Source organism: Mytilus californianus, unplaced genomic scaffold, assembly GCF_021869535.1.
Source record: "Mytilus californianus isolate M0D057914Y unplaced genomic scaffold, xbMytCali1.0.p SCAF_2, whole genome shotgun sequence".
In the NCBI taxonomy this organism is placed as follows: Eukaryota; Metazoa; Mollusca; class Bivalvia; order Mytilida; family Mytilidae; genus Mytilus; species Mytilus californianus.
Genome location: NW_026262668.1, coordinates 127,373,746 through 127,429,404, shown reverse-complemented (window position 1 = coordinate 127,429,404; position 55,659 = coordinate 127,373,746). Strand labels below are relative to the sequence as shown.

At 33.1% G+C, this 55,659-nt stretch overlaps 1 protein-coding gene across 6 annotated transcripts; it reads right to left on the bottom strand.

Moving 5' to 3' along the window:
* Window positions 1-252: 252 nt before the first annotated feature.
* On the bottom strand, window positions 253-38,001 carry LOC127730954 (uncharacterized). 6 transcript variants are annotated; one of them, XM_052239589.1, is made up of 15 exons: window positions 37,908-38,001; window positions 26,390-26,535; window positions 20,518-20,657; window positions 17,493-17,640; window positions 17,054-17,190; window positions 16,187-16,322; window positions 14,845-14,940; window positions 14,367-14,503; window positions 12,270-12,361; window positions 6,556-6,640; window positions 5,820-5,891; window positions 4,528-4,623; window positions 3,186-3,344; window positions 1,448-1,543; window positions 253-552 (listed from the first exon to the last, which is right to left on the bottom strand). In XM_052239589.1, exons 2-15 carry the CDS (start codon window positions 26,529-26,531, stop codon window positions 403-405), a joined length of 1,686 nt encoding a protein of 561 aa, XP_052095549.1. In that variant the 5' UTR covers window positions 26,532-26,535; window positions 37,908-38,001; the 3' UTR covers window positions 253-402. The 6 variants fall into 6 exon arrangements, with proteins under 6 accessions (XP_052095549.1, XP_052095550.1, XP_052095548.1 ...); XM_052239590.1 differs by lacking the exon at window positions 37,908-38,001 and adding an exon at window positions 37,791-37,879; XM_052239588.1 differs by lacking the exon at window positions 37,908-38,001 and adding an exon at window positions 32,397-32,512.
* Window positions 38,002-55,659: the final 17,658 nt, after the last annotated feature.

Genomic DNA, 55,659 nt, shown 5'->3' with positions numbered 1-55,659 from the left:
TATGTGGCTTCCCAAACCTTTGGCATCGAGCAAACCTGATGAAGGTGTTTAGGGAAATACGTGCCGTGCACACTGAAATCGGATTCATACTTTTATTCAATTAAAGCTAAAATTCACAGCATTTATATATATATATACATATATATTTTGCTAAAAGAACAAAATTACTTTACAATTTCTAAATACATTTCTAACATTGCTTGGCTGATGGAGATATATTTTGAAAGACGATTTAATTTCTAAAAGCTAACAAAGATGAAGGAAACTTTATTTAGAAATATGAAACCATATGTAAAAATATAAATATCAATAATGTAACTACCGTTCAAACGTTCGTAATCTTGAAGATTTCATCAGAGTATCATATGTAGCTACACTGTATAACTACATCCGTGTACTGTTCTATATTTTACTGATCCGTGCAATCTGCGTGTCAGTAAGACTTGGTTTATTCGGAACATCCCTGGCACTTATAACAGCTTTAGAAACTTTATCTGGGTTATTGTCAAATACAAAATGTTGTAAATATTTGATAGTAGACCTTCGTCCTTGCTGAAAAATAAGACCAACTTTCTGTACATCGTATTCAGCTTATACATAGATCAATTCTGACTATTAAACTATTTTCGTTAGTAGGGTGTGATAGTAGATTACCTCTTCAAAAGAAGTTTTTTTACCCGATGAGAAGTTGAGTATGATATATATTTTTTATTGCGGTAAAGAATACCACAAACACACAAAATTTTGTTTACTATACTGAATGCTAATGATTCAAATGCAATAAATAAAAAAAAAATGAAAGAAAGGAATTATCTACTGTAAAAATAACGAAAGAAAGAAAGTCATTGGATGTGTCTGGAGCGCTTTTCTGGACTAACCTTCATCAGAAACGATCAAAGGCGAATATTTGAAAACCAAGGATGTGTAAGAACGAAAACAGTTGAAGAGCTATATAACAAAAAAACCCACATACCATAATGGCCAAATTCATTAAGGTCAACTTTACCTGCGTGATTTAAAACCTTAGTTTCTTAATAATTTGTAAATTTGAAAACGGCCAATTTAAGAAAAAATTGTTTTAAATCTTGTCACGACCGAAGTACTGACTACTGAGCAGATGATACACTCGGGTAATGATAGTTCACCAGCAGTGTCTTTTGGCAAAATATTGTTTCGCATTAAATGTTTTTAATTGCTAGGTTAAGCTCAAACGAAAACAGTATTTTCCCTCCCGCAGATTGGCATTGCGATTTAATATTACCCTCTAAAATACCACTCATTGCCAAAAATGCGGAACTGATGGCGGAGCTAATTAGAGAAAGAAAATATCCCCACAATTGGTCAATAAAATGAGCCAATTGAATTGACGCTTTGGAAAATATAATGAATTAAATCACATGAAAATACTACAAATATACAAAAACCTATAAAATATATATCTACATACGTCTACCAGAAACTTCTTGTCACCCTCTTCCAGACCGAAATCGTTTGTTTTAATGTACCACGAATTTATTCCAATTGATCGGTCTATATCAGAACTCTGAAAACAAAATTACTTTTAACAATGAAAGAAATTAGAACCATATATTTTTATTATCATTATTATAACATCATTCTTATTTTTATCCAAAAAAAAAGTTCCCAATCAAAAGCTTAATACTAACTACATGCAGTTATATTCCATACGTCATTATGAAAAGGTCAGATTAAATAATGTATCCCAATGCTGACAAAATATTCGCGTTTTCATCTGATAAGTGTAACCTTAATTGGTACCATTTAATGCTATCTACTTATCTTACCGACTAGTGGCCTATCAAAGTGATCAAGAACCTAATTCAATTGGTTTATACAAAAACAAATGACAACAATAACAACTTGTAAGCTTTAAATGTGTTTTCAGCATTTATTTTCAATCGTACATTATCAATTTCTTCATCTGTTGTCCGGGCGAAACGTTTCAAATTTTCCCTCAACGCCGTGTTGTTTTTATAAAGGGACGTAACCGTGTATTGAAATAAAACGCGCCCACTAACCCCAAACTAAATCTCCACGTGTTCACTTTTAACCAATGGTATTCCTTGCAGTGTATATGAGGTAAGATAAATGGGCTATATTCTGTCAGGTCATAACTTTATGACGTATAGCAATTGAGAAATTTAAAGACTTGATAATTGTTAACAAATATTGCAATGTATTGTACGTCAACAGACGACTTGAGCAAATAGGATTCAGTAGTAGAATAATTGATTACTTCATACGAAATACCTTGAGCCTAAATCCATAAACTAAAAACTTAACTTTTAGATACTAATGGAATATGTCGAAGGTTATGCCAGACAATAGTAAAACCATGAGAAAGATATTTATATTCTTTCGGAATACATTAAGCTACAATGTCGTTAAATAAATCAGTATTCAAAACCATATCAGTCTATGAACATTCATCCTCATATAGCTTGATAAATACCAATGTATCTAAACACCTGTCCATAAGTTAACTCTATGACACATTTGTTTTTGTTCACGCAGACAAAGCTACAAACAATATCGAGTTTGTGTAAAAATTACATTACATGAATCAGGTATCGACAATTGACGTGTAAACCAAACATATGCTCAGACAACACTAACTAAAGAGGAAATCCTGAAAATCTGTTAACTGATAAAGAAAATAATCTCAACAGTTAAAGGAATTTGATGCCTAGTTTTTCTTGATTGAAATTGCTTTTAGATCTGTTTGTTGTAGACTAACCAGACAACGTACTGGACTCTCATCATGGGTAGCCCTATAGTGTTGAGCAAGAGTTGTTTTCCTTTCCGGAGGACCAGTGATTTATATGATTTATTATGTTCCTTCACTAGTTTTTAACATCCGTTTTTTTGTTGAAATTTGGTTTTAGTTCTTTTTATTTATATGTTGGTGAGAAATTTGTTTTGGACGGTTTTGGGGGGGTTACATTTCATTCCGATTCGGATTCCTTAACTTAGTTTGGCATGCGAGAGAAAAAACATAAAAAATATTACATAAGAGGAAATACTGTGAAATCAAAATATTTTAACTTTTTCAATGTCTTTTCTTATTAAATTTTACTTTAAAGCTATTTGAATGATGTACGTACTCAACGCCTATACATGTATGCATGACAATGTTAATCAGACCATAAAATTAACAAAAATACCCTGATAAATATCCTCATAAGATTTATTGCCAGAGCATTGAATACCGTTCCCAGAAAACTGAAAAATCCATTGACTTCTGTCCGTTTTAACCCCAAGTATTTTTCATGGATGCTAACTCCTGTTCCTTCAACGAAGTTTATCAGTTCATTGTAAGTAATCTGAAATGTAGAAACTCGTTTTATTAAATAAAGTATATATTATGATGTGTTTTGTCAATTTTACTACTCATCGCTCGATTAATATCGTTGTTTTGTGTGTAAAGAAGTTGATAAATATCATAATCAATGAGAAAGTCTGGTATAATCTTTACGCATATGACGCCTCTTTATGTGTAAAGTTTATCCTTCACATGACGCTTCTTAAGGATGTACTTAGGTCAGGTTTAGGATTTTTTGTCAGATGTTCGGACTCCTTGGATTTTTTCCTACGATACGGGGTAAAATAGTTTGCTCCATAACACCCATTTTTCTGTTCATAAAATACTCCAATAGCTCATAAAAGGTCATTTACCAAATTTAAACAGATTCTAGATTTCTTTTCTTTCGATTTGAGACCCAAATAGTACTAATGCAAATGTAAGGTAAAAGTCCGAGTCAGCCTTTTTCCGCCATTTAAAAAAAATAAATATCTAGAAAAAGATTTTTTTTAATTTCACCTTAGTGCATCCTTAGTGTATAATATATATATTCAGCATATGACGCCTCTTTATTTGCATCGTTTAACCTGCTTATGACGCTTCTTTATATGTGAAATGTTTACCTAGCATATGAAGCATCTTTATTAGCAATGTTTAATCAGCATATAAAGCATCTTTCGGTGTAATGTTAACCCAGTTGATGTGTAATAAGCATCTTTTTGTGTAATGTTTACCAAGCATATATAACGCATCTTGATGTGTAATGTTTACCCAGTTGATGTGTAATGCTTACTCAGCATATAGAGCATCTTTATGTGTAATAAGCATCTTTTTGTGTAATGTTTACCCAGCATATAACGCATCTTGATGTGTAATGTTTACTCAGGATATGGCGCTTCTTTTTGTGTAATGTTTATCCTGCATATGACGCTTTTTACGTGTTATGCCTATCCAGCATACGACGCTTCTTTATGTGTAATGTTTACCCTGCATACGACTCTTCTTCATGTGTAATGTTTACCCAGCATATGAAGCTTCTTTTTGTGTTATGCTTATCCTGCATGTGACCCTTTTTACGTGTAATGTTTATCCACCATATGACGCTTCGTTATGTGCGTTGGTTACCCTGCATATCCTTATGTGCAATATACAGAGATGAGATATGACCAAAGTGACAACCTTCTCGCCTATTTCATTAAACTTACGCTCCCACTTTCGTCCCTGTCAAGTGCATCGAACGCCAAATGAGGACCACATCCCTCCCCAAATAACAATTTACTATGGTGATCTCCAAAATCAGCCTACAACGAAAAATAAATATACGGGTACGATAGAAGAAAGAAGCATTATGTCATTTTTACATTCCGTCCAAACGCAATTAAAAGCCATCGAGACGGCTTTTTGACCGTAATAGCTGTCTGAAGAATTTTCAATAAAATCCCAACGCATCCACTGCGCGCACAAAAGTCTATGTCAGAATTTTGACATAAACTATGACTATACTGTACTCATAACCAAACATTGACAGGAAATTTCCCCGCAAGGCAAGGTAAGAATTATATTATATTATATTTATATTACATGTATGTTACATTATATTGTATCAAATTATCATGCCTGGGCCTTTTATAGCTGACCATACGTTGCAGGTTTTGCTCATTGTTGAAGTCCGCACGGTGACCCATAGTTGCTTTATAGCTAGAGTCAGAATAATGTGTCCGGGTAGGGTGACAAGTCTCCAGCGGATTATTTCCTTGTGAAATAGCTCGTTATTTTAAAAAAAAGGCTCAGCGTGTCGGTTAAGTACAATGCATGGTTCGTAATCATATTTATATATTTTGAAATTATAAAGAAACTAAGGTTTCAACTCCCTCAGGCAAAGTTGACCTTAGATGAATTTGGCTATTTGTTTTAGGTATTTTTGTCATAGCTCTTCAACTGTTTCGGTACTTATACATCTCTCGGATTTCAAATGTTTGGCTTTGAGCGTTCCTGATCAAGGTAAATCGCTTCGGACGCATGAAATTATTAAACGTGTTGTTTTCAATTTATTAACATGTTCTCGTCCTGATATGCATGTTATATTTGCCACTGAACATGGAACACCAATTCATCATCAAATCAGTGGTCTCGTTAGCCCAATATAGAGGGACGCCACGCCCTTAGTGCCTTTATCCGCCCCCTTCTGCTTTGACAAATAATGGTAAATCTAATTTTTAAAAATTCATGATAACATGAAAAAGTTTCAAAGTAAATTTTGAATAAACTTTTCCTCCCAGATTACCTGAAGCAGATCTACCTCGTGGGTATGAATGATTGTCAATCTATTATTTGTAGTACCTAATTGATACCATTTCTTCTTTTGTATTCCAAAAGAATTAAATCCGCACAGTAAAGCCACAGATCTGATACTGACAAGGTATATATTGATTGAGAGTAACGTATCACATATTAACTATAATTTTGTGAACAAATGTTGATCATTCTTAAATCTTACTTCAGAAAATGCTTTTTCGAATTCTGCTTTTGAAATGACGTCATTTCCATCAAGATTATGTTTTCGTAAAACCTAAAAATTAAGAAAACATCGACTGATGAGTAATTATTTAATGAACGTGAAAGATGAGGTAAGCGTTTATTTCACTCGTTCAAAGTATTTTTATACAAGATTTTATGTTTTTTTTTTAAATGTTCCTTATTTATTTCAATATTATACTGTGCTTATTGTTCAGTTTGATTTATGTTATGTCAGACTTTCAAAACGAACCCTCCAGCCAGGACGAAAACACACACAATTAATACAATGCTCGATAAACATCGTTGTTTTGTGTGTAAAAAAGTTGATAAATATCATAATCAATGAGAAAGTCTGGTATAATCTTTACGCATATGACGCCTCTTTATGTGTAAAGTTTATCCACAATAAACAATTTAATGTCAATTTTCAACATGAAATTATTCTTATTCAAAAATGTTATCTAACAAACTACACATAAGTATAGAATCAAATAAAGACTTAGGCCATTCATAGGGCTAAAGTTCAAATGTCCATCAAAATAAAAATAAAAGAATTCCCGAAATATTCATTTGTTTTCTTTACATCTAACCTCAAACGAACGCCGAACAAAGGATAACACCAAATTGGCAGTTCGCTGACGCTGAACAAAGGAAAACACAAAACTGGTTGTACGATGAAATGAGTTTCTTTACAATTGGTTTAAGAGAAGACTTACTTCGATGAATGCAGTTACAGCTTCACATACTTCTGTATATGCCTTGTTTATCTTCCCTTTACCTTGTTCAGTTTTTATCCACTGTCTGAAAATTAACACAAATTCATTGACTTGGTTTATATAAACCAAATGACAATCGATTAATCTATTTTTCATTTTTTTTTCACTTTTTTATTTTGACTTTTAGTCCCGATAAATATCGATCTGAATAAGTGCGGTAAAAAGTGACTTGATGAGAACGAAAAAAATAGATATTCAAATAAGAACAGAGGAATCTGAATTTACAATCGTCTTATATGCTTTTGAATATGAAATATAAACACAATACTGATTTTTATATGCAACAATTTCAATTGATCTCCTTAACGTGAACTTGGTCATTGTTACCGATTTTAAGATATGAATTTAAACGATTTTAATATTCAAATCAAGTATCGACATTCTCCACCAATAAAATGGCCGCCACGGTAAAGACAAAAGTGATGAAAGTGACGTTAAAACACTAACAATTAATCCATCAATAAACTTTTTCAGCAGTGTTTGAATATCCTTCAAGAGATTATAGACTGGCTTTCAGACGATCATCACTTTGTTTTGGCAAAACCTTACGGGATTTTAGGTCACCAATGCTCTTCAATTTCGTACTTTATTTGGCCTTTTAAAATTTTTGATTCGTTCGTCACTGATAAGTCTTTTGTAGACGAAACGCTTGTAGTGTTTGCTATGTATGCTTTAGTATATCAGTATAGAAAGAGAGATAACTCTGTTATCTGCTGGAACAATGTATGTGAACTGCTTGTCTCCCTTTGTACTGTGTTGTATAGAATATGCAGAGTTTCCGGTTATGTAATAAATGATGTACCTTCAATGGTGTTTGTTTGTATGCCAGTATCAGGGCTATCAGGTTTAATCCGAATGTTCCATGCCACAAACAGTACATTTAAATTGGCGACGAGGATAATCAAAGGTTGTATTACAAAATGGGAACAGTTTTACTACCAGATGTTAGCGGTATACAGAATTTTGACATTTCTGACTCGACAGGACTGTCTGCACGTTGGAAACGATGGCTTCGGGCGTTTCAACTATTTGCCGCAGGAAAAGGAGTTACAGATGTAGATCAAAAATATGCATTATTATTGCACACAGCCGGAATGAATGTTCAGGACATTTTTTTCACATTGCCGGAAGGTGCAGGAGAAGGTGCATATGAAAAGGCGGTGAGTGCGCTAGATACTTATTTCACACCACTTTCAAATGCCCCTTATGAACGATCAATTTTTCGATCTATGATTCAGTCTTCTTCAGAGACAATTGAACAATATATAACGCGTCTTCGACAGAGAGCTGATACATGTGATTTCGGCAATCAAAATGCAATTGATGAAAGAATACGAGATCAAATTATTGATAAATGTTTAAGTCACCATCTCAGACGTAAATTGCTTGAGAAAGGTAGGACACTTACTTTAGCAAATGTTAGAAGTATTGCAAAAGCTATGGAAGACTCAGAACGACAAGCTAAATCAATTGAAGGTCAAGGTCAAGTCAACATGATACAGTCAAAAGGTAAACAGTATGGAAAGAACAGTTTAAATTCTGGTAACAAAAGTTTTAATTCGGGTAACAAGTCTACATGTACAGCAACGTGCTACAGTTGTGGACGTGAAGGTCACATTAGGACTGACCCAAGCTGTCCGGCTCGGGGGAAGAAATGCAGGAAATGTAAAATCGTTGGTCATTTCGATAAAGTTTGTAAAACTAAGGATAAGTCAAAGCACGGAAAGATTCGTCAAGTTGTTGAACAACCACAGAATAACACGGATGATGAGGAATATGTATTTAGCATGATCGGTGTAAATCAGATAAATTCTGTGTGTGAAAATATTGTTGTCAATATAGGGAATGTGGATTTGAAAATGATAATTGATTCTGGAGCATCATGTAACATCATGGGAATAAATTTATGGAATTATTTAAAAGATAATCGTGTGAAATGTGTTTCGTCCAAGTCTACAAAGAGTTTATTCGCATATGGCAGTGAGGAACCATTGAAAATCGCTGGAATATTTACAGCTACTGTACAATGTAACAATAGAACTTTAAATGATATTGAATTTGTTGTTATTGAAGGCAAAGGCCAGGCTTTGTTGAGTCGTAAAACAGCAGAACAGTTAGGTGTGCTGCAGCTTGTTCACAGTGTTAGTGAACCTGGAACAATTAAGGACAAGTATCCAGAATGTTTTACAGGAGTTGGTAAACTGAAATCATTTCAGTTACAGATACCTATCGACCCAGATGTTGAACCCGTTATTCAGCCTATGAGGAGGGTACCGTTTAATCTGCGCGATAAACTTGCCAAGAAGTTAGATGAACTTTTAGATTTAGATATAATTGAACATGTCAATGAACCTAGTCAATGGGTTTCTCCAGTAGTAGTCGTGCCAAAACGTTCAGGTGATGACATCAGACTATGTGTTGACATGCGCCAGGCTAATACAGCTGTGAAACGAGTACGACATCCGATTCCTACAATAGATGAACTATTGCAAGAAATGAACTCTAGTAAAGTGTTTAGTAAGCTTGATGTAACTTGGGCCTATCACCAAATTGAGTTAAAACCAGAGTCTAGGGAAATTACTACTTTTGTAACTCATAAAGGGTTGTTTAGGTATAAGCGCCTTATGTTTGGTATTAGTTGTGCCCCTGAATTATATCAAAATATCATGCAACAAGTCCTTCAGGGCTGTGAGGGTGTTCATAACATTATGGATGATATTATTGTAGCTAGTAACCAGGTTGAACATGATAAATGTCTTGAAAATGTTGTTAGGGTACTGCAAGACAAAGGTATAACTTTAAACAATGATAAATGTGAATTTAATATGTCCAAAGTAGTTTTCATGGGTCATGTTTTGTCAGGTCGGGGTATTGGGCCAGCAAATGTCAAAGTCAAAGCTGTCGTTGAAGCACGTGAGCCAAGAACTTCAGCAGAAGTTCGTAGTTTCTTAGGTCTTGTTAATTATAGTGCTAGATTTATTTCTGACTTGGCTACTATTTCAGCTCCGCTGCGTGCACTTACTCGTAAAGATGCCACGTTCACATGGGGTAAAGATGAACAAAGGTCGTTCGATGAGCTAAAACGTCGTCTTGCCAATGCGGAAACTTTAGGTTATTATGACAAGTCGGCACTGACTAAGGTAATTGCAGATGCTAGTCCAGTTGGACTCGGAGCCGTGCTCATACAAGAACAAAACGGTGAGTTGCGCATTATTTCTTACGCGAGTAGGAGTTTAAGCGATACGGAACGCAGATATTCGCAGACCGAAAAGGAGGCTCTAGCCTTGGTATGGGCGTGTGAAAGGTTTCATGTTTATATTTATGGGAGCCAGTTCGAGCTCTTAACGGACCATAAACCGCTTGAGTGTATTTACTCTACGAAGTCGAAAGTATGTGCTCGAATTGAGCGCTGGGTTCTCCGTATGCAACCATATACATATACTGTACGGTATATTCCAGGACCGAAAAATATAGCCGACTCGCTATCACGTTTGATCAAAGAAGGAAAAACAAGTGACAATCGGGAAAATGTAACTGAGGAATACGTTAAATTTGTAGCTCAAGAATCAACACCAGTTGCGATGACAACACGCGAAATCGAAAGAGCTTCCGAAAACGACCCTGAATTAAAGGCTGTCCGAGAATGTCTTGTTCACAGTCAGTGGCACCGTATCGAGTTCAAAGAATATCTACCGATTAGAAGTGAACTATGTTCTATAGGTCAATTAGTACTTCGGGGTACTCGTATCATGATACCTATTAGTTTACGGGAACAGGTACTTCAGCTTGCTCATGAAGGCCACCCTGGAATTGTTGTCATGAAAACGCGTTTACGAAGTAAGGTCTGGTGGCCAGGTATAGACAAAAGTATTGAGAAGTTTTGTCGAAGCTGTTACGGTTGTCAATTGGTAAGTCAGCCTAGTAAACCCGAACCGTTAAAGCGTACAGAGTTGCCCTCTGCTCCGTGGCAACACTTAGCTGCTGATCTGTTAGGACCGTTACCGAGCAATCATTATATGTTTGTATTAGTTGATTATTATAGCCGCTATTTTGAAGTCGCTGTTACTAAGAATATTTCGTCCGAAAATATAACGTCGTTGATTTCAAAATTTTGCTTGACTCATGGATTGCCGTTATCAATTCACACCGATAATGGACCCCAGTTTGTTAGTCAACATTTTAAGAACTTTATGTCCGAACATGGTATAGTCTATCATAGAACAACTCCGTTATGGCCACAGGCTAATGGCGAAGTAGAGCGCCAAAATCGTTCGATAATGAAGCGTGTCAAAATTGCGCAAGGCGAAGGTCGCGACTGGAAATTCGAACTGAGTAAATTTCTAATCATGTACCGTAGTACTGCTCATTCTACAACAGGAGTAAGTCCGTCCGAATTACTTTTTGGTCGAAAAATCAGAACAAAGTTACCTGAGTTGATTGATTATAATGTTAATGATTTTGAAGTACGTGACCGAGACGCCGAACAAAAGGAAAAGGGAAAAATATATGCCGATAAGCGTCGTGGTGCTTGCGAGAGTGATATTCGTGTCGACGATCAAGTTCTAGTCAGGCAAGACCGTGGAAATAAAATGTCTACACCTTTTGTTCCATCCCCTTTTAAAGTGGTTGAGAAAATTAGTAATAGTGTATTGGTTGAATCTGATCAAGGTGTTCAATACAGGAGAAATGTGACACATTTAAAGAAATTTATTGAGAGAGAAAATAATGATTTATCTTGCTCACAATCTGATGCAAACAAAAATGTAGTTAATACAGAGTCTGAAATTATTTCTAGTCACAAAGATGATTATGAGAAGTTAACTGAATCTAGCAATTTTGATGAAAATAAATGTTTAAGTTCTCGTCAAGATGAAACTTGTAGTATGAAAGATAGACCAGTCAGATTGAAAAGATTACCGTCAAAGTTTGACGATTTTGTCTTGAAATAATGTGTACCGTTATGAACAATTATAAGTTACATGATTTTTGTTATAAAGGTATTAATAACAAATGTTTTTGTTGTTGACATATTATTGACAATGTTGTTTATTTGAATTTTTATGTTTAAACAAAATTGACATAGGGTAGTTCAATTTTTATTTGAAGTTTTTATTTGTAAAAAAAAAAAATGTCAAGATGTTTTCAAATCTAAAAAGAAGGAAGAGATGTAGTGTTTGCTATGTATGCTTTAGTATATCAGTATAGAAAGAGAGATAACTCTGTTATCTGCTGGAACAATGTATGTGAACTGCTTGTCTCCCTTTGTACTGTGTTGTATAGAATATGCAGAGTTTCCGGTTATGTAATAAATGATGTACCTTCAATGGTGTTTGTTTGTATGCCAGTATCAGGGCTATCAGGTTTAATCCGAATGTTCCATGCCACAAACAGTACAACGCTCGTCTGGCGTACTTAATTTTAATCCGCATGGTTTCTATGATGAGTTTATTTTCACCATTTTAAAAGCAGCCAAAGTGCATACGCACTGCTTCAATTAAATCTTTTATATATCGACTATGCATTTGAAATAACAGAATATAATGCATACATATCTGATTACTCTGTCCTTCCCACTAACGATCGAAAGATATACATGTAATATTATCCCATGCTATAATATGATTTCAGCTAATTATGTATATATATACATTTACCTTGCCAATTTAGTGTTTGGTAATTTTCCCATGGAGACGCCTGACTTCTTCAATATCTCAGCTTTGTAGACTTCGGCTTCGTTTGTAGAGAACTGTAAATAGTAATCTTAAATATTTAGAATAATAGTAGTAATTTGTAATTTCTCCTTTGAATTGATTTGATAAAATATTTACAAAAAATCATTTTTAATGGCAACTTCTAGAAATGAATTGCAACCTGAAGTAATGATAGAGTCAAATAAATCACAGGGTTTAAAATCTACTGAAAGAGACGGCTGCTAATGATGTAAAGATAAATAAATCACAGGGTGTAAAATCTACTGAAAGAGTCCGCCGCCAATAATGTAAAGATAGATAAATCACAGGGTGTTAAATCTACTGAAAGAGTCCGCCGCTAATAATGTAAAGATAAATAAATCACAGGGTGTAAAATCTACTGAAAGAGTCCGCCGCCAATAATGTAAAGATAAATAAATCACAGGGTGTAAATCTAATGAAAGCTAGAGTCCGCCGCTAATAATGTAAAGATAAATAAATCACAGGGTGTAAAATCTACTGAATGAGTCCGCCGCCCGTAATGTAAAGATAGATAAATCACAGGGTGTAAAATCTGCTGAAAGAATCCGCCGCCAATAATGTAAAGATGAATAAATCACAGGGTGTAAAATCTACTGAAAGAATCCGCCGCCCGTAATGTAAAGATAGATAAATCACAGGGTGTAAAATCTACTGAAAAAGTCCGCTGCCAATAATGTAAAGATAAATAAATCACAGGGTGTAAAATCTACTGAAAGAGTCCGCCGCCAATAATGTAAAGATAAATAAATCACAGGGTTTAAAATCTACCGAAAGAGTCCGCCGCTAATATATGTAAAGATAAATAAATCACAGGGTGTAAAATCTACTGAATGAGTCCGCCGCCCGTAATGCAAAGATAGATAAATCACTGGGTGTAAAATCTACTGAAAGAGTCCGCCGCCAATAATGTAAAGATTTATAAATCACAGGATGTAAAATCTACTGAAAGAGTCCGCCGCCAATATATGTAAAGATAAATAAATCAAAATGTGTATAATCTACTGAAAGAGTCCGCCTCCAATAATATAAAGATAAATAAATCACAGGGTGTAAAATCTATCGATCGAGTCCGCCGCCAATATATGTAAAGATAAAAAAATCAAAGTGTGTATAATCTACTGAAAGAGTCCGCCGCCAATAGATGTAAAGATAAATAAATCACAGAGTGTAAAATCTACTGAAAGAGTCCGCAGCCAGTAAGGTAAAGATAAATAAATTACAGGGTGCAAAATCTGTGGAGAAAGTCAGCTGCAAATATATGTAAAGATAAATAAATCACAGGGTGTAATATCTACTGAAAGAATCCGCCGCCAATAATGTAAAAATGAATTAATCACAGGGTGTAAAATCTACCGAAAGAGTCCGCCGCCAGTAATGTAAAGATATATAAATCACAGGGTGTAAAATCTACCGAAGGAGTCCACCGCCAATATATGTAAAGATAAGTACTTCGTATGTAGTGTAGGCATTTGCATTTTGAAATCAATAACATATTATCCTTTTAAATTAACACGTTACGATTTGCGAGTGTGTGTTTTAAAACATGCAAGCCACAGGTTTTAACTGATCAATTTTAATGTTTTCACTCTATTTTTTATAATTTCAAAATGCCAAAAATGAGTAAAACAATAATGGTCTAAAGATGTTTTCTTACTGATAATTTTTGCTGGATAGTGTGATCAGTTTCACTTGACCTATTATTATTTTCAAGATAATTGCGAAAAACGCAAAATTCGGTGAAAATAATTATTTCAGGACGAAACGCCCTATAAGACTAGAACGACAATTACCTTTATTTTATTTATCTATAGGTAGAATATTTTGCTGTTTACTGTTTCTCTGTATCTTTCTATTATAGCCGACAATACAAAAAAGGGGTAAACATCATCATTTAGGGACAATAACTCTTATAAGGAATTCTTCACTTTAATAGTAGCCAGATTAATTACTTGCATTTTACTCTGATGTTCTATTTATATTAATGGCGGTCATGTTGGTCGATTGGCTTGTACAACTTACAATCAGACTCCCAATTGTTTTCATAGGCCCTGGTACAACTTGAAATCTGTTTTTTCTATCCATGATTGACTCTATTTTGGAGATTGGCTGGATTTTCTGTAGGAAACTGTCATGATGATCCAAAGATAACCACCATCCTTAAACAAAGAAATTACAATACCCATCAGAACTTTTGTTTTGTATGTTTAATAGGCAGGTTCGACGAGTCTTCACACAAGAACTTAAAAATTGCTTTAAAATAACACATCTGTTTGTAATGGATTTATTTTAATTTAGTTATTCAAATACCTTATTTTCTAAGCAACAGTACCCCTTAAACATATATTACATTATACTTATACATTGTTGACGATATGTGTCGTCTGGTATTTTTTGTCATTGTGTTGACGTATAACTCACATCTCGTTTCATTGATAAGAACATGACCTTTTTGACAAAGTTACCAAGCCAAAATAACAACTTCATAGAAATAAGTTACCATCAAAACAATGAATGGGATAGTTGCAAATAACTCCACCGTCGACATAATAGTTCGTTTCACCAAACAGCTTTTTCTGTACACTTTGAAATACACCTGAAAGAACATGGTACTTGTTTTAACAAAGATGCAGGTCGTATGTTTAGATGCGCCGCAAAGAAAGCTTAAACCATATATATTTGAATAATTAATATAAAATACATATAATACATATATTTGTTAAAAGGATTCAGAAACGAGCAAAGTAAGTTTTTTTAACACTTATATGGAATACATTTTAATATTACATATCGTCTTGATCCCTTTGGCGATGTGATCTCTAAGTAAACTTGAACCTAATTTGAAAGACAAAGATTCGTATCAGAGAGATTTACTGTCTTCCTAAAGGATTTCTTTTCAAAATGCTTTTGTGATTTCCAAACATTTTTTTCTACATGTTATTTATTTGTGAACTGGGCGATTAACTAAAAAACTAGATGAAAGTCCAAATGATTTTTATGAACAAATTGTGAGTCAGAGACCAGTTTACAGATCAATAATCAACCTCTAGAAAAATATTATTAATTCTTATAATTCTTAATGCAAACAATTGTTTTTTTTCTTTTAATTTCAACTTTCTTGGAACCCCAGTGTTCCACTCATGTGTATCGATTGATTGATTGATAGAAGAAATCTAAATAATAGAATTTTGAAATAAAATATGAGAAGAAAGCTGTTATAATATGCTTTCAGAATATTAAAAGAAAAATGGGGTCAACATACGTTTTTTCCTGCTGTAACATAAAATAGAAAATTTCATTTAGAGTCTTTTATAAATTGTACTATTTATGCGTTACCTTCCCTTAATACGCAAAGTTAAGAAAGATCAAAATCAAGGAACAATATTCTACTTTTTAAACTAGATACCCCAATGATGATTGTGACCAGTATTGCCTATTGGTTAAATTTGGCCAAGCTGTTTCAGAGAAGATGTTTGTTAATGTTAACGGACGCCGACAGACGACGGATGATGGACGCCAAGTGATAGTGATGTGAAAAGCTCACTTGGCCCTTTTTGCCAGGTGAGCTTAAAATCTAGACCTATTGTGTTCTGCTACTTTATAATCCAAGATGGTGTAAGATACCCTTACCACCTTGAATGTAGTTCTAACATCGTAGAATTGCGAAATAGTATGTAACGAATACACTTTGATTATTGACATTTTCAATCTGTCGTAGCCACAATCATATCATCCGTTATGACAATGACAGGCGAAGCAGGACTTTGTCGGCTTTTAGGTAGTGTGGCTATAGTTTCATGTTGCCTATTTTTCTATCCAATCAGTAACAAGCAAAATCCTACCTGGAATGGACATTGACATGCGCACTGCCATTCTAATGGGCATATCAGGCGTAGTTTTTACATGACAATATTCTTCTGACATAGTATTCACATTTGTAATAACAACGCATAATTCATTTCCAAATTTCTTGTATACCTACAACGACACAGTTTATTAACGAATGTATTGTGCAAACAACAAAAAAAAAAAAAAATCAATCGTTTCCCCATTTTCGTCCGACGCAACATATTTTTAAGTATTATTCCATTTTCCTATCACTGGATTGATACCGCCGCTGGTGGACTGTTATTCCCCAAGGATATCACCGGCACTGATATGATTTATAACATATACATTTCCAATTAAATTCTCCGTTGATAAAGTAATACATTATTGAAAACTAATGTTCTAACTCCACCAGGCATCAGTTGTTGTTTGTCTTTTAATTCCCTTATTATCATATACCTTTTCGTGTGTTTAAGTATTTATGCACAAAAAAATCAATTCAGATTTGCAACACATTTATAAAGTGTTATTTCCATTTTGTTCTTGAATGCACAAACAGACATATATCAGTATCCGATATCTCATTGTACCAACATAGTAAAAAATCGTAAAAAAATAGCAAATAACGATCAAAATCAAATTGTATTACGAAGTCAGTATAAATAATAACAATGTAATGTATATAGCATGAATCTTGTTGAACTGTGTCAGAATATATCAACCATTATGATACAGTCTTATCAGTTTAATTTATTTTTCAAATATTTCAAAAGCTAAGACTATCGTTTAAAACATACAATCTTTTTTAAAGAAAATATTTCAAAATGAAACTAAAACGAGTTTTTGAGAGAAAACAGCGCAACAGTTTATCATTACATTACCTCGCGAAATGTAATATCGGGATTATTAGTTTTCACAGATAAAACTTCTCCCAGATAATTGAGAAATCTTGATCCTGGATGCCACCCGTAGTGTGACAATAAGTTTGGTATCAGACTGAAATATCCATATGACGCATCTTTAAAAATAGAGACAGAAGATATAACTATAACATATACACTGTTTATGAACACTGTTATAAGCTAAAGTCACAATAATTAGAAAATAGAATTTGATTAACTTTATTAATGTACCATTGTATGAAAGAATCAGGTAAAGAGAAATTCATTTAAAAGTTATTTGTTTCCTAGTACTTTCAAATCTAATGCGTAGAAAATCTTTCAATTTTATCACATTTCCAGTGCTGCGTATTTTCAAGATAAGCTACAATAAGAGCATTGTATGGATACAAGACATTCCCATTTATAATCATACGCTTACCGCTAACAAGTGTTTCTAGATTTACACTCATAATTTGCTCAACATCATGTGAATTAAATTCGACAGCGTACAATGCGGCACAAATAGACCCTATGCTTGTACCGGCAAACCTGTGCATTTGTTTTAAAATGCCGTGTTCCTCAAGAGCCTGAAATCAAATTAAAAAACTAAAATATTTATGTTAATCATTATTCTAACGATTGCTCCCTAACATTTAAAAAAAAATCAATTTCAATTGAGATATCTTCCATTTTACTATTGACGACCTCTGCATTTCAATCAGTCATATAATTTCATCCTCCTTATCTATGTGTAATATTGTTCACTAATACTTTCATTTATCTCCCAATTGATAAATAGACTACTAGTTGAGGACCTTACCTGAATGAATCATATTGTGCAGGTAAATAGGTACCTTTGTTGATGTGGTTCATAAGTGTTTCTCGTTTTTCGTTTTTTATATAGATTAGACCGTTGGTTTTCCCGTTTGAATGGTTTTACACTAGTAATTTGTGGGGCCCTTTATAGCTTGCTGTTCGGTGTGAGCCAAGGCTCCGTGTTGAAGACCGTACTTTGAACTATAATGGTATTTTATAAATTTTGACTTGGATGGAGAGTTGTCTCATTGGCACTCATACCACATCTTCTTATATCTACTATAAAGTATCCCGAGCAAGTGCGGGTATATAGAACACATTAGATATTTATACATACAGCAGAGTATCATGACAGTATTGAGACGGGATACGTATTTGTTGACAAAAAGTAAAATCACAAAATACCGAACTCCGAGGAAAATGCAAAACGAAAAGTTCCTAATCAAATGGCAAAACCAAAAGCTCAAACACATCAAACGAATGGATAACAACTGTCATATTCCTGACTTGGTACAGGCATTTTCTTATGTAGAAAATGACAAAAGCGCGAACATCATAATTTATTTTTCTGTGAGGTAGATGTCAAAGAAATAGCCGCGTGGAAGTACTACGATATCAGTTGTTGATACGGGATAACTGGTTGTTAACAAAACACAAACATTACACTTGGTTTTTCTGTGGAGTATATATCAATGAGACAGCAGTGTACTACGATATCAGTTGTTTATACGGGATAACTGGTTGTTAACAAAACATAAACATTACACTTGGTTTTTCTGTGGAGTATATATCAATGAGACAGCAGTGTACTACGATATCAGTCAATCAGACAGGATAACTGGTTGTTAACAAAACATAAACATTACACTTGGTTTTTCTGTGGAGTATATATCAATGAGACAGCAGTGTACTACGATATCAGTCAATCAGACAGGATAACTGGTTGCTGACAAAGACGTAGACATTACACTTTATTTTTATATGGTGTATGTATCAATAAGACAGCAGACTACTACGATATCGGATAACTGGTTGTTGACAAAAGCTTGAACATTACACTTTATTTTTATATGGTGTATGTATCAATAAGACAGCAGACTACTACGATATCGGATAACTGGTTGTTGACAAAAGCTTGAACATTACACTTTATTTTTATATGGGGTATGTATCAATAAGACAGCAGACTACTACGATATCGGATAACTGGTTGTTGACAAAAGCTTGAACATTACACTTTATTTTTATATGGGGTATGTATCAATAAGACAGCAGACTACTACGATATCGGATAACTGGTTGTTGACAAAAGCTTGAACATTACACTTTATTTTTCTGTAATGTCTATGTCAGAGAGAAAGAAGACAACAGAATACTACGTTATATTGACCAAAGCGTGGACATTACACTTTATTTTTCTGTGATGTCTATGTCAGAGAGATAGAAGACGTTATATTGACCAAAGCGTGGACAATACACTTTATTTTTCTGTATGGTATATATCAATGCGACAACAGGGTAATACGTTATCAGTGATTATTGACCAAAGCGTTGACATTACACTTTATTTTTCTATATGGTATATATCAATGAGACAACAGGGTAATACGTTATCAGTGATTATTGACCAAAGCGTGGACATTTCACTTTATTTTTCTATATGGTATAACAGGGTAATACGTTATCAGTGACTATTGACCAAAGCGTGGACATAACACTTTATTTTTCTGTATGGTATAACAGGGTAATACGTTATCAGTGACTATTGACCAAAGCGTGGACATTACATTTTATTTTTTTCTGTATGGTATATGCCAGTGAGACAACAGAGTAATACGGTATCATCTATTGACACGGGATAACTTGTTAAAGCGTGGACATAACACTGTATTTGTCTTAGGGGTATATATCAGTAAGACAGCAGAGTATTTCAATGTCGGTTATTGAGACGTGATAACTGCTTGTTGACAAAAGCGTGGTCATCATACTTTTTTTTCTGTGGGGTTTATCTCAATATGCATATTTGTGACGTCACATTATTCCAGAATAAGTTACTGTTGGTAGAATTTTTCATTAAAAAATGCATTCAAATGCGTATGAAAATAAAGGTGAAGAAAGTTTATGCCTGTAAGAAAAAAATTGCAAATTGAGGAGAACACCTTGTAAAATCTCAACAAAATATCTTTCAATGTTAGAAACGTTTTTGTTTTGAACATCGACATACACGTTTGTTCAAGGTAATATTATAGATTTAACTGTTCATGAAAAGAATTCCAGTGCTAAAGATGAATTGTTACATATGTTTTCATTATTGAGTAAACTTCAATTGATGTTTTTTCCTCTGGTTGGGTACATGGTTATTTCGCTATGTATTCCTAACGCATGCATGTGGTCCCTGTATCCATGTATCACTCAGCTCTGGATGTTACAAAAGAATCTATCATCTTCAAGATAAATTACATGACCGTCTCTTTCAGCTGAATTAAATAAGGATATATTTGCACCTAACATTCAATGTGTCCGGGTTAAAAACTCATTTATAAAAACATCCATACTGGAATCACCGTATAGAGTTCTTCTTAACATTTACAAATTGGTGAAATTAGTTACAGAAGTTGCAAACAGCAAAACAAAATAATAATACTTACCCGACCGAGTCCACAATAGACAAGACCTTTCACACCCCCACCTTCCAACACCAAATTTTCGAATGGGAAACGATATTGTGTTGAATCGATATGGCTACCACCTGAATCACCATAGTGTTGGTGTGACTCTTCGTCCAAATCTAAGAAAAAAGATGCATGTTATTTATAAGTTGATAGAATAATCATTGCATTCCATATCTAGCTGCACATTTCAGATGAATAACTTTATAAAATAAATTGCATAACCATTATTGCAATTTAGAGAGAGAAAAAAAGGTCAGAGGAGGAATTTACGTGGCTGTTAGGTACTACGGAAAAGGCTAAATTGAGTTTTAAGGAAAATATTGTGTTCAGTTCTAGTTTACAAAGAAACAAAAATCTGCTGTAAACAATGAAAATAACACAGCCGAAAATTTTGAATATTTGTAAACTTTGCTCTATTTTAGGCCAAAGAGTCTAACTTTTACAGACCTATTGTTATAAATTCCAAATATAAAAGTGCATGTTTAGTCACATTATGGTTCAATGTAAAACCTGCTATATTTAATATTCAAATGTCAAATATTTTTTTCGAGGAATGTTTGTACTTTTTACCAGAAGTCTCCGCATTAAGGAATATTTCGCGTCGAAGGAAAATAACATCGAAAGCTCGAATAGTGACTCAGAAATTCAGATAACGATAACAACTACAAGTTTATTAAAATAAGTACTTGGATCCCTAAACCGAGCAAAAATGACACATTTGAATCCTTTATTGACAATGATAAGTCAGACTTTGTTAGAAATACCAGGGAAGACAAGAAATCTTACGACAACCTTACCCCAGAAGAACGAACTACAATTAAAAACTTACGACCCAACAGGCAACAACAATATATTCATAAAATCTGCAGACAACAACAGTGCAATGGTTTTCATGGATAAATTTGTCTTTATTCAAGAGACTGAACGCCAACTTGACGATGCAAGGTTCTACCAAAAACTGGACTCTGATCCTACAACAACTTTTAGCAGAGAAATAACTGCTAGGTTGGTAGAAATAAACGAAGCTGGCTTCATCGATGACAAAACTCTTGAATATTTGAAACCAGAAAATCTAAAACCTGGCAGATTTTATCTTTTACCAAAAATTCATAAGGCCAATAATCAGGAAGACCAATCGTTTCAGCGAAAGGTCATCCGACTGAATAAAATCGAAATTCGTTGACATCTTCGTCAACATGTTGAAGACTTACCATCTCACATCAATGACCCAACTGATTGAGTTTTGTTTTATTTGATGAGATTCAAGATTAGGAATTAAATCAATAGTCAAAAACTTACCTGTATTACTGAGCTATTTTACACAAACAACTAGTATTGTTCAAATTATTGACACTGACGAAGGCTATTTGTTTACCCGAAATATTTGTCAACACGATTTTATAACATCATCTTCGTATACCACTATATTCTATCAGTACCGTCCGGCAAATCTTTATACTTTTATAATTTGTCCTTATCATTTTTCTATTCTAGACGATCCGGTACATATTAAATTTGCTGGTTGTTATTTTTTAAAGATTTTTCTCTCTGCTTCGTATGGCTCATATTAACACTAAGAACCAACTGTACTTTGAATTGATTTCCGAATGATAACTTTAGTGTTTTACATTGGATCATCATCATACCTATACAGGATGTACCCACTTACCTTAAGTAAGGAGAAATAACCTTATGCACTTAAAGTTAAAGGTCAAGGTCACACTTCCTGTAAATGACCACTTTGTTTTTGGATGATAAATTGCATCCTATCTTCTTCATACTTTCAAAGGTAAACGATGTCTTCAATGTCAGATGATCTTTAACTTCCATTCAAATTGTTTAACATTTCATGCAAAAATAAAACACATACTTCCTACCATATAAAAATCAAGCTTTGCAAGTTTATTTAAGATTCATATCAATTTCTTTTTTTTTTCCTTAAATTTCTGAATTAATGGCAAGACATTTAGCAACCACGATTGCTTTTTGGGAAAAATGTACCACTTACAACGATGTTTTATAATCCAAGTCAGCCGCGGTTCGATTTGTAGTGTTTTTGTTTGTTTGTTTGTTGCGTTATTGCTTTATTTTTATGTTTTGTCTTTCTTTCTGTTTGTCCAAATGTATAATTCCTTTATTTACTTTTATTACTTATGCTTTCAGTGCTGTCAAGTCTAACTTGCGTGAGACTCGCGCATTTTCATGCTTATTTGGCGGCATTTTTCCTTTAATCTATTGTTTTTTTCTTTGATCTTTGTAATTTTTGCCATATCTCACGCATTTGCGTCATGAAAACTTGACAGCCCTGTGCTTTGTGTATGGGATTTGTTGTCATCATAAATGCGTATTGTTTATGTAACGACATGACAGAGATTCATAAATTGCGTCCAATACAAATCTGTTGTTTATTGCAATAACACAAAACAAAGTTGGCACAATGACTTTTTTTACAAAGTGAAAAAAAAAAAAAAAAAATCAAGTAAGTGTTTTTACACTGAATGTGGGTCATCTACTTGTTTTGATATTTCAATGACAGCTAATGATTTATGATTCATGACCAACATTCAAACATGTATATCATTTTATAAATTTGATTTAGATTTAGATCAACAGACATCCGTATTCTTAAATATGTAAACAAGCCAACAGTCATAATTTCCGTCAATGAAGTTGTCATTAAATCTTATTGTGGTAAAATATAACGACTTTATTTCAAAAAGATATCAATAATTTTCATCGTTTTAAAAATGACATGTCGTACTTTAAAGTTAAAAATTAATCGTCCACCATCCGCGTACTTAAAATATATTAACCATACAAGTTTGATTTAGTAATAGTTAGAAACGTTCCGATTCAACAAACAGAGTTATATTAAAAGGATATTTATAAGACAATTTCAGTTATCTAATAGAATGTTGTAAAGAAAAAAAATGTCTGTCCATATATCTTTATTTTCAAGTCTCAGTCTTAATCTTCCACTCTTCATATTGGTCGACCTACTTTGCAATTGTCCAACAACAACAACAAAAAAATAATAAAACTACGGATTTGCACCTTGCGTCATAACTTTTTATCGCTTATTTTGTGATTTTCATACTTTCTATACATATCGAGACTAAGATATAAATGCTGAAAAAAATGAATCTGGTGACCAAATATAAATCTTATTTAATCACATTCAAATGAAGAACATTCCATTTTGAGACAAAATTCTAAGCACCAATTTCAGACAAATAGAAAATTGCAGTAAAAACATATTAAAAAAAAGGCTTTTGTTGTTGTTGTTGTTGTTATTGGTTTGGTAGGCGGCTTACTTATGTATAGTAATTGCGCCTTAAATTCATATATCATAAATATTATGTATATATACTTTCAGTCCTTAATTTATTTTTAGTATTACGTTTTGGCGAGTAATTATATGAAACTTTGACGAACATGGTTGACTGTGTTACAATAAAGTATTTAAATGTAGAGAAAAAAAAACACATAACAGAAGGTACATGTAATAGGAAAATGAGAGAGAGAAAAAAGCAAATGATAATTCCTAATGAAATGTACATTATTAATTGATAGGTATCATAAAATTGTTTAGAAATTTCATCTGGTTGTTCACCTTTGTGTCGTCTGTGATATACTTATAAAAAAAAGTATATTTAGAAGAATAAAACAAGACATCTGCTAGTTAAATGCTACCAATGTAAGGACGTCTCCAACGATTGATGTAGCAAATAAAGAATCCTTAAGTAAGGATTGATTGTAGTATTTCCTTTTCCATAACGGTAAGGTGCGTTAAAGGCTTTTAACGAGCACATAATGCATTTATACATCTATATCAGTATGATTCATATATATTTTCATTTAAATATCAAGATGCAGTAAAAAATATATAATAACAAAAATACCGGACACCAAAGAAAATTAAAACGGAAAGTCCCTTATCAAATGGCAAAATCAAACCCAAACACATCAAACGAATGGAAAACAACTGTCATATTCCTGACTTGGTACAGGCCTTTCCTTGTGTAGAGAATGGTGGATTAAACCTGATTTTATAGTTAGCTAAACCTCTCACCTGTATGACAGTCACAAAGAATTGCATTATATTGACAACAATATGTGAGCAAAACAAACAATCACAATAGGTAAAAATGTCAAAAACAGCAGTCAACATTGTGTTATTATCTTAATCTCTATAAAAGCAAATAACTATTTCAAAGAAAAACAAAATGGCATATAGACACTCTATAGACAAAGTACATAAGCAAAAATGAAAGACAAGAATACAAAAATGTCCACACTACAATAACACAATAGCGGGATGTATAAATACCTAGCTAAAACGTCACCAGTGTCTGAGTAGAAAGTTGATGAACCAGGGTTATGTCAAAGAACGTCTCGTTAGATACCATGACCTAAATATTCCGTATCAACTTCATAAATAATTTATGATGGTCTTGAAGTATAGATTCTAGGTACTGACGTTGTTTATCATCTTAATAACGTGTTATAGTGTTCGTTTTATTTCTCTTTGTATATTTTTAACCTTTACTGTTTATAATTTTGGTATATACTTCTGACGTGGCTAGGTATTTATACATCATAAATTATTTGTGAAGTTGATACGGAATATGTATCAACAAGGTCATGGTATCTAACGAGACGTTCTTTGACATAATCCTTGGTTCATCAACTTTCTACTCAGGCACTGGTGACATTTTATAAAGTCTGAGTAGCAGCTGCATGCTCTTGAATACCGAATGAGTTGGGAAATGTATATCCCATACGCAGGGGAAGTTGGTATATTGTTGCTTAGGTGGGGGAAATTTATAATTTCAAAATTGAAATCGATTCGCTTGTCATAGATTCTGGTACTGAGATCATTACTAAGTCTTATGTCAAATTCGAGGTATAAGTATACAAATGAGGCGGACGAAGCCGTTTCTGTTGTTTCTTAAATTTCTAGTTCTAAATTCATACATGTTATTTTAGTCTTATATACTAGTACATGATTTGTTTTGTTAGTTGTTATTGGCTTCGAACTAGCTGTCAGTAACTGTGAGTACTCTCAGATCTTTACTTGGTGTCTTTATTGTTGTTAGCGATGAGGGGTGGATAAATACCCTGCCACGTCCAGTCTGTGTTTTTGATTGATGTTTTTCTGCTTTGTATCGATCTGATGAGATAAGCCTTTTCCAATTCATTTTTATAGTTTGTTCTTATGTTGTGCTGCTTCACTACAGTTCTAGGTAAGGGGAGGATTGAGCGCTCACAAACGCCACATTCTTTATGTGCCTGTTCCAAGTCAGGAGCATGTAGTTCAGTGGTTGTCTGTGGTTCATGTCTATCATATTTGTTTTTCGTAAATTGTTTTGTTATAAATTAGACCGTTAGCTTTCTCAAGTGAATTGTTTTACATTTGTCATTTCGAGGCCTTTTATAGCTGACTATGTGGTATTGGTTTTGCTCATTGTTGAAGACCGTACGGTGACTTATAGCTGTTTACTTCTATGTCAGTTGGTCTCTGGTAGAGAGTTGTCTCATTGGCAATTATACCACATTCTCCTTATTTTTTATAAAACTCAAAACCTCTGCCCTAATTAATGTCTGTAGAAACTGGACAACTATTTTCCCCAAAAACCTACCAAATTACGTACACTTCGTCATGAAAACATTTTTTGAACTTGTCATTTCATACTTATTTAACCATTTTAATTTAAAGACAGTTTAATGCACAACTGGTGCAGACAGTTTTAATTCATTTTCATTTTAATTAGATAAATATGTTTATTAAATTTTATAACTAGTTTCCTTTCGTCGTTCTGGATAAATAAAAGAAGTAATAACTAACCTATATCATCAGAGCATTTATCGCATTCTTCACGAAGAGCTGCTAAAATCTTTTCACGAGATGCTTGGATTGTTTGTCTAGCTTTCCAGCATTTTTCTGTTGTCAACCCATGTGTCGTACCTTGGGAGGAAGAGTTACCCATCTAACTGATATTTAAAAAAACAAGCATAATGTTAAAAATGATAGTAAGAGAAATACACAGGGTAGGTCATATAACTTAATGATTAAGACATCTTGACACCCTTACAGAACCAGAGGAAATGGGATAGGGATCCCAACTAAACAAAATGACGGGTATTGCAGAAAAAATATAAACCCAATAATTAACTGGTTCACCAATTTACAATAAAGATACAAAATATTTCCTTAATAAACGTAAAGATATTAAACATTCGTTACCGGATAATACCACTTTTATTCTGCTTTCATACGATAAATACATCAAATCATATTTAGGAGGGCCTCATAGAGTCTTAGGTCAAACGTTTTTCACCTATTGAAAATTTCCCTATTATCTCATATAAAAACACATTTTTTTTATGAAAATTTTAATGTTAATCTCATAAATGTGTACATTTGTATGCTCCACCTAAGATAGTAGTAGTGGCATTATGTTTTCTGGTATGTGCGTCCGTTCGTTCGTGCGTCCGTCCGTCTGTCCGCTTCAGGTTAAAGTTTTTGGTCAAGGTAGTTTTTGATGAAATTGAAGTCCAATCAACTTGAAACTTAGTACACATGTTCCCTATGATATGATCTTTCTAATTTTTGCCAAATTAGAGTTTTGATCCCAATTTCACGGTCCACTGAACATAGAAAATGATAGTGCGAGTGGGGCATCCGTGTACTAAGGACACATTCTTGTTTTTTTTATAGTTATCACGAATTATTTTTATGACATTTCATTACTTAGAAATAACTATTTGTATGCAAATGCTGAAATTAAGTGTGATTTTTTCCCTATATAGCCATGTGATTTGAAGACATTCATAATTGTCTATAAACACTGATTTCCAAAAAAAAAATAAAAATCATAAATATATTCCATAATTATGAAAAGAAATTCATTCAATTTGGACAAGAAATATGTTCAGTAGAATTTCTATTGAAACTGCTTTTTTTATATGAAATAATAGGGGAATTTTCGATATCTGAAACACTTTATTTCAACGGAATTAAGGTCTTACAGCATGAAAAAGGGCCTTATATTTCAACAGAAACAGTTTGTGATCAAAACAGTATAGAAAATTAAAGGCCTGTTTATCGAAATATCTTAGGACATGATCAAGAATGAGCCTAGGACTGTCATAGGACATGTCTAAGCACATCGAAGCTTACTCATGATTATCTTACTTAGGATGACTATTGAACAGCGGTATACTACTGTTGCCTTTATTTAACGGCTATCCTAAGTGGTGTCTGTCTGTGTTGTAAAAGTGAATAACAATATAAAATAATGAAAAGACTTTTTAAGGCAAGAATACATTACCATTAATCAATCAATACAATGATAATAAAAATAATAATAAAAAACCAATTGTTCTCTAACCAATTGTTCAGAGAACAATTGAAGGTCTTTCCATCGTGATATTTGAAAATTTCGATGAAAAATAGTAGGTCTGCTGTTAGAAGATAATTTATCTTAAAATGATTCTGATATACATTGCTTATGGAACTTTTTTCATAATATTTGAATATAATAAGCCACTTCCGGGTAAATAACAGTCATTTTGGTGTCAAATAATAGCTTACTTTACGCTGATTAAAAAAACATACATGGTTTCCATATACTTTTTCTTGAAACACAGGAGATACGTTGCTACTTCTGGTTTACAAAACTTCACTTCCGTTTTCATATGATAGATTACTTCACACTGATTCCAAAAATATATAGTTTTAGGTTCTTTTGCACAAAAGTAGTGCAAAAAATGGCTGATTCCAGTTCAAACAAGCAAGTTCATGTTTCCTCAACCTAACAAGACCATGTAAATTAACATGAACCAATATAAAGTTATAGCAAAGGTCAAAATCTCGAACGTCAAATTAATCTGATTTTGACATCAATTTTAAGGCCATAATGCAAGAACCTCTATTTAAAAGATCATAGGTCCTTTCTATATTTTGTTATTTAGTTATATCACCAAACAGCTAGTTTTAAATATTAGAAGGGGAGAAAACTCACCTTAAATGTCAGCGAACCCTTTCAATTAAAAGATTATTACGACATGTCGGAGCTAATAATTGAGTCAAAATATTTTGTCGATATCTAATACAGTTTCTTAGGAGAAGCGATAATAAGCAAAAGTTTTATTCTAAAACATGACCTTGGACTTGGACCTTGATCTCATTTTCTTTTTATTGAACCAAGGACGTCAAATCAAAATACCCCATGTCTCTATTACTTACGGTTTACGAGTTACAATGACATTCACTTATGTCGAACAATTTATGAGATTTGAACGTCGGAAAAGTACAGTTGCTTTAATTTAAAGGAACGTTTTTAAGTACTAGTTATGACATCATGTACCTAACATCGTTATATGAATTAGGAAAGCAAAAACAGAGAACAAGATGTATTATTTTATGTGATAATCCTTTTAAACGAAATGTTTGATTTGCTTGTTTCAAAGGCAGACGAGCCAATGTCTGCCCGTTTAAAATTCAGAGTTCCTAGACAAATTGCCTTCCAAGGTTAACGATCTTCATCTAACCGGCTATTTACCCATAGTTTGGGCAAGGTTGATGAGAGTAAATGCGTTTCCACTTAAAACATCAAAAAGCAATTGCCAAAAATAAAATAGAAAAAATACATGTACTTACATTGCCTTTTTGATATTACAATACTTAACAAATCAAGTTGAGTGTGATATTTCTTGCAGAAACATTAATCTCAATATACATTCAATCGTCTAACAAAGACGGATACTAATAACTCAATCACGCTTGAATTTGTAAATATTATTTTTGTGAAAAAAGAGTATTATACTTGAATAAATTTTATGTATGGACCATGTAAAACATTTAATAGTTTTATCTGTTTCTGTATATCATTAACATATAAACCTATATAAAAAGGGAAATCCGAGTATTGTTATGACGCAACATCTACCAAAAAACCCTTCGGAAGCTATAGTTTCAACACGTGTCATTAATTTATTGATTTCCGAATAGAAGTTACAGTTCTGAGACAACTACACAATGTTACGTGCCACTGTGTAAATATAGTTTCATGGGAAATTTGTTGTTAACACTAAATGAATTGCTATTTTGTGATTAATTTTTACATGCATTGCAGTTTTATGTCCCAGTAGCACAAATTTCTTCTAATGTTTTACATGTTTTATTCGCAGTTACCCAAATGTAGTCAATGTCTAAATTTAAACCCCAGAGTTATAAATTCGAACTCAAAAGTAGCTTACAAGAAATGCAGTTGTAAGTTTAAATCAATTACAAGTAAATAAAGGCAACAGTAGTATACCGCTGTTCGAAACTCGTAAATCGATAGAGATAAAAACAAATCCGGGTTACAAACTAAAACTGAGGGAAACGCATCAAATATAAGAGGAGAACAACGACACAACAAAAACACAACATTAAAATGTAACACACACAGAAACGAACTAAAGCAGATTATTATAGACCATCAAATATATTTGAACAGTAAAGAAGTATTCTTCAACATTAGTGATGAAACATTTAAAAGAATCATACCAATTTCCTTTTACAGCGTTCAAGGCACAATTTAAATCTCATTCATCTCTCAGTTATGACGAGGGACACCAATATGAAAAGCCAAAAGTTTAAAATGAGGTTGTCGGAAGTAAAAAAGTATTGTATAACTATCAAAGAGCACCCTTGAATGTTCAATAGACATTATTGCATCAGGTGTGGTTGTTTATATTTTAATTCCATCTGCCATAGAACAGAGAATGGAAACGGGAAATGTGTCAAAAACAACCCGACCACAGGGTCCAAGGCCACCAATGGGTCTTCAAGGCAGCGATAAAATCGTGTAAATAGAGGCGGGCTTCAGCTCACACCTAAACAATAATGTATAATACTTCAGCGAAATAGAGGTCACATTAAACTCCATAATATACAAATGAACCAAAATTAAAAAACACGCAATACTAACAAATGCTAACTGCTCTGTAGATGCTACCGGTCTCGCTCCTTTCAGACTTCATGCGAGTCCCTAAGTAGTTTTTCTTTAATACCTTGATTTGTATATTCTTGTACAATTCATGAGATTTTAACATCAAACTACTGTTGCCTTAATTAAGGGCATCAAACTTCTTGCGCTTAACTGAACAGCTGAAAAACCATGCTAACAATAGCCTAATTATGACGTTTTTTTTAATTAAGTCTTTGAAATGAGCCAAGGCAGGGACGATTAAATGACAAACCTTGGTAAACAAAGTGATTGGGTAAAGTTAAACGAGATTCTCGCATTCTGTGTTCATCGTAATGATATTTCATTGTTGGAAAGAAAATCGTTTAAAATGATTTGTTTAGAATAATTAGTTAAATTTGTCAAAAATTCATAATAAAAGAAACTCAATGAGTATGTTGAAAAACACGTTCTATTATTATCCTCAATCATATCATTTTTTCAACGCGTGTTTTCAATAACTGAAAATTTTTGTTTATTTGCTTAAGGTTCATCATCACATTTTGGCTATTACGGCCGTATTTACACCACAAATTTTATCTGAGTACATACAAACCTGTGCACCTGGAAACGTTTTAAGGCATGGTAGGAACTAGATGATTAAATTTTAAATGCATTTTATGTTTCAGAAAATTAAAATTTTTTCTGGATTTTGCTATTTATTTTTTTCCCATTCCTGCAAATGATGCCAAAATAAACTAAGTTGGGAAAGAGGTTTGAAAAGCTCCCCTCATATAATAATGTTGTAAGTAGTATTGATTTAAATTGACAATAGATGGACAATTAACATCTGCAAACAATAGGTGATTTAAACTGTGTAACTTAGTACACCGTATAAAATGAAACTTGTGGGTTTGTTTATTTTGCTTTCTTCTGCAGACTGGAAAAAAAAATGCACATCACAATCTTGATAAGTTTTTAATTTTCTGAAACATAGACTACATATAACTTTTATATATATAGGTTCTGAAATGCAATAAAAATTTCCTAGATGCATCAGTTTGTCTGTACTCATAGTAGAATTTGTGGTGTAAACACGGCCATATTTTTCAATTCCTCTTGATGAACCTTAACAAAGTGATACTCGCATCCTATGTTGAACCATTTCATCTTGACAATATTTAATGATGTGCAATATTAAAAAAAAAATCCCTTTAGCGTATGTACAGCAATATATTAAGGTTCATCATAACAAATGGACATCAATGGCTGCATTAACACCTCAAAAACTACTCTGTGTACAGACTAACCTGTGGAGTTGAAAAGTTTTAAGGCCTGGCATCCAATAGATATATAAAATTTAAGTTTAATTTAAGCCATGAAAATATGGGAAATGATAGGAGAAAAACAATGCTAAAGGAAGACAAACAATAATAAGAAATAGTCAAGTGAAATCCAAGGCATACAAAAACACCATAAACAGCGCGCACTTAAGCCAATTCGAGATTAAGCACAAGTTACAAGTAAAATAACAAACAACATTCAATAAATAAGGTTAAAGTTAAATCAACATTTTGTTTCTGTTTCCGTAACTTAAAACCATTTACAGGATAGAGTTGTTGGTCCTATGTCGAACCCCCTACTTGGAAGGCCAGGAATTTTCTGTCAAGGTTCCCTTCCTTTAGATAAGTTGCCGACCAAGGCTGACGAGCTAATATCTGCCCGTTTTAAATTAAGAGTTCCATTTCTCCTAGACAAATTACCTTCCAAGGTTAACGATATTCATCTTACCGGCTATTTTATCTATAGTTGGGGCAAGGTTGAAGAGAGTTCGTTTTCACCTTAAAACATCAAAAAGCAATTGTGAAAAATAAAATGGAAATAAATACATGTACTTACCTTGTCTTTTTGATGTTACAACACTTAACAAATCAGATAGGGACGATTAAATTACAAACCTGTGGTAAACAAAGTGATTGGGTAAAGTTAACCCAGATCCTCGTATCCTGTGTTGATCTTAATGATATTTTATTGTTGAAAAAAAATCGTTACATATGATTTGTTTAGAATAATAAATTAAATTTGTCAGAAATTTAAAATAAAAGAACCTCAATAAATATGTTGAAAAACATGTTCTATTTTTATCCTCATACATATCACTTTTTCAACGCGTGTTTTCAATGACTGAAAATTTTGTGTATTGGGTTAAGGTTCATCATCACCTTTTGGCTATTATGGCCGTATTTACACCACAAATTTTACTCTGGGTACATACAAACCTGTGCACCTGGAAAAGTTTAAGGCATGGTAGGAACTAGATAATTAAATTTTAAATGCATTTTATGTTTCAGAAAATTATAAACTTTTCTGGATTTTGCTATTCATTTTTTCTCCATTCCTGCAGAAGATGCCAAAATAAACTAAGATGGAAAAGAGGTTTGAGAAGCTCCCCTCATATAATAATGTTGTGAGTAGTATTGATATTTTAATGGACAATAGATGGACAATTAACATCTGCAAACAATAGGTGATTTAAACTGTGTAACTTAGTAGGCCATACCAAACGAAACTCATGTGTTTGTTTATTCCGCAGACTGCAAAAAAAAAAAATGCACATCACAATCTTGATAAGTTTTTTAATTTTCTGAAACGTAGACTATATATAACTTTTAAATATCTAGGTCTTGAAATGCCTTAAAACTTTCCTAGATGCATCAGTTTGTTTGTACTCATAGTAGATTTTGTGGTATAATCACGGCCATATTTTTCAATTCCTTTTGATGAACCTTAACAAAGTGATACTCGCATCCTATGTTGAACCATTTCATCTTGACAATATTTGATGGTGTGCAATATTTTAAGGAAAATATCCCTTTACCGTATGTACAGCAATATATTACAGTTCATCATAACAAATGGACATCAATGGCTGCATTTACACCTCAAAAAACTACTCTGTGTACAGACTAACCTGTGCAGTTGAAAAAGTTTTAAGTATTGGTATCCACTAGCTATATAAAATTTAAGTGCATTTTGTGTTTCATAAGGCTAAATCATTTTTGGATTTTGAAGGGCATTTTTTTTCGTTCTTGCTGTTTGTGTGAAAATAAGCAAACAGATGAATTACATTTGATATTATTATACTTCATGTCAAAATGACAGATTATGATTGGTTTACACGAAGTAGATAATTTACTCTATCCCATAGCAAATACTCTATTACCCTTCACGGAGACGCTTGATCAATTGTTAAATACGGATGGTTGTTATGTACAAGACGTCATAATTAATTACTTTACATTTGAAATTTAATAGACAGTAATAACTGAACATTCAGTATAATAAATTAAATAACACATAGCTGAGAGGGCGATAGATCATAGTGTTACCCCTCTAAAATACATTGTCAACCTTGGTTTTACCTCGGTTGACAATGTTTTCTCGACGTAATAATCTGCTCTATCACCGACTCAGATATGTGTTATTTATATACTGTCCACTCAGTTACACCCTTCAAATCACCTATTGTTGTGTAGATATCTGTTGTCCATCTATTGTCCATGTCAATCAAAAACAATCAATACAATACAAATCAGTTGTTACATGAGAGGGAGCATCGCAAAGATTTAACCCAACTCAGTTTATTTTTACACCTTCTGCAGGAACAGAAAAAAATGCCCATCAAAATCCAAAAACGGTTTTATATTTCTGAAACCAAAAATGCATTTAACTTTGAATATCTAGTGGATGCCAGGCCTTAAAACTTTTTCAACTGGATAGGTTAGTCTGTTTTGTGAGTAGTTTTTGAGGTGAAAAGACTTTTTATTCATTTGTTACGATGAACCTCACAAAAGAATTACTCTTGAAATATGAAATATTTCAAAACATTTTTACGCGTAGATGGTTTGTTTCACATACTATGCACCCTATTACGGACTGCCACGGTTTGCCGTGTTTCAATCTTGCATAGATAAATTCAAAAGCCGCCATGTTGACCCATTTCATCTTGACAATATTGTGTTTGCTCATATTTCAAGGGTGTTATACAACAACAGAAAAAAGGCTTACTGTGTTCCATAAAAAAAAACTATATATCTAGGAACGACACTAATTTTGATGTTTAAAAGAAAATACACATTTCATATTGCCCTTGAAATTTAGGATGAAGGTAAAGAAAAATGCTGAAGACCCATGAGAGACAACGAAAAACACACAGAAAACAGTTATTCTAATCTTAGGAAATTTCACTATACTGAAAGGGGCTATCATAATTTTTTTCTTTTATTATAGTTCATAGTCTCCGATACATAAAGCATCTATATTGTGAGTATATAATCTCCGTCTAGAATATTGTGACAGAGTAAATTTGGACCTAAATTCTTATTTCCATTTTTGGTTAAAGAAAATATTTCAGAAGCATTTATTTTAACATGTCTAATCATATTTTTATTACCATTTTGATAAGAAGAATTTTATTATTTTAACCATTTGGCATTTCACATATTTTATCTGACTGTATTAGCTATATAAAACATGTATTTTACAAGTGAACCATACCACTGTGTCTAAACTACCCCGGAAAAACATGTATAGACTCAATAGTATCTAATATTCGGTACGGTGACGGACCATCAACAGACAGAGAAAAGGTAGGATTTCTGTTTATTTATTTGTTGTTTTTATGATATTAAAGAATATACATACACATATAACTGTTTCCGATTGTGAGATGTAATATTTTCTACAACCGTTCTAGATTAATGGAGAAATAAGTAAAAAGGCACATCAACATGGTGAAGTGAGTGAACCTTGCCTCGAATTTGTTTAATTTCTCTTTAAATTGTGCACATTGTACGGGAAAAAAGGTACAAAAAGAAAGATATTAACACGGAGATTGCAAGACTAGTGACTTTGAGCACCTAAAGATCTGTATTCCTGTGCATGGAACAAAAAAAATGGGTCATGTCGAAATATCAGAACCCGGTTTTATCAATGTTGTTTACTACATAAGGACCCGGTTTTGTCTTAATATAGGAACCGGTTTTGTTTATTTTTTAAACCACACATTTATGAAAAGTAACTTTAACACTGATTTGAACATTGTCCGTCGAAAGAAATTAAAGATATGAGCCATATAGATGCTATTGTAAAACAAAGAAAAATCTATGTATTAGAAATTTGAGATTTGATGATTTTAAGACAAATTTAAGTAGGATTTTCGCCGATTTTATGTGCTTTCTATACAAATGTTCACCTATTTTGAAAGAAGTCAATCAGTAATATTTCAGATAATAAAAGAGATGAATACATTATTTTTTTTCGATTTTCAGTTAAAGTTCAACGAGCCAAAGTTGTATGCAAAATTTTAGCAAAATCATAAATGGAATATTAATACTTTATAGCGTGCTCTTACATTAATTCTTTTATAACATTATGATGTTTGTTTGTTTTCTATACTAGTATGTAAAAATAAAATGGGGTTTGATTGTGTTACCAAATTAATTTATCAAAAGAGTAAAGCTAGTATGCTTTACTATACTATACGCTATGTTTACAATATATTTACTATCATTTACTCATTCATTCATTCATTGACGGATAGTCTGAAAAAAAGACTTAAATCTATAATATTCTGCACAAATTAATCATGCATGCAACCCCGCTAACTTTCTGGTACTATATATATACTGTGTTACTCGTACTAATGCGAGTTTTAACACTTGAGTACGTAAAAACATAGCTGTGGGAAACTTCAAGTTAACATTTATTTCTATTTAAAATAAATGCATATTACAATTATGTATTTTCAATGTGATTAAACGTTGGTTTACACCATATTAACGTCACTATATCTACGTCTTATTCAGAACAATCTAAGTGGCCATTTACCCTGTGAAAAATCCCAAATGAGCCAACTTTCCATCAGAGACCAAATGACGTAAAAGTTAGCAATTATAGGTCACCGTATGGCATCCAACAATAAGAAACAATGAAAAAGGCCCCAAAATGAAAAATATAAAAAAAAAATCAAAAGAGAAAACTAACGACCTGATTTATGAACAAAACAAAAAACGAAAAACAAATATGATATAAAGCAGTAAAAGACAACCACTGAATTTGTATACAGGCTCCTGGATTCGGGACTGGCATATACAGAATGGCGGTGTTAAACGTGTTAGCGCCTCCCTCCCCCCTCCCACCCCCCCCCCCCCCCCCCCCCAAAAAAAGAAAGTGGTATAACAGCACAACATAAGAAAAACGATAAAAATCAGTTGAAACAAAACTCATACGATTACAGAGTCTGTATAGTACATACGCGATTGGCACTCAAAGTTGTTTTTTTTTTTTTATTAAATTTTATGATGGTATACGATATAGTTATATTTATAAAATTATTACTAAAATACTCACTATTGCATTTTCTGGATAGCCTGAGACTATGATACTAATTTATATTTAGTATAATAGTTACAAGGAGGGGTAAAAAAGATTGTTAACGCATTATTATTATGATCCTTCATTTTCTAAGGCGATTCTGCATGCATATACGTTTGTCTTACTTAGTATTCTATGCTTTATAATCAACATTTAGTGTTCAAAATATTCATTTTAAAACGACCATACAGCCCCCTAGGTAGAGTGGAATATTTATTAAGATCACCATCCTGTTGTCCAAGAATATCACATATCAAATGTGCGTCCTTCAATTTTCAAGGCCGTACACTATCCAAGTTTGAACACTTGAATTTACGTCATTCATGTAAAAAAAAACAAATTGATTTACAAAACCTTCATTTCTTAGTATTTCGCTGCTAAAGTATTCGTTTTTATACAAAGCAAAATTTAAATTATTTTTGTTCCGTTAAAGCAGGAATGCAAGTGTTTACGGATTCAAATAAATGATAAGTTATCCTCTGAAAGAAATCATTTTCCAACAAGCCATCAAACTCCTGATGACGCCGGATTTTAATTCACGTCTTGCGATTATGAATTGTTTTCTATGAACGTTCCGGGTCCTGCTTTGTGAAATTATAGGACGAAACCGGGTCGTACACATTGACAAAACCGAGTTCTTCAATTTTGACATGACCCATTTCTTTCGTTCCATGCACTGAAATACAAATTCGAGGCAAGATTCACTCAATTCACCATTATGATGTGCCTTTTTATTTATTTCTCCATTTATCTAGAACGGTTGTAGAAAATATTACATCTCACAATCGAAAACAGTAATATGTGTATGTATATTCTTAAATGTCATAAAAATAACAAGTAAATATACAGAAATTCTACCTTTTCTCTGTCTGTTGATACTCCGTCACCGTACCGAATATTAGATACTATTGAGTCCAAACATTTTTTGCCGGGGTAGTTTAGACACAGTGCATACATTAACTAATTGATCAATACCTCAAACAATGTTTACACAATTTAGTTTCCAGACAGGGAACTGTGGCAAAAACACCTTTTACATGTATTCTTATGCAACAACGTATAAGTTTTGTGTCAAGGTGAATATGTTATTACTTACTTATAGCGGGGTCTCGCACAGGTAAATATGACTACAAGTTTTTGATTGTAAACATATATTTCCTTGATAAAGCCTTTACTTGAAACTCTTGACAGTGTATAAATACCGTGGTCTTGTATTTTCTGGTCACTCAGGATACTGTGACCAGAACTAGATAAAGTATTGAAACTTCACATACATTGTTCATAGTATTGTAACACAACACAAGGTTATTTGCAACAACAGTTTATTTGGCCGGTCTGGAACGGTGTGTCCATAACGGTACAATCATAAGCTTATATACATTTTAAATTGAATATAACAGTTTATCAAAATTTCTATTAGTTTGACAATAATACTTTTTATTGAAAAGATACACATTTGACATATTTTTACCAAGCTGGACAATTTATAGTTGTAAAACTTGCGTATGTCCAGTTTATTAATTAATTGTTATTACAACATGTCACCATATGGCCTACATGTAAACATGCACTTATATCTACGTATAATTTAACTGTAAATTAAAAACAACTTTTCTAAAGCTTATTTTTCTTGATAGATATTTCCCTGTGTTATTTTATTCAATTTAATAAACATAATAAGAATATATAAATATATATATATAAATACATGTATATACAAATATATCAATCATAGGTTTGAACGTTGTTTTCAATTTAGACTTGTTTATATTTTTTTCGTTTGGGCTTGTATTATTTTTGCCTTCGGGTTTATATGATCCGTTCATCCTATTTCGACTCTTCTAAATTCGAGAGTCTATCCTAAATTGAGGTAAATTATATGGCCTTCCAAATACCGTTTCGATTCCTAACATCACTGAAAAGACATTAATTGTCGAAATCGGGGTATGGTGTACTAATTTTACACCTTTTGTTTGGGGTATACAATCTTTTCCGCAAGTTTATTGTCTTCTGTTTGGTATTAAATTAATAATTAAGATCCATTTTGTTACATCTTGTGATCCGTTTATTTGGCAATCGCCAATGGCAGTCAGCAGCAGGGTTTAAGAACATCTGCTGTTGGACCTGTTAGTCAAATGCGTTTTGTTAAAATATACTTTTTCACTTTTTTGGTCTTATCCATTATCCAACGCAATCATAGGTTTGAACGTTGTTTTCAACTTAGACTTGAATATATACAAATATATTTATATATATAAATTTTTAAGACCATCATATTGTCACAGTATTTCCAGAATGTATTTCCTAAACACACCTTTCACAATTATTGTTTAGGTCATTAGAAACAGACGCCAAAAGGAGGAAGCAAGACTGGTGCAAAACCCTAAAACTACCAAAAACACCAGACCAAGCCAAGCAGATAATACAAATAGTTTACCAGAAATAGAAGACTGCAAGTAATGCAAGGAAAAGTAGAACTATCTCCAGTTTCTGAAGTTACAGAGAATACACAACAAGTACAGGAGACAATGACAGCTAGACAGCAAATAAATTTGCTTCAATTCTGCGATGAGAAAACTCAAGTCCGAAATGTTTGGTGGTCATTCTTCGAAAGCTAGGAAAATGTACAGAATCTCTGAAATAAACAGCAATTGATCACTTACCTTTCTTCTTTACTGGTCAGGCAGGTTTGTGGTTCCACACACTATTACCAGACACAAAATGGAGCTCAGAAAATATCGAAGCTGCCTTCATTGAAAGATTCACGGATTATATCATTATAACTACACTTTACACCATAAAGCAAACTGTCAACTAAATTGGAAATGATTACATTGGAAGAATACGTCAGTCTGCATTAAGTGCCACAGATATGCCGGAACATGCTATCATGGGCTTAGCAATTAACGGACTGCGACAAAATTTAAAACCTTTTGTTTTAGGAAAAACACCTAAAATATTTGAAGAACTATGGGAAGCAGTAAATTATGCTGCATCAGTAGCAGAATGCTCAACACCAGCGTCAACACATGAAAATACGCATAACGAACTATGCGTTCCCTCGTGATGCCGATGAATTTTATGCAAATGGACAATTCCAACAAAACAGAAGACAAGTTGACAATGAGCAACAAAGACAACGAGCCAGTGACAGAAACAGACAACAGTGGAACAATGAGCCACAACAATGGAAAAACAACAAATAAAGAGAAAGCCAACGACATGGTGTTCCTAAACAAACTAAGTGTCGTGAAAGTGGTAAGTTTTGTAGTGAAAATGCTCAGTTTTTAATGTTAAATGTGATAATTGTGGAATTTTTTTTTTTGGGACCACTTTGCTAATGTGTGCGTACAATCTAACACAAAGACAACATTTTACATCTGGGAGATAGGATAAGGAGCCTACTCAAATTAACTTGGGTAGGCAAGGAAGGCCTAACAACCCACCCCTACACAACAGGCCAGCAAACAGTTCATTTGATTAGCACTCTTGATAGGACTTGTACCACATAAACATACAAAACCACAGCATAAAATGTTAGGACAGTAGAACCTACATCACGATCATCATTCAACCATGGTGATATACCGTTCAGTATATCAATTTTGAAAGTAGGTGAAACAATCATTATTGAACCCAACAATACACTGCAATTAGCTGGAGCCAAAATCATTACCAAAATTCATCACTACAACAAAGCAATGATGCGTATCATGAATCCTATTGAGAACCTAGTATTTCTGTCAGCAAATGCTAGTATTGCTTCTGCAATGCAGCCAGCATCTGTAATTAGTTTGAATTAAAATAACATATACAAGAGTCTGCAATCTAACAATATCAAAACAACAAAAGTTGAAAAAATTGATTTTGACTTTAGTGAATCAGATCTCAGTAGCAAACAAAACGAAATTTTGTAAACGTTTTTAAACAGTTATCGCTATATATTTGCGACAAGTTTGGATTAACTAGGCCACACACATTTAAACACACTATTGACGCAGAAAATGCATTACCTATTCGAAAGCAAATTTCACAAACAGTCTCCACAGGTACTCCAAGAAATGAACAAACGTATAGAAGAGATGGTACACCATGATATCATCAAAGACTCCAAAAGCGATTGGGCACTTCCAGTAATAATGTGCAAAAAGAGAGAAAGACAGATACGCTTTTGTTGTGATTATCACTTGCTCAACATTATATCAAGGACCAAGTTTGTTTTTCCTTTATCACGCCTCAAGTAAGTCTTCAACTCAAAAGGTAACGACAAAGCAAGTGTATCTAGTACCTTAGACATAATGAATGGGTATTGGCAGATCGGAATGGATACAGAAACAGCTTATAAAGCATCATTGTAACACCAGGAAGAGTATATCAGTGGATAAGAATGCCATTTGGGATAGCTTCATCACAAGCAAGTTTCCAGCACCTTTTTACGCAAGTACTTAAAGGGCTAAATTATCAAATTGCATTAGTGTATGTTGATGATATTTTGGCATTCAGTATAAACTTTGAAGAACATTAACAGCACTTAAAACTGATATATGATACAATCGCCGAAGCCAAATTAACACCCAGACCAAGTAAATGCAAATATGCATAAAAGGAAGTAGTAGATTGACAGAAGCGTTCCCCACTTTCACAGAGACCTAAACAAAAAAATAGCACAGATATTATATACAGAATAGTTTAGCAGATTTGGTGCGCCACATTCGATATGCTCTGACAGGGGATAGAACCTTTATGGGGTGTTTAATTGGAGCGGTTGCAGTGTCTTTAATGTTAAACAGCATTTAACTAGTTCATATCATCCACCAACTAACTCTGCTGCAGAGAGAACTATTTAAACAACAATTAAGAGTATCAGAACGTTAATTGGCCCTCAATGCTCTTCAACTTCGTACTTATTTAGCCTTTTAACTTTTTTGATTCGAGCGTCACTGGTGAGTCTTTTGTAGACGAAACACGCGTCTGGCGCAAATACAAAATTTCAAGCCTGGTATCTATGATTAGGTTATTTACATGTGAATAGACGATTATCAGTCAGATTGGTCAGATCTATTACTAGGAGTTCTAATGGCATTAAGAATGAGTTCTTCAGCAACATCAGAATGTTCACCCTTCTATCTGTTATTTGGAATAGAGATAATCATACCGATGGACGTAAGCCTAATTCCAGCCGAAAACTTAAACAAGGACTTATCAAGTCATGTTCAAGGGATCCTTGACAACTTGAAAATTGCTACCCAAAACATAAAGAAAGCACAAATTCGCCAAAAACAACATGATGACAAGAATACTGCATTACGAACATTTTAGAAAGGACAGAAAGACCTAATGCACTCACCGAAAGTACCTGTAGTCCACTCTTCAAAACTTCATGTAAATGCACGGGATCATTTTACATGACAGCGAAAGGACTTAATCATAGATATAAACTACGTTGATGTAACAACCATATCATCATTCAAAGTATGATCAATGCCAACAGACTCAAACACTACCATTATCTTAGAAATTGTCCGGATCCAAATCCACCAGCACCAGCTATGCCTGCAGATGATAGATCAGCTGAGGTTCTGCCAAACTTTCAAGACCAACATAGTCAAAACACACAAAACACTACATACAAAGTAGAACAAATCATAAAAATGAAACGCATTACGTTTCTATGTATGTTGGCGTTTGTTTTTGTTGCAGTTCAGTGTTTCTGTTGTTCCGTTGTTTTCCTCTTATAGTTGATGTGTTTCCCTCGGGTTTAGTTTGTAACTCGGATTTGTTTTCTCTTAATCGATTTATGACTTTTGAACAGGGTATACTACTGTTGCCTTTATTTAAGGATATTAAATATTATAGAATAAAATGGAAAGGCTATTCTGAAAGAACATGGGAACCTATCACAAAATATTTCAGAGGATCCTGTTACAGATTTCATATTCGACACACACATAAAGACACAAAACGCAAAAAAAAGAGACAACTCATGCTTCAGGCATAAATAAAGGATAACCCATTGATGATTATAATCAGTTCTTGGGTCCACAAAAACAATATTTAGCTTCATTTTGTGAAATGTATGCCTTTTTAAAGTTTATGAGCTAGTCTCATGTCTCATAGTGCTAAATAGGGATTTGCAAACCCTAACATTTGAAAACATTCCACAAAATCTCAAAATCATTTTCTTTTTTTTATAGGACTGATTACATTGCTCAGAAGTGCATTACTATGGTTTATGCATGTTTCATGTATAACTACAACATCTGGAAAAGACATTCAAAAAATAAAGTATCGATATATCTTCCAACACGAAGGTAAGGTTTTCCTGGTCATGACAAATGGCTCCGCACATATCTAAAATTAACCTTCAAAGGAGAGTTGCAACTTCATTACCAGTTACATGCAAAGCTGAACACATTCCTTGCTATCTGGTAAAACAAACTACTTTCCCAGATCAGCACGATAAAATTTGACATGTCAACACAAATAAATCACACTGTGCATAAAATTCATGCACTGGTACCACAGGTCACATGTTCAATATTGTCAGAGACCAAGAGTCGGACAAAGAGGGGACTATTTGACTTTATCGGTTCAATCTCCAAATCATTATTTGGCACTACCACTGCCAAGGACGTAAGAAATCCCGCTCGTCACATAAATGTCAAAGCCAAACACAATAACCAACCTGCAGCTGCCATGGCAAAGCATGACAAATTGCTCACATCATACATGACACAAACAGAGAAACGCTTGGATGCAAATTTTGAGCCAATTGAGAATTCCACAAAACAAATAAGTAAAGACGTCAAAAGGTATCAACTTATCAATCTGAAACTCACAGAATAGCTTATACAAGAAATGAATGCCAGCGAAATTATGAACAAGCATTGAGAAGAACTAACATTATTGAACTTTTAAAAGGAAAGTTGTCACCTTTCCTTTTCTCACCACCTGATCTCAAAAAGACAATTCATCAAAATCAAACAATACTTGATACAAAATCTAAAGGATTTCATCTGACAAACATAGATCCATAGTATTCTTATTCATTTCCTGATTTTGTATTTGCTCGTTATCATTCTAAACGTTTCAATAAAATTTCCTGTTTCTTCAACTGCATCACCATGTCAGTTGTATACAGTCATTTCTAATCCAGTACCAGTAAATAACACATAAAACACGCTACACAACTTATTGACACGTTTGATTATTTCGTACAAGCAGCAGACAATTAACACTTTGTATTTACTGATAATCAAAAGCTAAGTAAAGACACAGGTCAAAACATTCAATCTTGCTCTTTCCATAATCCTTAACATCTACAGCCTCACCATATTTGTATTTCTGTTGTTTTCTTTAATAAAAAAGAACGAATACATAATCTCTGTGATTTTATATTTCTCATTGATACACTTAAACGGGTGCCACATGTGGTGCAGGATCTGTGAACCCTTCCGGAGCACCTGAGATCACCCCCTGTTTTGGTAGGGTTTGTGTTGCTTTAGTTTTCTATGTTGTGTTTTGTGTACTGTTTTTTGTCTGTTTGTCTTTTTCTTTTTTAGCCATGGCGTTGTCAGTTTAATTTTCGAATTATGAGTTTGAAAGTCCTTTTGGTATCTTTCGCTTCTCTTTTTTAATCCAGACATTCATGAGCTATCTTCATCTTCAATTTTTGTATATTTAACTAAATTAATTGCTTTAGACTGTCCTCCTTGTCAGTAAATTATGAAAAGTTCCTCTGTATAGTTCGTATACTATGTATGTGCTCAGTATCAACAGATTTTCTTTATCCTAGACTTGGAAAATGTCAATCATTCTGATTTTTTCACTACACCCCATCATACATTTATTGATTTGGGATGCCATACGGCATATTTTGTTAATAGTGAACAAAAAGGTAAAACATGCTACACAAAGGAACAAGTGATCAGTATGCTGAAGTTTCTTATTGACAACATATTTGTTGACTTTGACGGGTAGACTTTTTCAACAAATTGTCGGCATTCCTATGGGAACGAAAAGTTCGCCTCTCCTTGTTGACCTCTTTTTATTTACATATGAGTCGGAGTTCCTTCAGACACTTGTCAAAAGCAAGAAGATCAAAGACGCCAGATCATTCAATTTCACATTCAGATATATTGATGATGTTCTTTCCATTAACAATCCAATATTTTTTAATTGTTTTCCATTATTATATATCCTCCAGAACTAGAATTTAAAAAAGCAACAGACACGGCTTCCTCCGCCTCATTTTTAGACTTATGTCTCGATTTTGACATAAGCGGTCATCTCAGTATCAGAATCTATAACAAATGAGACGATTTTAATTTTGAAATTATAAATTCCCCCCACGTTAGCAGCAATATACCAACTTCACTTGCATATGGAATATACATTTCCCAACTCATTCTCGGTATTCAAGAGCTTTCAGCTGCTACTCAGACTTTATAAAACGTCACCAGTGTCTAAGCAGAAAGTTGATGAACCAGGGTTATGTCAAAGAACGTCTCGTCCTTTTTTCTAAAAAAGTTCATCGGAAGATACCAAGACCTTATTGATAAATATTCCGTATCAACTTCCAGATAATACATGATGGTCTTGAGATATAGATTCTTTTTACTGTCGTTGTTTATCATCTTATTGACTTGTCAAAGTGTTCCTTTTATTTGTCTTTGTATATTTTTAACCTTTACTGTTTAGTCCATTTTTGGTAATATACTTTTGGCGTTACTTGGTATTTATACATCCCGCCATTATGTTATTGTGCTATGGTCATTTTTGTATTCTTGTCTTTCATGTTTGCTAATGTACTTTGCCTATAGAGTGTTTAACCAGGTTTATCCACCATTTTCTACACAAGGAAACACATGTACCAAGTCAGGAATATGAAAGTTGTTTTCCATTTGTTTGTTGTGTTTGAACTTTTGATTTTTGCCATTTGATAAATGACTTTCTGTTTTGAATTTTCCTTGGAGCTCGGCATTTTTTTATATTTTACTTTTTACTACAAGAAAGCTGAGAACCATGTTTAAAAAGACATTTCATTGTAAGCACACAATCAATATTTTAAAATCATAAGATGAAATTTTTAAATTACGTCATGTAGACACCACTTTTAATCAAATGGGTATTACAATTAATAACCTCTTCAAGGCTTGTTACTGTATCATTCGTGTAATTTTTATTTTTACACATGTTATAGTTTGTTACCTGTATTTTGTTACCTTTTATATGTTATGCTTATAATTATCTTTGTCATTTTTGCAGAATCGTTTTGGACAAAGATTTTTCCACCAACATGCACCTGTGACAGAGTAAAAGAGGGACGAAAGATACCAGAGGGACAGTCAAACTCATAGATCGAAAACAAACTGACAACGCCATGGCAAAAAATAAAAAGACAAACAGACAAATAATAGTACAGATGACACAACATAGAAAACTAAAGACTAAGCAACACGAACCCCACCAAAAACTGGGGGTGATCTCAGGTGCTCCGGAAGGGTAAGCAGATCCTGCTCCACATGTGACATCCGTCGTGTGGCTTATGTTATTACAAATCCGGTAAATAGTCTAATTCGGTAAGTCACATTCGTGAAAAGGGAAGGGTATTGTAGTTACGACATAAGGAACATATCCGATATCATCTGTGAAACGGTTATTCCATAACGGTCAACCAACTCGTGATGGCGTCCGTAAAATTTACAAAGGGATGATTTCAACTTCACCATTTGGAACTCTTGGCTTAATAGCTTCCTTGTGAGCAGCAATCCTCTATCAAGGAAATCATGACAGGAAACACAAGCCCGGGAATATCGTATCAATTGGGAGATATATACTCCGTATGCAGGCGCTGCTGGAATGTTGCTACATAGAAATGGAAAGTTCACAATTGGGAAGCTGAAATCATCTCGACCTAACTTCTTATTTCAATTTTTGGTTAAAGAAATAACATATTTGAAAAAAAATTCAGAATCATTTATGATTTCGAGAAAAATTTAAATCAGATCTTGAAAAAGAAGAATTTATTGAAAAACCATGTGTAAAACCGTTTATCAATTTCTCTTTCAACTGTTGATTGAAACCAGATAAATATTTATTCAAATCATGAACTTTTACCGGAGAAGGAAGGTTTGGCAGCGGCTGGTCATTTTGACCCTTTGTGAGGGTAAAATGTTTATTGGTACAATGGGGGGGGGGTTTATGAAATTTACTTAATTTATTTTGAATATGATTATATATTTAATAAACTCCAAAGTATTCTTAAGATGTATCATATACTGTGAATTCACATCGTAGACTTGTAAATTTTTACTATTTCTTATTCGCATAATAAGAAGTATAACAATGTCATAAATGTCATTCACTTATGTCTTATAATAATGTATGTATGCACTGTAGTTTGAACAACAAAAAGATCTATAAAAAAAGATATTAAAATTTTCAAACATAGTTGAAGAATCTTCCTCAATATTAGACGGCAGCAAAAAAAAGCAAAGTTCACATAATTATCTGCCAAAACATCATCTTTTAAATTACAACTAACATGAAAATCTAATGGTATAGAATATTTTAACATATAACATGCATAGGGAGTGTCTACATTTGCAGAGCTTGAGTAGAACTGCTCACCAGCTATTACATCCGGATCCGATGATAAGGGTGGCTGAAGTATTGCTAATGATGAGTCGTGGTCATCACTGTATCCACTGTACAGTTGCCAACGGTGGTATACTTGTATTAACCGGAAACTGCACAGACTGTGCTGTTATTGCATGCCTAGTTTGTGAAGAAGGATTCAGTATGGTTGAAATCTCGCTGGTCGGCATGACGTTATTGTCCTTTACTAGTTGAATGCCGGAACTGTGCAACTTTGCAAATAATGCTTCACCAATGTCATTTACAGATTGAATGGTTTGAAGATTATTGTTTGAAGAGCTCATAGGAATATTGTCCGGCAGATCAGCTCGTTGAGGTTGTGTCTTAGTACTCCTTCGTTTCTATGCCATTGGTCTATTTAATGTCGGCAAAGCAGTATTCTCCACCTCAAAAACATTCCCAATTGTCGCCTCAGTCAAAATTCTGGGAGCAGCTTTCCTTTTTGTTCTTTACTTTGGCATTTTGACTGGAATAATTAAAAAAAATATATACTATTTTAAATGTTAGTACAATATTTTCTTAATGTGACCAATTGAAGAAAATAATGATCCAATAAATATTAGGCATATTTGTAAGCCTATACATGTATAAATGAATAAATAGATTCAACCAATATTGAATTAAACATGTTAAAACAAAAAATAAATATACTGATATAGTAACTCCAGAACTACAACCATCTTATGTATATAAAACATGAAAAATTAAATTTTACAACCAATTTACCCTATTGTGACACAATCATATAGGGTAATAAACCATTAAGTATGTTCCTCTGCTTGAACCAAAGTCAATACAAATGTTTGTACATGAAAAATGATTAAATAGGTAATCCACATGTAAAACATAACATGTAACTGAACCATGTAATAATATAAGACATTAGTAATGTAAACCATTCTTGTGTCACAACCATAATAAACCAAACAAGACAGAGGAATACATAATAAATAAAATAATAATGGAATACTATATTTTCAGTATATAACCATAATATTTGTCAAGTTACCACATGACAAGAGCCTCCATATCAAATTTTTATATAGTAGATAATTGCATCAATATCAACATAAAAGTGATAAAATAAATATCTATCTTCGAGATTGACTACCTACAGCTATACGAACACTCTTTGCATATTTGTCCATGCTTGTAGCATTTAAATGCACCTTGTCATTTGATAACAGTGCTCGAGTGTTTTTCCAAAAACCCCTGTGCTGCCAGTAGCTAATATCGCAACGTTGGTATACATTTTTTCGTAGCTCTTCGTTTATCTTTATAACCTTGTTATTATAATTGTCTTCCAATCCCCCGGAGTATCTGGGGAGCAACTGACATATAATCACGTGATGAACATGATAGCATTTGATTATGTAATCGGCATAAACTATTATATCTCTCGCTAATCTAGCGGGATTTGATTCTTCGGATAAATCATTGCCGCCGATTTGAAGAAAAACACAATGAGGCTTATAATCATCAATAATTTTGATAAAATTGAAGTAAAAAATAAAATGATTAAGGTTCGCTTTTACCTGAAATATAGCTGTACTTTCAACAAAGATGGACCTTCCTCAGATCTTTGAAATTTCATAAGTAGTTGAAAATCTGCTCTGGAAAAGTCTTTTAATTCAATCGGATCTCTGAATCTCACACACACAAATATGCATACAATAAGTAAACCTCATTTTTTCAAAAGATAACACCTTAAAAATTTCAGCTTCAGCTATACACAGCGATCTTCCTTTTTTGCAAAAAGTTACAAAATATTTTCTAAGCTTCAAATAAACGATGTTTCTTCTTTGAGAGAAATTAGCTGAATGACTGCATGTCCAAGCTCATGCAATAATCTGATCTTAATTGCCCCTCCCAATAACTGGCTAATCCACTTCTTTATTCTACCATAGTATACACTGATCATGCAGACCTTGACCGCAGGCTGGAGATAAAGTTTCTAAACTTATGATGTAAAATACTGCCCTAGACTCCATGTGTCTAATTCCTAGATAAAATTACTATACATTAGATATTACTTAATCCTCAATAATTATATGAACTTCCAGACAAAAATGTTTTTATTTCCAATAAATTTATTTTCCACCAACATGCACCTGTGACAGAGTAAATTTGGACCTAACTTCTTATTTCAATTTTTGGTTAAAGAAATAACTTATTTGAAAAATATTTTAGAATCATTTATTTCAATCATATTCTGATTAACATTTTAATAAGAAGAAAGTTATTATTTAAACCATTCGACATTTCACATATCTTATCTGATATCTTAAACCTATAATGCATATAATTTACAAGTGTAACACAACTTAACTAATTGACCAATACGTCAAATAATGTTTACACAATCTAGATTCCAGACAGGGAATTGTGGCAAAAAAACCCTTTTACATGTATTCTTATATATAAACTACGTACACATTTTGTGTCTAGGTGAAGATGTTATTACTTACTTGTAGCGGGGTCCCGCACAGGTAAATATGACTACAAGTCTGATTGTAAATAGATTTTTCCTTAATAAAGCCTTACCTGAAACTCTTGACAGTGTATAAATACCGTGTCCTGATCACTCAGGATAAACTGTGACCAGAACTTGATAAAGTATTGAAACTTCACATACATTGGTCATTGTATTTTCAGAATATATTTCTCAACCACATACCAAAAACACACCTTTCACAATATTAACATATACTTATTTCATATTTCTTGAATTACGCTGCAATTATTTAATGTCAGAGGTTGACGAATCCGTCTTAACAAGTGTGTACAACAAACATAATGGCAGATGATCCTTAACCTCTATTCCGTTTTTAACATTTCATGCCCAAAAAAAGACACAAAGTAACTACAATATGCAAATCCAGCTTGGCACGTTTAGGATTCTTATCCATTCTTATTAACATTTGATTTTTGGAATAAAGCAACTTGTTTAGGGATTCTGATATCCCTTCTCCAAGCACCTCATGAATAAAATGAATATGTTGTGAATACGTCAGTGAGGCAGCAACATAACGACATAAAAACAAAACGATAACTAGAGGTCGGCTTACAATTTATAACTACATCAACATTTTTCCGGCTTTAATTTTACCGGAACAAATTGAAATTTCAGAAAAAAACATCATAGATACAAAAACATATAACATACACGTACTTACATACCCATAAACTTATATACACTTTTAAATGCATGCAGAGAATATAAATACACATATAACTATTTTTGTTTGAGAGATGTCACATTTTCTACAGCCGTTCCAGATGAAAATAAGAATAAGAAAAAATGCACGTCATAATGATAAGAGTGAACCTTACCTCGAATTTGTTTAATTTCGCATTAAATTGTGTTTATTGTATGGAAAGAAATGTACGGAAAGAAAGATTTATACATGGAGATTGCAGAATTAGCCACTTTGAGCACCTCAATAGTAACATATCTATGCATGGAACGAAAGAAATTGTTCATGTCAAAATAGAAGGCCCCGTTTTTTCAATGTTGTCTTTATGAAGGAACACGTTTTGTTTCTTTTTGAAATCACAACTTTATGAAAATCAACACAGATCTGAACATCTTCCGTCGAAAGAAATGCAACATACTAGAATATGATAGAGTGATAAAAGATAAATTTTTTTTTTAGGGAAACTTTTCGAAATAGGGAGTAAAACACATTTTGCGCTATCATAATGTTATAAGCATACCTTATTTCACTCATCTACGAATTAACTTGAAGTGGTATACAACGTAAAAGAGAGGCGAAAGATACCACAGGGAAATTCGAACTCATAAGTCGAAAATAAACTGACAACGCCATGGTTAAAAAAAGAAAAGACTTGTAACTTGGTTATAAGATTACGATTTCCATTACAACATTTATTTGTATTGTGGTCCTGTCATGTGATGTTGTCGTTTTGGTGTTGTATTTGACGTTGCCATAAAAGCGGGAGGTTTGGAATGCCACAAAACTAGGTTCAACCCACCATTTTTTTTCTTAAAATGTCCTGTACCAAGTCAGGAAAATGGCCATTGTTATATTATAGTTCGTTTCTGTGTGTGTTACATTTTAATGTTGTGTTTTTGTTGTGTCGTTGTTCTCCTCTTATATTTGATGCGTTTCCCTCAGTTTTAGTTTGTAACCCGGATTTGTTTTTATCTCTATCGATTTATGAGTTTCGAACAGCGGTATACTACTGTTGCCTTTATTTATAACACCGTTTAGAAAAATTTAGATGACAGGAAAGTAACAATTGAAGGGGGCAGATAAATCATTCCATGAGCTCATTAATGAAACATCAAGTGCTGTTACAGCTTTAAACAACACCAAGGTCACACAGACCAATGAACAATGAAAATAAGGTCAAGGTCAAATGAACCTTGTCAGAAAGACATGTGTACCATACACTAAATAATGTTGACCTATTACTTACAGTGGATCTTGGCCTCGAAAAGTAAACACTGACCCATGAAATGTGAACCTCTCTGACGGACAAGTCAAACTTGCAAGGACCGCATATATCAAATTATCCTATCAATCGCAATAAGTGTGAAATTCACGAAATAACGTTGCCATTTTTATGGAGTCGCTTAATCATGAAAATGAGGCCAATGACAATGGACATAAGACAGACGGAAACTTCGTAACACATTCCCTCGGTCTGGCGAGAGCAAAATACCAATGTGCATTTTCAGATGAAACATGATAATCCATTTCACATATATCCAATTCGTCGGATGTTTTTTCGTTTCTTATTAGATTTAAAGATTGTATACGTTATATTTATATCATTTTAACAATTATAAACCTGACCAACATCACTTACATGTGAAAGATTTGTCAATATTCTATAATCATTACAGAATGCAGAGATAAAAGAACCGTTTATTTTACTGTCTTCATAATAGGTTCGACATAGCATTTTCTTGATGAGCTGGTACTAATTTACTAACTTATACTAAGTTTAAGTATTATATTTACTTTTTTGTTGTTTCAATACTAAATATATAGAAATACTTTAGAAAATCTACAGCCCTTCCCGTTGTACTCTTATTTTTGACAATTCTGTACGTTTAATAGAAAGGGGATTACTACATACAGTGCTAACAATGATCTCCCTGAAACTAGTTTTTAAATAAAGATATTAGTTAAAACAAGTACCTATATGGACCTATTCAAGTACACTTTCTAGGCACGGTGCGCTTGACTTTAGTGACTGCACGATGGGTTTTTTGGGTTGTGAAGGTTGTTTAGTAATGTGTGTAACAATAAACGCTAGCATAACATGGACGAATAAGTAATTAATCTTTGTTTAAAATGTTATAACGAAAATGTCTGTAACAATGTCTAATGGTCTCTATGAAAATTAAAAAAAAAATCTTCTATCAAATGCAATGACACACTAAATATTTTTTCTATGAATTACTTTTCCCTTTTGTATATGTAAAAAATGGCAAGTCTCTTTAATTCAGTATATATATATTTTTGCTGTTTTTTTGTATTCTAGCAACATATTGAAAATTTTGTAATACATAGGCTTACAGAAGGGATCATCAACCTTAATAGTCCCAAGGAGGGGTTAGAAGAATTTTCAACACATAATTATTATGATCATTTTCAAGGGCAATTCTGCATACATATATGTTAAACATTTTGTGTTTAAGATATTTATTTTCAAACTACCATAGGGAAGAGTATCCCACTCCTCCAGGAAGAGTGGAATATTTACTTCGATAAACATCCTGTTGTTTTTTCGAGGCTGTATATTATCAAAGTTTGAACACTAAATTTTTACAGAATTCATATCTAAAACCGTATAGAGAACTGAGAGTATCAAATTGAGTTACATTTTGTATTTCGATTTCGCCGTTAATGAGAGGCGAAGAAACTAAAGAGAGAGTCAAAGTCGAAAACGAACTGACAACAAACATAAAAAAATCGACCAAAAGACAAACGACAGTCTACAAAACACAACATAGAAAAACAAAAGGCTAAGCAACACAAACCAAACCGAATAAAAACCGGGTATGATTTCAGGTGCTCAGGTAAGCAGATCCTGTTCCACAGGTGGCACCCTTCTCGTTCAAATTCATTTTCACACAATGCGAAATAAAATTAATTTTGTTTCAGTAAAGAAGGAATTCAAGTGTTTACGGACTCAAATATTGATAATTTGTCCCCTTATAGAAATTGTTTTCGCGACGATCTCGTATTGCCTGTTGAACGCCAGATTTTATTTTATTTAATACAAGCATGAATTATTTTCAATGACGAAACCGGGTCCTGCTTTGTGGAATTTTAGGATGAAACCGGGTCGTACACATTTAAAAAGCCGGGTCTTTACATTTTGATATGACACATTTCTTTCGTTTTATTCATAAAAATACATATATCGAGGTGCGACAAGTGGTAAATCTTGCAATCTTCATGTATATATTTTTCCTTCTGAACGTTTCTTTCTGTACAATGTGCACAATTTAATGAGAAAATAAACAAATTCGAGGTAAGGTTCACGCTATTCATCAATTTGACGTGCATTTGTCTTATTTCTCTTTTAATCTGGAAAGGATAGAGAAAATATGACATCTCACAATCGAAAATAGTAATATGTGCATTTATATTCTACAAATTCATACAAATAACACATGAATAAAAGGAAATCCTAAAGTTTTTTTGTCTCAAGGTTGTCCGACACTGTATCGGATATTAGATACTATTGAGACGAAACATTTTTTTAGACATAGAGTATATGTTTTGATGTATTAATTTAAATTTCATGGGATGTTTATCGTCAATAAAAAGCATGATTACTATTTGTGATTGATATTTTTTTCGGTGTTGGTTGTTGGTGGGATATGTATTTCTGTCCTATATTTTTGGTGATTCCTGTTGTCCTACTGATGAAGGTATATTTTAGATCCTGATCTTTTCCTTAATATTGACATAGATGGACGACTTGAAATTAGAATCTATGACACACGTGATGACTTCAGCTTTCCCATTGTCAAATTCACATTTATCTGCAGTAACATAACCTTTGACCCATCAATAGCCGTTAACATATCTCAAATGATACGTTACGGTCTTGCATGTTCACATTATACGGACAGCCGTGTGCTACTGGAACAGCAGGGTTATAAGGAAGAACGCCTGAAATCGACACTTCATAAGTTTTGTGGTCTCCAATATGAATGGTCGACATATATAGTCAACAGTAGCTTTTCGAGGTTAAAATCAAGTTAATCAACAAACACCAAATGGACATATAATAAGATTGTGTTCATTCTTACTTGCGACATATTTCCACGATTTAAGATCTTTAGATGCTATAATACTCGTCTGATCTATTAATGCACCTACTGTGTACTATCCCCTTTTGTGAGATTATTGACCATAATGATCGTTTTATAGAAGTGAAACTGTTTTGAAAAATTTGAATTATAAAAATACGAAAGAATCTGTTTATTTTATGTATTTGTGTTTTCTTTATCCCATAACTTCCATTATTTTAAACTTACTTATATATAAAAGAATATATGCGAAAGAAAAAATGATTCAGTACTAAGAAAACTAAGCCGTGCCCATTGTTCATTTACCTGATTAATAATCTCACCAGTAATTGTCTTATCAATATCTTACTGTTTGTTTTTGAGGAATTTTACGGCAAATCATTACTAGTATCTTTGTTAATGCTTGATTCGAAAATATTTATGGCTTGGTATATGATTAAGAAATGTCTTTTATTGAAGATCATTGTTAACATCTATATGTCTTCTGGTATTTGTTTTTATTAGTTTGTTTGCTTGATAATATATATATATATATGTTACAGTGCATTTGTATAATTGGAATTATGTAGAATCTCTGATTTTTCAGGTTATTTGGCATAATCACTAAAATCATCAGGGATTATAGATAATCCCTGAAAATGACCAGTGGTTTTACATAATCACTGAACTTTAAAGAATTATTTTATAAATTCCATGATATTATTTCAGGGATTATCAACCATAAGAAGAACCTTTTTTGATAAAATAAATCAAATATAGATAATTAAA

Excerpts from the sequence above, each read along its gene's own strand:
- LOC127730954 (XM_052239589.1), bottom strand. The coding sequence starts at position 26,531 with ATGGGTAACTCTTCCTCCCAAGGTACGACACATGGGTTGACAACAGAA. Across the intron at positions 20,658-26,389 it reads TAAATGCTCTGATGATATAG|ATTTGGACGAAGAGTCACAC; the intron begins GTTAGTTATTAC and ends CTTTTTTCTTAG. Across the intron at positions 3,345-4,527 it reads ACAGGGACGAAAGTGGGAGC|ATTACTTACAATGAACTGAT; the intron begins GTAAGTTTAATG and ends TCTACATTTCAG.